This window comes from Gymnoscopelus microlampas (genome assembly GCF_963454915.1).
Source record: "Gymnoscopelus microlampas genome assembly, chromosome: 2".
NCBI lineage: Eukaryota > Metazoa > Chordata > Actinopteri > Myctophiformes > Myctophidae > Gymnoscopelus > Gymnoscopelus microlampas.
In genome coordinates this window covers 38,511,203-38,582,714 of record NC_139939.1, presented here as the reverse complement: position 1 = coordinate 38,582,714, position 71,512 = coordinate 38,511,203, and the positions used below count along the sequence as shown (strand labels likewise).

Sequence of the window (71,512 nt, the reverse complement as noted above, 5' to 3'; positions counted from 1 at the left end):
CACTTACTCACAAAAGTGAGTCCTGTTTGTCCATGAGACTGCATCATGTGCCAAAGCAGTTTTCCTGTTTGAGTTGCATACAAACAACTTGCTAAGTTGCTATAGTGTTTTGAAGACCTTGTTTGAATCATTATGTTATCAAATTTCTTCTGTATAAAATCTATGTGTAACTTTAATAGATAAAGCTAAGTTATCTACTGTATGTCAAGGCCCTCAACATCAACGAGTTTGTGGGTTTGAAGTTCTGTGATGACCTAGTGATGCGCAATACTACCATGTCTCCTGCCTCGACCAACTGCAGTGTGAGCCTAGCTGGCCTAACGTAAGTTTATGTAATATGCACAGTGGGTATATATACAACATAATAAGATACGTATATACAACATAATCTACACTATATACATAAATAATCTTTCAAAAGACAGTTACGATCCTATATTCTGTCTACAAAATAATGAATGTGGTAAACTTCCTGAATTGTCTTGTTCCAGATGCACAGGGGAACAGTACCTCGACTATCTAGGAATAGAATACACCACATGGGGTATGTGGGAGAATCATGTGGCTCTGACTGTCATGGCTGTCATCTTCCTCATCATCGCTTACATGAAACTACGCTTCATCAAGAAATTCACTTAAGAGCATGTCTCTCTTGTGCAGTTTACTGTCCTTTTCAATGAGAAAGAACATGTGAGAAACAATACATACAAATATATATTCTGCCATAAAGGAATGTGTCTATGGTTTGCATCAAGGATGCACCGATATGTCGGCCGTAGCCGTTATTCGCCTCGTTGACTGCCGTCAGCATATCTGTAATGAAGTTGACATTCACCAATGGCAGTGGCTGATGTTTATCTGTTTTTGTGATGCATCAAATTTGCACTGGCTATGTTGGTGTGTTGTTTATCTTCAGCCTACCAAGCTGAAGGTTCAAATTAGATTCATTATTTTTTATCATGAAGATTTATTTGTTATCTTGCCACAAAATAGGGAATGAATAACAACAAAAGCGAAGTAAACAAACATCGGTATCGGCTATTGGCCAAATTGTTATTTTTAACATCAGATATCGGCCCAGAATTTCCACACCCTAGTTTGGACTTATAATAGATTCATATTACTGTACGTATTGGCTAAAAGATGTTCAGTACCTGAATGTAAAATAGCATTGTGTGGATAGACATGTGAAGTCCTTTTCTTTTCAGTCGCTAATTGTTTACTGGAGGTTTGCACTGGTTATTTATGAGTTTTGTAGTTTAACTCAATTACGACTATGCCAGATTTTTTTTTGCATGTTATTTTAGTCGAGTGCTCCTTGATCTGTATGCATTCATTCTGAATCACACCAAATTTAATGATTCTTCACAATGATCACCTAAAGTAATGTTGATTGTTTTGTAAAGGATGCTGTATGACTGAATCAAAGTAGATTTTGAAGATGTTTTACTTGCTCTACAGTAGATCTATAATTTGTTCAACAGTATTAAGTGTTTGAGAACAAACATTTATAAACAGTGTTCCTATGTTAGTGTTTAAAAAAAAACTTTTATAAACATTGCAATGTAACCCATGTATTCTTTGGTTTTGTAATTTTTCCAGTGCTTCGTGATTGGAATTTGAATCCTTTCATAATCATAGTTGGTATGGCATCTGTTATAAGAGTCAATTTAAATCAACCAAAAATTACAGAGGAAATAACAATATACTTTATTGTGTACAATAACATAGATATACAAAATAGACTACAAAATATTATAAGGCACGGTGGGCCTAAGCAGAACAACAACATAAATGCATGGGTTTCCCATGAATACTAATTGCACTCCAAATTGAAGTTTGTTTCAAGTTACAATATGTATCATAAATCAATAAGGTATTCATTTTGTGTTGCAGAAGTGAACGTGTGTGTGTGTGTGTGTGTGTGTGTGTGTGTGTGTGTGCGCGCGCGCGCGCATGTGTGTGCGTGAGTGCGTGTGTGTGTATACATTACAGTATATATATATATATATATATACTGCACAAACACTATATGACAGAATGTGCCACACGTTTGTATTGTACCTATATTAAAAGGACCAAAAGTATCAAGCAGCAAAATGTACATTCAAAGAAATGCCTTGCATGGTGAAACGATAATTTCTGGTGTATAATCAAATAATAATCAAAAGGCACTAAGCTTCATTCTCAGGAAAAAGTGTTTTAAAATGATATGCTGTGTATTTTAATACAATTTAAGGAAATAAGCTTACTTACCAAGTGTATTACATCTAAATGCTGTGCTCTCCATGCACTTATATTTTAAAGTATACCCTTCATCAAATCCTTCATTGTACCTTTTCTCTTCATATAGCTCTTTTTATATAACACTACAATCATTAATGCATTTGTACTTTGCATTGTTCTGTAAGCCTTATAGCTGTGTCATATTCTGCTTGAGAAAGAATGCATGAGAAAGCAACACTTCACTATAGTTTTAAACAGCTCTGTCTTTTGGGTGTATACTGTGACGTACCTCACTCTCACACTTTCAGTGCATTTCAGTATTTGAGGTGTTTGTGCACTTTGACTTCGTCATTGTGGTATGTCGAGGCTTTCAGCACATGTAACTGTACCGAGGCCTGTGTTTTAGGATGAAAATATTCCCCGCCAACTCACAACAAACATAATATGCCAACAAAAACCTTAAATCATCCCTTTTTTTAAAGTTTCCACAAGTTACTTAATTGAACTCAGGGGAAATATTTAATAACCAGAATGGAATGGATGTTCGTCAGTGGAAAAGCTGGGGGTAGAGCGCCAAATCTTCACACGTGGCCACTCACATTGGTGCCAGCGTCGGGGCCGTCCGTGGACAGTGAAGAAGACGGACGGGGGCGCGGGCCAATTGGAGTGGCTGGTGGGTGGTGGCTGACCTGTGACACGGTGTCATCTGACTCCCAGCGCTCTAGCTCTTCCCTCACCAGTCTCTCCATCTGCTCCCTGTGGCCGTCTGTGTCCCGGCCCAGCCGCTCATCCTAACACACAGATAAAGGCAGTCATTCTCAACCTTTTGAATTTCAATTCCCCAGTTTGATATGCATTAGGTTTACAATATTTTGTCTCTGGGAGTGGGACCCCAATCTGTAAATTCCTCAGTGTTATTTCAACTTTGTGCAAATGGAACCAAATCCATTTGGTCCATTTGGTTCCATTTGCACACTTTCAGAGTTACACACTGGTAAGACTCTCATAGAAAATCATCACTGACAGGCAGAAACCTTATATCTACAAACTTCATCTTTTTTTAAGGTTTCCTAAATTAATTCACTACGTCTTTGTAGTAGAATGTCCTGCAAAAGCAGCAAAAATAGCCGATCATCTACAAGCTGTGAGCTTGTAGATATGCTATTTTTGCAGTTTGTGAAAGTGGTTAGTTCTGTGGGTTTTGTAAATACTGAACCAATGAAAAGTATTAACTAGAGCTTGTGACTAAATAATAACTGCATTGGCTCCATTGGAATGCGGGTTCTTTTGTCCATTTCCAAAAGTAACAGTTTTTAAGGTTTACCCCTGACAGCAACAAAATGTATCATACTGTAGCAGTTGTCTGTGGCCACTCACCTCCACCACTCCGTCCAGCAGTCTGCCAAGAACATCTCTCCTCTTGAGCTTAGCTCTCTCCATCCCCTCCAGTTTCACTATGACAGCGTCGATCTTGGACACTATACTGCCAATGGAGTGCTCCATCCTATCCACTCGCCGGACCAGCCTAGACAAGACGAGGCGCGTTAAATTTAATTTAGTTACTTTTGTATAGCTTTTTTTCAGTTTAACCACTTGAACTCTAGTGCCCCCTATTCTGGAGGGAACAGTCAGTTATTTCAGGCAAAAAGATTTGGTGTAGAAGGAAAAAGGAGCTGACCAAATACAGAGCCAACTCGGGTCAACTCAGGGCAACTCAAGTATAGACAGCAACAGTGATAATACATAGGGTTAGGATTTTTTAAAGAATTGCAAAAAGATAATATACAGCTCCAGCTTGTATGCTAGAGAAAAGGCTGTACATGAGAGAATGTATAATCATTGTGCTTTGGGGCCTAAGTTTATAACATTTAAAAATGTTGCTTGGTACAGAGATTCTTTACCTAATGGCCTGTCAGACATCTGCCTAATTATGATTCATTATCTTCTGATAATCGAACGTGTGTTTCACTGACTGTCACTTCGAGTGTCAATTACGTTTGCGTTGAAGACACAAAAAAATCCGTACACTTGAAACTCCTCGTAAGACACGCCCCCTGAGCTGCTACCACGGCGACGGGAGCTGTGTCCGCTGTCCTCGTCGTCATCCTCCTCCGAGTCGTCCTGGGTGCGGGGGAAGCTCCGCCCACTGGTGGGTCTGGTAAGTGAATTACGCTCCAGTTCCAAGTCCTCCTGGTTCAAGGGCACAAACAAACTGAGCGTGTGCAGAAGTGTGAAACAACACGCAGAGTTTAATGACAGCATGGCCTCCGTGTCCAACCTTCAGTTAGCCATACCATATGAGGTGACCATCTACGTATGCCTCACTTGGCCAAATGCAAAGAGTAATCTTTATAAATACTTTCACAAATAACAATAAAAGTGCTTCACAAGAACAATGTATGTGCTACTTATAGATTTGCAGAAGAAACGACTTTCACGCTCTTCATATGTTTTATGGTCATTTTTACTTCCCCGGGCTCTTCAGGATCTCATGGCCAAAGGTGGTTCTGTTTAGTGATGTCATTCCCATAGTGGCATGTGCTGTGATTGATCTACTGTTGAGACACATATATACAGACAGACAGACAGATCTGGCTCTAGATGGCTTGCCCAACAGCCGCGCTGTACAAAAGGGACATGACAACATGACTCACCCTCTCTTTCTCCAGGTCATCTCTCATCTGTTGATGCTCGTTCTCTGTCAGCTCCTGGTCTCCATCGTGGTCATACTTGGCAAAGATAGCCTCAATCTCTGCATCTGTGTGGCCTTTCCTGTGCACATATAAACATAACTGTGGTCAATGTATGTATCATCTTTACTGTACCGACCTGAGCCAAATAAATGTTCCTTGTGGACAATAAAGGACATTTAATCTAATCACTGTCACAGTCTCAAGGGGCAAAAATCTTATATGAGCCTCTGGTCACCCTTTGAGATCCTGCCGGAGTTCATGCAAGTTGACTTTGCCACCGGCCTGACGCAGGCTGTCTGAGATGTCGTCTACTGCAGTCTTTTTCAATCTCAGTTTCATCAGGGCCTTGTTACAACCCTGAAAGAAAGAAGACAGTGGAGGAAAAGAGGTTCTTAAATGTGTTTCTAAGGCATTACAGCTTAGATAGATAGTTTAGTAGAGAAAGAGAGGAGAGGCATCTTAATCACTACATCATTCCTAGTCATAAGGAGGGGAAATATTTTCACCCATAAGTTTAAGTTAATTATGTCTGGCTTTACTATGATTTTTGCAATATCCTAGCCAGCCAGATGTTATAACATGTCAGCTGATATAATGATAATCAATATGAGTACAATACACATAAATAAACAGATACATGCTGTACAGACATATACAGATAGACAGACAGGTGCATACACAGTTCATTATATTTGACACATTTAATCTTGATTAGGTTATCATAATCCATGTACACCTATCATATCAATGTATGTCCATGTAGGTGCACTACCTTCTTAATTAGGTCGGTCATCTCCATCTCAGACCTCTGCTGAGACATGTCTGCTTTCACCTCTGAGTATGTGTCATTGATGATAGCCAGGAACATATTCTATACAAAAGTCAGTAAGAAAATAATTGTTTTCATTCATTTCAAAATGAGCCATCCACCATTTGAAACACATAAGAGCCACATAAGAGCCACAATTAAAAATGCCTGAAACTTATTTTCAATGGGAGAGTAATAGTAGGCAGTCCCCGTTCAAAGTGTGTGAACGGGGACCACCACCACCACTGACCAACACCAGTCACGCACTTGACAAGACTGCCTTTTACAACTCACCATGAGAATGAAGAAGATGAAGAAGACAAAGGTAGTGAAGTAGATGGGTCCAAGGACTGGGTTGGCCTCTTCAATCTGAGAGAACTCAAAATCTCCCAGAATAATCCGGAACTGGGTAAAACTACATGGGAGAAGGTAAATGGCAAGACAGTTTGTTAATAAAAACATCTTATATCAAAATAGTTTTAAGGGAGGCCCACTGTACCTGGCAAATAAAGGATAAAAAACACAACTTAACCCAAACATAACTTGTGGTATCCAACATGTGTAACTTACATGCTAGCTTGGAAGGTGCTGAAATCATTGACCTGGGTTCCAAACACTAGGTAGGCCAGCTGAGCGTAGGCCAGGAAGATGATGAAGAACATGATAGCGAACCCCACCAGGTCCTTGGCACAACGAGACATGGTGCTGGACAGCTGGCTCATCGTCTGGTTGAAGTTGATGAACTTGAAAAGCTGACCAGATTAAAAAACAATCACAAAACATTAGCATTGTGTTACCTTTGTTTAGTCAGGAGAAACTGAATAAAGGCTCAATAAGTAATCAACAAATTAAAAAATGGTCTGTAATAAGTTTGTTTACATCAGTCATGATTGTCAACACTGGAGTAAAACAGACCTATATTTTGATTTATGAAAGCGAAAGAAAGTTCCAAGTAACATATTTTCCAAATGAAACATTTAGAGCCATGTATTTTAATTATACCGCGAGTCCGCGACAGCCTACTGTGGGAGTGAGCATGGCCCACAACAAGAGTCTTACTGTACCTTGATCCAAGAGAAGAATACGATGACTGCAGCTATGTTGTTGAACTGGATCTGGAGGTTAGCCAGAGGCTCAAAGCTAGGGTGAGTATTATGGTTCTCCAACAGGCCTTTGAGAAGGTTGCCCACCATGGCAGTTCTGGTGATGTTCATGATAATGGCAACAACGCTCAGCTAGAAAAATAAAGAACCATCAGATTTTTTATAACGGATAGTTAAAGACAGACTATAGATAAATCTCACTTCACATCTCACATTCAATCACACTGAAGAAAATGCAGTTGAGATGCAATATGGGTGAAATAAGACTTGGAACCTTGACAGTGAAATCAGCTGTTGCAATGTTTGATTTTATATTGGAATTTAAATTAAATGTAATCTTTAAAACATCATGGAAGTGTCCGCACACACGCACCACTACAATGACAACGTCCAGGCAGTTCCACAGGCTCTTGAAGTAGCGCAGACGATGGATGTGGATCTCCAACACCTCCTCCACCACGTAGTACAGGATGAAGAGGCAGAAGACAATCTCACACAGACCCACAAAGTAGTCCCATCCACACATGTAGCGAATCAAACGCACCGTCTGGAACTGCCAGGAGGTCACCACGCCACCAGTGGCGGGAAACTCCACTAATAACCTGCAACACGAACATACAGTATACACAAGTGTGCAGTAGTTATGATAAATACCATGGCAGTGAGATTAATTGCAACCAGCAAACGCACTACTATGACCTGAATCCTACCTGGCGATACAGAAGAGGTTGATGTTGCCATTGTAGACAGAGAAGTCAAGGAACACAGCCCTGGTGCCTCTGTCCAACCAGAGGTTGTCTTTGAGGAAGCGCAGTTGAGCGGCCGACTCCTCTCTGGTCCGGGACAGGTCCTGGTAGTAGCCTCCACCCCCATATTTAGACACCTGACCCCAGTAACTGCTCTCGTTCATTTTCCCTTCTGTTGTATACACCCACCTGACAAACACCAAGAGGAACACACCAAGAAAGACTGGTAAAGTAAGCTCACATTACAATGCTCAATGGTCTAGTCTGTTAAATATATTATTATTTTATCTATCTGTCTTTGTACTTAGTGTCTGGCTATCTGGCTGGCAATCTATCACTTCACCGTTATATGACATATCATTAAGTTACCAACATACAAAATTATGATACTGAAGAAATGTTAATACATTAACATGCAAATATAAAATTGGGACGTACGCAGTTCCATTTTTGGGCCCAAAGGGAGCGGTGTCCTCGTTACTGAAGGTGTACATGTTGTAGCAGCCGTGAACCTCATCTCTCAGGTCCTCGTGCACGGAGCAGGACTCATTGTGAACTTTGACCTGTCGCAGGCGTGGCACCCCCAGCAGCAGGTTCTCGTAGTAAATGAGGCTGTGGTTCTCTGGCAGGCTCTGGTTGTTATACCACACCTCCCAGTACATGCCATTGAGAAAAGGCCCCTCTGTGAACTTTTGGATATTTAAGGGTTAGGACAGCGATTTTCAACATGTGGGCCAGGGCCCACTAGTGGGCCATGAGGATATTACAAGTGGGCCCCCAACAAATTTTAAATTTTAATGATAATATAACATTTATATAAAAAATACATTTAAAAAAGTCATTTTTTCTTAAAAACCTTGAAAATGTTGTTTTGATTATGATACAGATAAAAGTATACTACGTTAGTCCCCTTGATCCAAGCCGCAACACAATCGATAGATTGATCATTCAAATCAACATGGTCTGAAAATGCTCATGGCCCACCCATCTTAACACAGCGACCGAAAGGCTGCCATGTTGGTCAGATGGGTGGGCCGCAAACACTTTCAAGAGTTTCAATGGGCCCTCAACCAGAAAAGGTTGAGAACCACTGATTTAGGAAAAACACATGAGGTATTCAAAACGTTATTCATGAACAATATAAATCAGAGACATACAAAAATCATATGATAAGTTGAAAGCCAATAGTTTAGCACGCTGGGCAAGACCTATAGGCGGTTGAGTGTCTAAACGGAAGTACCGGAATTTGGCGGAAGTACCGCACAAGGACATAACGTTGACTCTTTACAAATCTGTTTACATTCTCCATGAATGAAACAAGTGTTATGATTGGTCGAAAAAGATTGTTTCTGGGGGAAATACATACGACGGAAGTCCCGCCCCTATAGACACTGCATTAGGTTGTGACCAGGCTTTTCTCTTCGCAGATGAGTAAGGCTGGGAATGAGGCTAATAGTTTAGTGACATTTTTACCTTCCAGAAGTCCTCCATGGTAGAGAAGCTTCTGAAGGTGGACTGGTCCCCAGCAGATAGTTGTGTGTCCAGAAAGAGCTGAGACATGACTTTTGTATAGTAGTACATATTGGAGCTCACCATCCCATAGGTCACTGTAAGGTATATTACAAACACAATATTAGTAGGAACAAGGCAACCTAAAAGTGTGTCTAGTTGACCCGCAGCACCCTCTGGTGGAAATTTGTGGACAGAGTAAAATGCATCAACTCACAGCCTCATTGTGGTGGGTCAGCTAATAATAGCAATGCTCATATATAACTAACACAACAACAACAACAACAACAACAACAACAACAACAACAACAACAACAACAACAACAACAACAACAACAACAACTATACAAATGAATACAATGTTACAGGGGGACAATGCAAATTTATAGTTTTGTAGATGTGCTGTTGGACAGTTTAAACATTTTTCAAAATTATATTATATTAGAACTGCCATGTCTAACTATTTTTACAACCATGTGCCAATCACAGACTGATGTATTCAGCCAGAATGGCTCTTTTCTAACCTTTTTTAATGTTTTTTCTTTTCTTTTTTACCTCAAACCCTTTCTGGGGAAAGAAAAAAACCTGACCCAGCTTGCCAGGAAATTATTTCTGATCCACCCAAAACCTAATTTTGGCACAAATTACTGCAGCAAGGAGAGAGTGTAGAACATTCACCAATAGCATTCTGATTGACCTACATTGCAATATGGGACTCCCATCGTGTATTTTGTGACTGCACATTCTGATGCTCAAACATATGCTCTTGGCAAGAATATGGAATTACGAAAGTGAACGGAGATCGATTTTCAGCTACCAAAATCATTAAGCAGAAGAGACAGGGAAGCTGGTCAGAGACACACTGGTGGAGGGGTGTTAATTTTGGTTTCTTAAAGTCTGAATAGCTTCATCTGTCCACAAAACCATTACAAACAGATGAGTCACATGCTTTTATGAGATAATAACTGGTGGGTTTCATTCCCAAGGCCAAGAAGGCGTACATGAGGGTCCAAAGACAGCAGCCTTAATGACTGCACATTCTCTGAGAACACTTGGGGATGTTTATACTTACAGATGCAGAGGGTGATGAGGAATGTGATATAGGTGAGCATCTCTCGCAGTATATTCCAGAGGTACCTTTCTCGACTGCTGTCACTGTCCTCCATGAGCTCTGTTCCCCACAGAACTGCAAAGGAACCAATTGTTGTATGACACCATATACATGAAAACACTTGATTTACAGATGCGTTTGCTGCGGGTCTTACAGTAGGTTTTGCTTAAAGGAATAGTTCACCCAAAAAAATGAGTTATTTTCTATCAACTACACACCCCATGAAGCCTTGAATTCATGAAGATGTATTTGTTTTTGTCGCATTCCTGAGCCAATAATTTGATGGCCAGTGGAGACTCAAAGAGTCTCTTTGAGTAGGAGACTCAAACTGAGTCTCCTATTGACCGATGACCCGGTCATCAAATTATTGCCTCAGAAATGTGACAAAAACAAAAAGATCTCTGTGAATTCAAGGCTTCATGGCTGGTGTAATTGATAGAAAATAGTATTTTTTGGGGTGAACTACTCCTTTAAATAAAAAAGTAGCCTACCACCTGCTAATTGGCCACACAATTGGGCAGGAAAATGTTAAGATTAACAAGTGGAAATAAAAGGTATACTGATAGCTACAGGTATTATTACTTTTTTTTGGTTTGTTTTGTTTATGTGTTTGTAAAAAGGGCAACTGACTTCTGATCTTCTGCAGTATCTGTTTCATACAGCCGTGTCTGTCTTGTTTCTGGCCATCTGCAGTGGGAGTCGTGGGGTAAAGTCCTCCACGGTGGATGTGGGTGCTGCTGCCCCCGCCTGCACTGTAGCTCCCCAAGCCGCTACTGCAACTGCTGCTGGAGGCCGTGGACACTGACCTCCTCCCCGGACTCGCCGGAGGCCAGTCAGCCTGCATGATCTCGTCCTCGGGTTCGAACCCCGGATTATCCCGACTCCAGGCTTGTCTCGAAGGGGGCGACGGGGTGCCTGCTGCTGCTCCTCCAACTAAGGCTGACGATTATGACATTTGACTTGACGATTAGGCTATAATTATCGCTCAAATAATTGCGATTGACGATTTTAATTGTGTTTTTGTCGTTCAACACTGGAACATATGAGTAGAAATTACATTTCTGTAGACTTTGAAGTTGCACCCGGGGCAGATATGACAAATAAAATAAAATGAAAATAATACTTTATGCAAATAAATGATTGACATATTTAATAACTTATACTTTAAAAGAAAAAGAAGATTAAACTAGAAATAGCAGATCTACAAGTGCACAACTCGTTGACATGTTGTGAGCTTGTAGATCTGCTATTTCCACTATTTTAGAAAAAGTTAGAAAATATATTTTTCAACATGGAAACGATTATGACGATTATGCTAAAATAATTGCGATTATCAAAAAAAAAATGGAGATGTTGTAATAATCGTGGCAAACCTACCTCCAACAAGACCCGTCTCTTGATGCTGGATGTTCTCCATCTCGATCCCCTCGCTTGAGTCAAATCTGTGCGGCAAGGACGTCGCACCAGTCGCTGCCGCCGCAGGGAACCTGGCAGCCTGGGTCTGCGGTTGTTGTGATCTGACTCGGGTTGAGCTCATGGTCCAATGAAGTAATAATAGCCTTAATGCCCTTTATAACGCATCTATACAACACTTCATGAAATACAATAGGCTATACGCACCGATCTCTGGTAATTAATGTAGTTTATTAGGCGATAGTCTAAAATACATTGGACGTTGGCTGAGAGAAAAATCACCTAAACTAAGTTTGGTGAAGTTAAAAGTAGTTTTAACGTTATGCCATGAAAAAAAGTTTTATAAAAACGGTTAATAAGTTGTTATGCTACATTTTTTCCACTTTGGATGTCAGTGAATATAGTGAAAAGTAACGTTACACTCGTTGGAAAAGAAAGCCCCTCAAATCTAAATCTCCTACCTCAAAAACGATTTCGCGTTTGCGTTGTGTAAATCTGCCCAAAATATCGTCAGAATTTACTCTAATACTTTTAAATTACTCATATGCTATACACATCAAGTTGACGGTGTCGAAACGTATTGTTTATGTAAAATAAGTCAAACACTTTCCTTGTCCCGGGCCAGCCATCTTGTTCCGAGCTCCCTGTTCCCCAAAATCTCACATTCTCATTTGCTGAAGAATCGGATTACATTAGAAGTCATGGCGTCACAGCCACTGGCTGCACCTCTGGAAAATACATCTACCACAGCTTACATTTTAACATGAGCTTCTTAGGTATCATCATATTTTCTGCAAATCACATTCAGAACGATGTGTGGAAAAAAATAATCAGAGATTAGTTTTGACGACTAATCAACCCAAAATAGGTATTAACCTTTTTTTTAGGTTAATACTAGCCTATTTATTGGCGTTTAGTTAATTTGCTAAAATAAACGTAGGCTTAAAAAAAAACTAACAAACTAAAAAAACATAGTCCAAGATTTGAGTTGACAATTAAGACTAATAGACAGACTATTACATAACCACTGTGTTTGGGTATTCGGATGCCATAGCAACAAGGCACTTTGCAAAGACATGAGTTTGGATTGGTTGAAGTGTGAAAACTTCAAAGAGGCATTTCCCCCACAAGCCCGTCCGTAGGCTACGTCCTGCAACTTTTAACTCTACTCTACTCTAACTTCAGAACAACACGTTTGAATCTGGTTTGAATAGGCGTTTCGTATTTTTTTTAAACTTTTTTTTATCTTATGCCAATAGGATATCGCTTGGCTTGCTATGTTGTGTTTTATGCAATAGCCTATTTTTCTTTTGTTTCAGTTTTACTTTTGTCCACCACATGGCCTCTTGATGGCGCTCTGTGTCCAGGTTTCACAATGCAAAAACATACGCTTGGTGATTTAAGAGGTGTACACTGCAGAATCAAAGAGGGTTGGGAGCCCTGCCCACAGTACAACATACTAGGCCTACTGACAGACACATATGCACAAGATTAAAAAAATAAACAAAACAGTAATAAAAAGGGGGGAGTAAGAAATAATAATAACAGAGACAAACAAGCAGATAATACATACTAAGCAGCTGGTTTCTCACATCATTCATGAACATTTTAGACTATTATCGATGATTAAACCTACTGCTTTATCCACACATGCAGAAACAGAAATATATTATCTTGAGGGAAAAAAAATATGAAGAGAAGTGAAGCTGCTGTTCAACCCAAGGACTGCATGCAAATCATTTCTCTAAAATGACTTATTATTCAACAAGTTATACAGTATGACTCATACCTGCTATTTTGTGGCCAGGGACAAGTTTGTGCAGCCAACCTGAAGAGAGTTGTGGTACAAATAAAGTATAAAGCACAAACTATGCAGTCACTAGTGATGGATGATTGATAAGATATGCTATGTTTGTTTTTTTGTTTTTTTTAGCTCTTTCACTAATTTTTTGTAATACCTTTATATAATCTTAGTTTTTTAAAGACATTCTTTGAAATATGTCTCTTAAACCTGTAATGATTGCATTGATAGCCTACTAATTATAGGGTGTACATAATGATAGCTCATTATCTACTCACTACTCATCAAATATATGGTTTTGTTGGTTTTATATTTTTCATTATCTCAACCCCACATCTTAGGTCTGCATTCCTATTTCAAAATAGGTAAACAAACCTGTGGCATCATGGTAGTTTGCATCAGACTTATATTGGTCTCACTTGGGGGTGAGATATTTAGTTCATTTAGGTCGCCACCATGGATGTCAACATCGCTTTTCATTTTCTACTTACCTTGTTAATCCTATGTACATCAATGGACAGCGCAGAAGGTAGGCATATTGTTTTTAACAATATACAGAAGTTATACTATCTGTCTGACAAATTTTACTCTATTTTAGCAAGACACTTTGTCTCAAGTGTTGGTCCAAGGTGTTTTGAGGTGGAATTGAAGGATGCTGTGTGGAATTGGCTATATTTCATCCAAATCATGTTATTCTTTTGCATGTAATTATCCGCATCTTAGTGAAGAAAATTATTTATCCTTTCATTTTATGCTTCTATTTTGTTTGTTAATAGATAAAAGCATCAGAAATTGCCGCAAGTGCTTTCACAGTGAGTACCATCACTATTAATGTCATCCAACTGATAACACAGGAGACAATCAACAGTTCATATTTATATTATTTTGAATTGAGTAAACCAAAAATGTTGAATTGTATTTTCATTCAGGAGTTCAGAAGAGATCTGAAGATGGCTACACTTTCCTGCAAGGCTATGAAATCTCTGGAGATGATGAGAGATTGGACCATAACTGTACAGTGTATTACCTTACACCTCCACCTTCTACCGCCCTTCCCAGAGCCTCTCTGACCCCTGCACCTCCTGTTGAAGAGCAGCACCGACTTTGGCCTGCTGGTGCACAATATTATGTTTTTCCTGTGTTGTATGACACAGCTGCAGGCATGATGTACTCTGCTGTCAAGTTTTCAGACATGAGAGTAAACACCCAGGGATCAACTGGCGGTGGTACTCAGAATGGTCATGTGGCAGACTCCACTTCTATCCAGTCTCTCTTGGCACAGGGAAAGCTACGCTATATTCCACCTAGGGTTGTTTCAGGGAAGGATGTGAATGTGAGTTTGCTAATTGCACACGGTGCAACTTTGAGACAAGGATTTTCCCAAAAAGTAAGGACGGCCAAATCAGCAAGGATCATTCAAGTTCCTAAGAGTGTCCGGCCTTCCTCTTCCCATGGTTTTGTTATGAAGTCTCCGGGAGGTCAGCATGGTAATCTATCTCAAACCACCACTGTTGGGCCAGCCACACACCAATATCAGCCTAGTCCTCAAACCCAAGGGCCACAAACACCACCAAACTGAACTGTCTTTTTGGGACACATTTTTTCTCAATATGTGTGTCACTCGTTGGTCTATAACTAGCCTACTAATCTAGCCTAACCTGTTGCCTTAAACTTTAAGGACCACTTAGCCCCTTTTCATCTTCATTTGTAATATATACTCATTATAAGATGGTACCATTTTGTCAACTCAGTCTGTGTCTGTGTCTCAGAGGAGGGCTGTGGACAGTTCAGAAACCTGCCTACCAGTGACATCATGGGTAGGCAGGTTTGGAAATTTCAAACAAGATTTCAAACTTTTTGTTGTATTCTTTTTAAAACTAATGCATTACCCATGGCTTCTATTCCAGAAGAATGGCTTCTGTTGCAGTGTTTGTGAATATCAGTAGCTGACAGGAAATAAAATTGGACCCAAGCTGTTCCTGGACCTGTTCCCTAGCAACGTAATTGCACTGACATCATGGTCTACACAGAATTGTGAGATATTAAGATGTATCATGCATGCAAATGCATAGTGGTGTATAGTTGGTGATCAGCTGTGTATTTGTAAGAACTTAACCACTTAAACCCCAGCATCGGTATTGTGGGGATCAGCTTTCGCTGAAAATAACAGATCAACAAGCTCACAACGGGACACCACATTGTGAGCTTGTAGATTGGCTATTTTCAACGCTAGCCCCACAATAACAGAAAACAGAAAAGATACTAGTAATGAGCCCTGAGAGACTCCCGTTATCCATATGGGGTTTAAGTGGTTCATAAATAAACATATGTGATGTATAATTAATAAATATATAATTATTCCTGCCGTGACGTCATAAAAAAATCAGTATTTTAGAACAGTGGTTTTCAACCAGTGGTCCGGGGACCACCAGTGGTACTTGAGGGGGTTCCAGGGGGTCCCCAGCCAAATTAATATTTGTACACCCTCAGAGTTCAATGAACACTAATGATGATGATATAGTGTAGATTAAGACCCCCAAGAAATCAAAATGGTTGAGTCCCTGGCATTTCTTTTCAAATGGGGGTCCGTAAGCTAATATGTGTCAATTTGGGGGTCCTTGACGCGAAAAAGGTTGAAAACCACTGTTTTAGAAGGATAGAGGCGGGCGGGAAATCAGACTTAATTCTACTACGTCATCGTGTATGTTGTCCAGTGTAAACATTCCATTGGCTGAGCCGCGGTGACGGGGGTTCCCTTCCCCAGACTGCAGGGGTAAAACAATAAATTGAAGCCATCACTTTAATTTCTGATACAGCCAGAGATCATAAAGTCTCAAGACAGTGGAGACCGGTGGGGAAAATATCATATTTCATAACCTGGAATACTCCGTATTTCAGAAACGACCTGTTCTATTCGTTCTTATTTATTTTCTAAAGCATTCTGTCTAATTAGATAGGCCTTTCAAAAGGTAAGTCGGCTACCTTTCTTAGCTAGTTAGCTTCGGGACGTCAAGCTAATTGACGCTATGCTAGTTTTTTTCTCCTTTAGCATGCTAGCCCAGTGCTTTGTCTGATCTGGACTGAGATTCGTTGTACAGACAGCAGCTGCTTTTATGCTTCTACATCTGTCACGGAGTCAGTCTGATTAATAACCTTGGTCAAGTAAACTGGCTGTTACACGGTTTAATTACGAGTGTCAAAGCAGATCGGCAACGTTTAATGGGTTCCTTTGTTTCACTCATGCTAACGTTAGCCAGTTAGCCTCGGTGTGTGTTGTTTCACTGATGTCTAACGTTAGGATTTTTTAGGTGTAATCTCACCATGTCCTGTCTACGGGGTCGATTGTAATAATAATCAGCCATTCGTTGACACGTCGGATTATTAGAAAATGGTTGCTAGTTGTTGGTAAACACAGCGCCTGGGAGCGGGCCTCCCTCTCTGGTGCAGCATAACATATGCACTGCATTGTTTGACTGTGGGGAGATCACATCATGATCAGAGTGAAAGCGAAGGATTTGTGCAAACAAAATACACTCTTAATGTGATATTCTCAGCTCAAAAAAAGACTGAGACGACATTTTCCCACACGCATGCCTTTAGATGAGTACCTGCGGTGTTTTGTCTGTGATTTAACGTCAAATTGAGCTGAACGTGTGGGACCGAAAAACAACGACGCCACAAGTTAGCAACAGCTAGCCTAGTCTTCTTCTTAGCGCTTCCTCCTCCTCCTCACCGGTGCTCTGTTAACTCACTGTCATTCAGCGGCGGAAAAACTACTCACATTTTGTACTGTAGTAAAAAAAAAAAGTATCAATACTGCAATGTGGAAACACTCTGTTACAAGTATAAGTCCGGTAATCAAAATGTACTCGAGTAAAGGTACAAAAGTATTGGCATCAAAATATACTTAAAGTACCAATAGACAATTAAAAGTACCCATTATGCAGACTGTCCAATTTCCCAGCTTTCTAATGCATAGAACTCCTTTGCGACGCGTTGTGAGCTTGTAGATTTTCAAATTGCCAAAATATATATGAGGTGGTTTTGTAATAATAATCACAATCTACAAAGTAACTAAAGTCTTCAAATAGTAGTAGAGTAAAAAGCACAATCTTTGCCTTTTGATATGTACTGGAGTAGAAGTAAAATTATTGGAAATTGGGTGTACTCCAGTAAAGTAAAAAAAATACCTCAACATTGTACTTAAGTACCGTACTTGAGTAAATGTACTTAGTTACTTTAAACCACTGCTAGCTAGGCTGTTAGCAGCCGGTCGGCTAACCCAGTTAGCCTGTTTTTAATGTAGCTGCATTAGCAATAATAATGTGTGCTTCGTCGCGCAAGCAAAAGCAATGACGCATTTTCAACTGAAAATCATGTTTTTTTTTTCTCCAGTAGACTAAGGTTATTTTTTTGTCGAATTATCCAAGCTAATAACCCCTGATTTTGTACGTGGTTGCGCGCGGGTGTCGCGCAGCAAAAATAGCCGATCTTAAAGCTCACGGCGCGACAGCTGCAACGCGTTGTGAGCTTGTAGGTCGTCTATATAGCTCACCGTTTAACGATCCTCCTAGCATCCCCCCCAACCGATCCGGTCATTATGTGATCATATGGCGATAATGAATGTTGGAGGGTCAAGTCCGTTCCTGATCAAACATTTCATAACCCTGATGATTATAAGTATAACCTTGTCAAATGACGTGCAAACATCCTGTAACAATCAAAACATCAACGTAGTAGCTAAACCGTGGGAGGCCCAAAGTTATGTCCATCACGATGCTGTCCCCATACATGTAAAGGGTCGTCCAACTTTATTTAAAATGTAACGTTGGTGTGATTAAAAAATGCTGTTCGTTTTGTTGCACTGCTTGACGCGATGCTTTGCTAAGTGGTAGATGATTGTCCTCCTTGTCACAATGGATAAACACGATGGCGCAGTAGTGGGTGCTTTGCTTGCTAGCTAGAGGAAAATCACTTCACTGCTTTACACTGATTGATGTGGGCCAAATGGGGGACAAAAGCAAGCGAATCCATTCCCTGATGTATGAAGAAGAGAGATTAGCCATCTGCCCAGTGCTTATAAAACAAACACTAGATGTACATTTAAAACGAAAAATGTGACTTGGATGAATTTACCTTATTTCAAATTAATTTGCACCCTACAATTATCTCCTGTGGTTATTTGCAAGTGGCTTAAATGTCCTCAAACCTGTTAAACTTAGCTTGTACATTGTGTGCAACATGGCTGCTTGTTGGAACCTAGTTACCCTAAGTAACCTTACATGGGTTGTTTGGAGTGATTAATACTAATGCACACAAAATATACGAAAATATAATAATAATAATAATAATAATAATAATAATAATAGGAGGATGAGCTGATGAGCTTTTCCCTCACATCTTTGACAGGTCCATAACCACTATACGTCCCATACCAGCCTCTATTGGAAATGGTTAATGCAAATGGCCAGAACAAACACACTGCACTACACTATGGAGTTTATGCCACATTTGTTATCTTGTGATGAGTTAGCATGATGGTGTGTAAGCATTGCTGTATTTGTTTAGCTGGCATCATCGTTAATGAATCATTGCCATGGTTTCTTCTGTTTCAGCACTTAATATTGTTTACCAAAGAAATGGTGATGGAGAAGCCAAGTCCCCTGCTTGTAGGGCGGGAGTTTGTGAGGCAGTATTACACACTCTTAAACAAAGCACCAGACTTCCTGCACAGGTAAACGCAGCACTCACTTGGAAGAGTCAAATGGAACGTCAGCTGGTTCTTGTTCATTCTAATTCTAAATTATCTTATTATTTGTGACAGAGACAATGTGCAATCTGTGCAATCTTTTGAATCTGAGCTATCTTATTAATAAGGGAAAATGACAAAAAAAACAGTTGTTTAATTTGGAACACAGTGACACATATCCCCAGTTGTCTTGCACTACTTGATTTACCTTGAGATATCATCAAGACATTTCATTGGGTTAGATAACAGCTCATTGAAATTATGAAAATACAAAAATAGCATGACCTTAAGTCACACTGGGTGATACTGCTGAGAACATATAGGTTTCAAATGACAGATTTCTATGTTGGTACAATGATATGGGTTTATAGTGTAACTACCAAATAATTATCCAACTTGTGTTTTTCTACAGCAACAATTACAGTTGGCACAAAATACAGTTAAACCAAAGCTGTGGTATTGGCAATAATGTTGTGGTCTTGTTCTAGGTTCTATGGACGGAGCTCTTCCTATGTTCATGGGGGACTTGACCCTAATGGGAAGCTAGCAGAAGCGGTATATGGGCAAGCGGTAAGTGTGTGTGTGTGTATGTATGTATGTATGTATGTGTATATAACCTAGTGGGGCAGCAGCATACCAGAGTAATATCAGTGTACCGATGTGACCTCAAGTCCAGCCTACTAGCTTTACTCCCTGCCATAAATATTCCCTCACACAAGCCATAAATATCACCTGTCTTCCATGTTGGCACCATGGACTTGGATATTTTTTTTTGTATTGACAAACACTTTTAGCTTTCTAAATGAAAAGATTGATTATTCGGATGTCTCTTGTGCACACACTCACACAATCTTCTGTCTCAACATATATCTCAGGAAATCCACAAGAAGGTCATGTCCCTGCAGTTCAGCGAATGCCATACTAAGATCCGGCATGTGGACGCCCACGCCACGCTGAGTGATGGAGTGGTGGTTCAAGTCCTCGGAGAGCTGTCCAACAACGGCCAGCCCATGAGGAAATTCATGCAGACCTTTGTCCTCGCTCCAGAGGTGAGGGCAGAGGTGAACATTTTAAATAAGTAGAAATGCTTGAAGTCAAAATATGCATTGAAAGGATATGATGTTTTGTTTGTTCATATTACAGGAGGGGCTACACGCATTTATGCCCAGTACATCTATTACCTTCTACTTTAGCCACTGAGCAGCAGCAGCAGCAACAACTGGGTGTTGAGTGTTTTCTAGTCATAAGCCTTCATTTTGCTGTCATAGAAAATAAAATAAAAACCTGGGTACCTATGTGGAAAATGGGCAGGGGATTAATGTGTGAATATATTGTCTTAGTTTTACCAAAGGGGACAAGTTACATTGAAATATTTTAGCTTAATGCTATCCTATAAAACTTTGAACATGCCAAAACTTGGATCAAGTTAAGTGTGGGGGAGGGGAAATTCTTTTGAAATCTTATGATCAAGAAATTGTGTTCTTTCTAAGAATTGGGTTACATTGATATAGTGTACATGTCTGTTTGAGCTGCCAGGTAGACATTATGGCTTGCCCTGTGACAGCGCTATCAGCTTCTTGAAGAAATGTCCCAATATGTGAAAAAGGAGGGGAATCTTTTGTGAAAAATACGTCTTATTCTGTTTTGTGTGATTTATGTCATGTTTCCATCAGGGTTCTGTGGCAAACAAGTTCTATGTCCACAATGATATCTTCCGCTACGAGGATGAGGTTTTTGGTGACTCTGAAGCTGAGCTTGATGAGGGTAAGGGAGCTCAACTTTTACGCCATTTTATGTTTACAGTGATAAATGTCAATAACAAACTGTGATAGATAAAGAGATGAAGAAGTGAAAGATAATACCAAAAATATAAATTACAGGAGAAACAAACCGCAGAGCGCGAATCCCATTTTTTTCCGTTCTCTTCTTAGAATCTGAGGAGGAGGTTGAGGAGGAGCCAGAGGAGAGGCAGCCATCACCTGAGCCCCTTCAGGAAAGCCCCAACAGTACCACCTACTACGAACCACACCCTGTCACGTACGTTCACAGATAATCATCTATCATCCATGCATAGATAACTGTAATTTATCTTTTCACAAGGACCTCAACCTTTATATATATATATATATATATATATATATATATATATATATATATATATATATATATATATATATATATATATATATATATATATATATATATATATATGAGATTGCCGCCTTACCTCAAGTGTTGTTTGAAAACAATTTGTGTGGTAGGTCTGTAGACGCTCACGGACACTTAGACAGGCTATGGCTTGAGCATCTATTGATTGGTATCTTGATCGGTATCTGTGCAGCAATGGAGTTGAGGAGCCCATGGAAGAGCCGACTCCTGAACCCGAGCCAGAGCCTGAACCAGAACCCAAGGTAGAGGAAATAAAGTCGGAGGTAGATGACAAAGTTCTGGAGGAGATGGAAGAGAAAGCCCCATCCCCTGTTCCTGTTGAGTCTCCTCCCAACACCCAGGAGCCCCCCAAGGTGAGAACAATGTCTTTTTTTGAATTCATTGAATACTTTATTAATATTTGCAATTTGTACAGAGGTATGGTTTACAATGATTGTTAAAAGGATATACTCTAGTAATGATTGATTAGTATGGGAATACAGGGTGTTTGGGTGGCGCAGTGGTGAAGGAACTGCCCACCACCACTGGTGGTTCAAATCCACCGTGGTGCATTCGGCTTTGTCCAGTGTCTATATACCAATTATTTGTTTACAAACCTTGAGACTGCACATGCAGGTGCCGGTTTCATGTAATCAATTTCCAACAGATCCCCAAAACTGTTGTTTTGGGGAGCGCTGGTTTCGGTCCGACATATTTACTTCGTCGTGCAACGGTGTTGCGCACCAAGAATGGGCGCACAATATGACTCTGGTCCTATTTTGGTTGTTTTTATCTTTGGCTGCGTCTGTCAGGTATGGGTGTGTTTCTGTGTGCTATGTATGCAAATAGGTCATTTTAACCCATTTTAGACCTGGAACACCTATATGTTATACCTTTCAAGCCGTGTGTGTGTGTGTGTGTGTGTGTGTGTGTGTGTTTATTTTATCACGTTTTTCAGAACTTAGGTCAGGATTTAGAAGGCGTCTTTAGAATCGGCCTCGGGGCTAAATGTGTTTTTTCTTTTGTGGGGGGTGGGGGGGCAGAGAAAGGGATGGCAAGGAGACAAAATGGTTCAAACAAAAATTCGTACATTTATACACTAAAAGTGTCAGGTATGTACTTAAAGAAAGTAGCAGGTATTTACATGAAGGTAAACTTAACCGGTCTGTGTGAGGACATGGAGATGATTGGTTTGTGTGCTCTGTATGCAAATAGGTCTATGTGAGGACACGGAAATGATTGGTGGGGCGGAAATGATTGGTGGGGCAACGTCACACATCGGTGAAGTTGTTCTTTTTGGTCGTATGCTGCTTCTTTATCGTTTCAGAGGCCTCGGCCCTCTAGTTTATAACATAATTGGATTCAGCCACCACATTCAATGTCCAACCATTCTTACGCTGTGATTGGCAGGATGCGACTGTTGTGTAAATCACACGTGAGACCTGTCGTAAGATGGTTCCTATAGTCGTACTGGTTTCCCCAGTACGACTATAGGAACTTTTATATAGCCACAAGCAAGATGTCATTTTCTGCATTATCTACTTCTCAAACATTTTCATGTCAAGGACCCCCAAATTGATTTCTGTTATAAAAAGAAATCAGGATTATGCCATGTTTCACAATATTAGAAAAATAGCAGATCTACAAGCTCAGGACAAATCGCATTGTGAGCTTGTAGATCGGCTATTTTCAAATAGCCGAAGTGTGAAATGGGGTTAAAGCGGGTGAAACTGATTTTAATTACTGCAGACCCCCTGGAACCCCTGCAAGGACTTCTGGGGGTCCCTGTACCCCACTTTGAGAACCTCTGACATACTTCATTCTTGACTGTTGATGTCACTTACATCTCTCCACTGTGTAGGATACTGTGTTCTCATTGTCCTCGTTATTGGAAAGTATGACGAGCAGGGAAAAGCAGTATCAGAGGTGGCAGCTAGGCATAGATTAATAATGTGATAACCACTGAAGTCCAGGAATCCTGTCCTGATCTAGAAGTCTGAAAACAAAAGTTTGTTTGAATATAGGTTTCAGATAGCTAAGAACCATGTGAGGGTGAGGACGCTGGTGTCTCTGTGTGAAGAGAATCAACAGTTAATGGTTTGACAGAAGGAACAGCCGCATAGCAAAGTCAGTCAGATATGAAAGAACTGAGACTCTGAAATGTACAGTAGTTCTAGACAAATCACACACAGACAGTCGGGGTGGAATCACAAATGACTAATCTGACTGCTCCAATTTGAACACTTGGCTGTATGTGTCTTTCTTGTCAGTGAGAAAGTGCTATACAATTAAAATAATGTAATCTGGCTTTATTAAGTACTTAAGTAAAACATTTGTTGTAGTTTACTTTCATTTGTGTGAGCTCGGCTCACATGGAGGCAGCCGCCATCACTACAGCTACACTTTACTTTCCTGTGGGAAACATTGTACAGTACATGGACTTATCTCTGATATTGGTTAATGTCAAATCATTTAGACGTAAAAGTACCATCTCGAATTAAAGCATTTTTCTCTGAATTCAGGTGCATAGTGAGTCTTGAAAGCTTAACGTGTGCACCTTCATTTTTTTTATATTTCACTTTCTATAGCCATTCTTTTCCACACCATTGTTTCTTCTGATTTGTTCTAATGATTGTTTTCTTCCTACCACCTGTCAGACCTTCTCCTGGGCATCGGTTACCAGTAAGAATCTGCCTCCCAGTGGATCAGTACCCTCCTCTGGAATCTCCCCCCATGTTGTCAAAGCTCCAAGCTCACAGGTAATGTGTGACGTGATCTTGGTCTTGTGGACACAAAGTATAAGATGTGCCCATGAGATCCCTATCTTGTTGCCACTAGAACTGTAAGGTGTGCCCCCTAGATGAGGATCTTGTGCCCACAAGCTCAGGGTTTCATGAGCATGTCTTGTATATTAATGCCATAACTAATTGAACCGTACTATATAACCATCCCTCTTCGTTCATGTTAGGAAGTCCTAAATGCAAGCCAACCTTGACCAAATTTCACTACAAAATGTTGTCACACACAGCTGTTAGTTCGTTAGCAAACTATAGAGCTAAAGACCACCTTAGTTATTTTAATGAAGACACAACATAACAAAAACTACAAGCTTTCATCTTCTTGTTGGTGTGGTCAGCAAGAATTGTCAGATGTATCACAAACAGTGGTGTCAGCATGTCAACACCTACTATAGAACATGACTGCAAGGTTGTACAATCTTCCCTGTGTTCCTAATAAGCAAGAGCTTTGTAAACTGTGTGGCCAACTAAGATTTTACTCTGTAATTAAAGGGATATAGCAACCCCTTTTTAATGGAAGGAAACTGGAAACTGCCGTTCATAAAAGGTTCAGGTGGACAGCATTTGTGTTCTGGAAACTGCCATTCATAAAAGGTTCAGGTGGACAGCATTTGTGTTCCGAAGTGAAAAGAAGAATCTGTGAAAATGTGATAGATCACTTGGACATGTAACTGAAAGTGACTAATTGGATACATTCAGTAACATGAACCATACTGAAGGGGTAAGACCACTGCCAGCTGATACTGCATTGACAGGACCAGGCAAAGGTTAATCAGTAGTGGGATGTAGTTAGCTCTATTTTGGGGGAATTTTCAAGCCTTTATTTGATAATGATAGTAGAGGTAGACGGGAAATGGCAGGATAGAAAGACTTGGAAGGACATGATGCAACAAGGCCCTCGGGTCAATTTTGAAGTCGGGTTGGCTGTGCAAGGACTTATCCTTAATGGTATGTGAGCCACTGAAGCCGAGCGCCCCAGGAATAACATTTATGCACCTCAGCTGGAGGTATAGCTGGCAGCATTAGACAGGCAGTGTCAGACTTTCAGCCAGGTGACTCATCTGAGTCAGATACACCCTGTATTGAGGAGAACACATTGTTCTGAATTATCTCTGGATAAAAACTGTTATTTTGACTAAACAATTGGGTCGTTTTGACTAAACATTTTTGTTGCTTGTTGAAAAATAGAAAACTACTAAAGTACTAAAACTAAGCTTCTTGCAGTGTCTATTAGTGATGGTACTGTCAGTAGGACAACACAAATGCTAATATACATTTCTTAATGCACCAAAATGTATGAAGAGACCACAGGCAGCAGCAACCTCTCAATTCTGACCTATTTGCTGGTCAATTTTCTGTTCAGCCAACCACATAAAAACATTGGCGCAACTCTCTGTCATTGCCCAAATTACTAATACCTTTGCTGGTCAATTTTCTGTTCAGCCAACCACATAAAAACATTGGGGCAACTCCCTGTCATTGCCCAAATTACTAATACATTTCCCATCTTTTTCATTTGTCTTTTTTATCACAGTGCTTCTTTGTTTTGCCATTGTGCAAATAAACAAATGTCTTCCTCCTTCACTGTGACCCCATAACAGCCCAGAGTGGAGGCTAAGCCTGAGGCCCAGACAGCACCTCTCCGACCACGGGACCAGCGCACACGTGACAGACCTGCCTTTGCACCACGGGGACCCAGGCCAGGTAGAAACTAATCCTCAGTCTGCTGTCCTATTAAAAGATGACAGGATATAAAAGACATGCGTATAGTAGAAATAGTAATACAAGCTACCACAACAATGGCAAACCAATGCAGGTAGCTGACCATTTGTATCAGAGCTGGTGAAGGATAGATGGGATTGATACAGCTGTTTGCTTAATAATCCAGGATCTTTTGTTACGTGCATTATGTGATTTGCCTTTAGACTTTGTTTATATTTTGTTAAAGTTATTAATATTAATATAAACTAATTAATCTTTTATTCTTTTTTGTCTGTGTTGAAACCTTCCAAGCTGTTTCCTATTGACTCTGCTTGCTGACAACTTTTTTTCTTGTCACTGTCAGATGGTGTTCCATCCTCAGAGTCACAAACGGGGAAACCCCACTTCAGCTTTGTCAACAAAGGTAATGTCATCCACTTAAATACCAGGAGCTAAGTTGTAGCAGGACAGTTGATTCTATACTGCAATTTTAGTTCACAATCGGTAATTGTATTGGTGCTAAGAAAATGGTATTAGAAGTAGTGGTTGTTGATGGGTGTGAAAAGTACAGTAACATTTTATACCCAATGGGCCTCATTCGCGAAGTGGCGGTATGCACATATTTTATACTTACCAAAATACAAGTGCAGAGTCTGATTCATCATTTTAATCATCAGAGTCACTGATTCTCATGTCTGCTGTTGGACACTTGCATGTGCCACAAATCATGCATAGCTGTTATTAGAATGCTTTATTCTTGATGCAAAATCAGCTACAACAGTGCCAAACCTGAAATAAAATGTTTATGTGCCCAGCATTTGTCATAACATGTAAAAGAAAAGACAAATTATGTCTGTTAAATGATCTATTGCTTGGCTACATATGACATGATGCAAATTCAAACTCATTAGAGCTGATGCATCCTACACGTATCATACAAGTCTTACCATCTGATGAAGATGCAGTCTGGATTAAATCTGTGTCCAATCCCGATGTAGGATATGCTTTCCCCTCAAGTGATCAATATAAAGCGATCCATAATCTGTTGGGTAGCGCGATATACTGTAGTGGCATTCTAATATATCCTGTATTCTAGCATCATATTTTTTTTTCTTCTTCCCTGCCTCAGCAGGGGTGAGCAATTCTTCAGTAGAATAGGCTTTATATAATTTCATTTACACATATGAGCAATATATTAACGTTCAGCGAATCATCGCGGAAGGCTCGCGACACAACAAATGCACTGATCTAAAACTTTGCGACGCAAAGCGTTGTAAGCTTGCAGATCAGTTAACTGACGAGTGACGCCGTTGAACTTACACTTCTCACTTAACGTTGGATGTTCCGTTATCCTTTTATGGTGTGAAATGGGGCGTGAAACAATGCTTATGATCTACACATGAAACATGTGGAATTCATTATCTGCTACTTGTTCCGCACAAATTAAGGCTTAACACAGCCTTTCGTGAATCACACGTCAGTCTGTAAAAAACATACACTAAAGCTTTGTGAATGAGGCCCATTGTCTTTAAAGATTATGCTTGTTTTGATCGATTGAATACTTTATTATTCAGAAATGTAAACGGCACATGAAAGCGAAACATAAATAATTTGGGACATACATAAACAACTTTGATGAGTTGTTGTGGTTGTGTGTCCATGCAGGCAGAGGAGATGCAGAACCCAGTGAGATGGACAGCAGACGGATCATCCGGTACCCTGACAGCCACCAGCTTTTTGTTGGCAACCTCCCACACGACATAGACGAGAGCGAGCTTAAAGACTTTTTCATGAGTACGTCCACCTTCCTCAGGCAATCAGTGGTTACCTCTGGCTTTTTCTGTCAGTTAACTCAATTCCTGCCAATCACGCATAAATGCGATCTATTAAATAGCGCACTTGGCCGCCAATCACGCATAAACGCGTTCTATTGAAAAAATTGAAAAATATTGGGGGAAAAAAAGAATTTTTTTTTTTTTCAATTTGACCCAAAGACCAAGGAGATATGATTTTTCGAAGGAAAAGACTCCCATCCACTTCCTTGGTAACTTAAAACTTAAAAATGATGTATCTCGGCTCCTGAGTACTTTTTAAATTTCAATGAAAAGTTTCTGGCAGACAACAGCAAAAAATCTGAAATAACTCTGGCAGGTGAAGTGTTAAAACCACTATTCTTTCAAAATATTCCAAAACATACATTTATGTTTGTACATTAGATAAAAAATATCGTTGTTTTCAAAAAAGTGCCCCCTATTCCCACCTGTCGCACCCCACACTAGGGGTGCAACAGTTTCTAACTAATCGATCTAATTGATTATGAAATAAGTACTATTATTACATTAAATATAATTGAGGATCGAGTCCCCATAGACCCATTACTTAATTAGATGGGTAGATGGGGTGAGTGTTTCCTCAGACAGCCATGTTTACATTACACACACATTTGGCTGTAATTGGGAGGATGTTCTTGTTCATGTCTTAATTTGTCTTCCAGCGTATGGAAATGTTGTGGAGCTGAGGATCAACACCAAGGGTGTGGGAGGAAAGCTACCCAACTTTGGCTTTGTGGTCTTCGATGACTCTGACCCTGTGCAGAGAATCCTGGGTGCCAAGGTAGAGGGGGCAAGTACACTGACGTTTCATTATCCACTCAATATAATCACATAAATCACTTGGTGACGGTTTGTTGGCACACATTGCAAAATATATTTTTCTTTTCCTGGCACCACTTTCCTTATTGAGATAAGCTGCTCTGAGACTGATAGGTGTTAATCCAGCATCTCTAACCGTTTAAAATATAGACTGATCCCTTTTATGTTTCTGTGGTGACATGATCATACAGAAGCCATCTTCAGTAGGTTAATACGACAGGGTAATACGACAGAGACCTATGTACCTCAAAAGATGTGTTGGGACATAAGGCACAAGGTGAACTTCATTGTACTTGAATAGCATGAAAAAAACCTTATTCAGACTAACATAATTTAAATCAATTGTAATCTGTTGTTTTTCCATAACCCATGAAACCCATTTTGCATTTTAAAAAAATCTATATGCTATGGACAATAACATTCCCCAAGAAACATCAAAATAAAAAAAAACATTTAATCTAAACCCCCCCCCCCCCCTTCCAGTCATGTCACTACTGTATTAAATAAATTCAGGAACTCGATTACTCTCTTAGAATCGAGAAGTGCCTCTGACAACAAACAATACAAGAATAATCCTTAAAAAAAAGATCAAACTCAAATAACAAGATATCCTGTGTGCAAACCGGTGATTGAGGTGGATGGTGAAACTGATTGGGTTTGTGGGTACTCATAATGTATTTCTTACCTGCCCTTTTTCCCTGTTGGTAACCTTATCTCCTATATCCACTCCTCCTGCAGCCCATCATGTTCCGTGGCGAGGTGCGTCTAAATGTGGAAGAGAAGAAGACGAGGGCAGTGCGTGAGCGAGAGACTCGTGGAGGGGACGACCGTCGGGACATGAGGCGCAGCGACCGAGGTCCCGGTGGCCCGCGTGGCATTGTGGGAAGTGGGATGATGCGCGACCGTGACGGCAGGGGCCCGCCCATGGGCCGGGGAGGCATGGCCCCCAAGCCTTCCGGTATGGGCTCTGGGAGAGGGGCCGGTGGCCAGGGAGGAGAGGGCCGCTTTGCTACCCAGCGCCGCTGAGGAAGGGCGCCATCAGCATTTTTGGAAGAAGTACCACCATGCTCTTCTCCATCATCTTCGACCGCTCTCGTTAACGAAACAAAATCTACATGTATAAACGTATATATTTGTTTTGTTTATTTGTTTGTTTTGTGGTTTTTATTTTTCTCTTTTGGCTTTGGAATGTGACACAGCCTGTCAACCATTTCTTTGATGTGAAACGGACAAAAAACAAAATAAGCAAACAACAAAAATTACATGTTTTGCTTACTAGCTGTGAGCTGAGCATCCTTTTTCCAGTATCTCAAGAAGTCACAAACATTTAATTTGTAAACTTGTGGAAAAGGAAGGAGAAAAAAAGGCAAACCAACCATGAGTATTCTGCCACATTAGGAGGGGACTGATAAGACTTGTACCTACAACAACACAGCCCAGCATTTGGAAGAGATTATATTGCCTTGACTTAACAGGGGTGCGCTACTTCACGAAGTCCCTCTATTGCACATTTTCTATGGTAGTTCTCTGCCCGTTACTGTTGGGGAAAAATGAGGTCGTGGTGCAACTTTCGTGCAGTTTTGAGACAGAGGGGAAAAGCTTGCCTTTTTTTATTTTATTTTTTGTGTTTCCTTTTTGAAAGAACACTGCTTCAAAGAAAATTGCATAATGCACTCATCAATATGCACTAATGGGTACTTTCTGTCGTATTACATTGACATCCATGCTCGGAACGCAGCTGGAGAGACGACCCTTACTGTTTTGCTTTTTGTTTTGTTTTCTCAAAGCGATACGACGTAAAATGGGGCAGGCCTCCCATGCTGGCTCGCGCAGAGCCTGTCTGCTGTGACCAATGTACTGTTTCCACAACTTTTTTGACCCAAAACTATGCTTTCAATTATTGCTGGATAAACAACAAGACAAGCAAATCTCTACAGATTATATATATTTTTCTTTCCTCCTTTTATCAAATAAATAAAAAATCTCAGAATCCTGGACTCTTCACCAAACGAATTGTGGGGAAATAAAAAGGATCAACCAAGCTGACCAATAGGAGAGTGGTGGCAGTGACGGTGGCTCACTCCGTTTTTCTTCGTCGATTCAAAGTTGGTGTTTTTTTCTTCATGCTTTTCCTACCAGCTAGACCGTAAAACGGGGACCGGCAACATACCCCCCTCCCACCCCTCCCCTTCCCTGTCTTAAAAGCGAAGTAACATAATAAATGTACAGCAAAAATCATAGTTTACTGTATGTTCTGTTTTCTGTGTACAATTTTTTTTTTTTCCGCCTTCAACTTGATTTAAAAAAAAGCATGATGGTGCCTTCTATTTCATCTTTCTCCAGTCTTAGCTGTAAAAGGTTGAGGTTTGGGGCTTTGCTTTTTGCCTCATAACAGGGGGCTGCTCATTTTGAACTATTTGTCTATACTAGGAGCAGAGAAACTTGCAGTATTCATAAGATTAAAGTGTTTTGCTTTTGTTTGTTTCTGATGCACATTTCGTCCCTTTCGTTACTGTTCTACCTACTACCTAAGATAATCTGCTGTGAGTTTTGTACATTTGTTTATATTGTAGTGTCTGCTCTGTCTGGGTTTTTGTAGACAATGGGTGCCTCATAGTTCTTGGTGTGTTTTGAGGAACTACTCTGGGGGAGGGGTTCATTTAAAAACCATGACTGTCTGAAAATAAAGAAGTCTTTGGGGTTGTCAAAATAACGACTTCCCAGGCAAATGTGGGGTTCAGTTTAAGACTTGGTTCTTGATGAAAAGTAAATTTTGGACAATGTAACGGCACACACCTATCGCATTCTGTGATTCAGACATGGATCTAGACACCTGTATAAGCCATTACTTTCAGTCTTTAGTCAAGTTAGCACATGGGTTAATCGCTGGACTCAAAAATCTCAGACTGTTCATGTTTTCTCTGCAGAAGTTTTGTATTGATGTCTGTGGGTTGGCTTTATCTTCAGCCTGACATGACTTAACTTTTCTATCCATTTGTATTTTCACATGCTGATTATTCATCGTCCTAAGATATCAATTTGCTTTTTCTCCTCAAGGCAAGTCTTATTATGAACGCTATAACTAGTTGGATAATCCTCTTCTAATAACCTAAAACTAGTTTTGTTTTTTCTTAACCACATTTTAGGGAGTGACGGTTGTTTTATTTGGTTGTCTTGCACTGAAAGAGGAAGGCATATCTAATGTAGCAGTTTATTGACAAATATACTAATTTGGTCTTCCTTGTCTGGGGGTATTAAACTATTTCCAACATTTCTGGGACAATCTGCAGTGGTTTCAGACACCCAACCTGTTCAAATATATCTTCAAACGACAAATTGATAAAGGTAGCTTTCATCTTGTCTGTTGGCAGATAACAAATACTGTATTGTAAATCAATTTACAAACATGGTGCAAATCAAGCAATTCACCATGAGGTAAAGATTTGGCTGCTCTCTGTCTTATTGCAGTTGAGCTAAAAGAAATGTTTCCATGTGTAAAATCCCAACAGAATGGAGAAGCTAGTGTTTGGTGCCCCCTGCCTTTGGCATAGTGTTATGACTGCAAAACCACTTTTTCCCCAAAACGATATGTCTCACCAGTGCCTAATGATATCCATCCCCCCTCCTGCAATAAAATCAAATAAAATGATAAAATAATTTGTCAGATGATAGCCTAATAGTGAGGGCACAATCACCTTTGCAACAATGGTCAGCTAAGGGGAATATAGTGAAGAAGTGCCATCATGCTTTCTGGCTAGTCATTGCTATAAATCTTAGTGGCATTAAAAACAAATGTGAGTATATAGATATTTAGTTTCTTTGTTTCTCCCTTTTTCACTGAGGTTTTACAGTGATCCACACCTAACCAAACTTGAAAAAGGGTCCCTTGAGGAAACGGCTGTAAACATTTTTTTCCCGTGGTTGAATATGCAGTAGAGTGGATCCGCATTGTGTATCATTCCAGTCCCATATTATTTTTTCCCCCTAGTGGAAATAGAATGAACCATCTCGGCTTTACCGGGTGTTTGTAAACAGTTCGTTGCTATCTCCATTTACTGTGTTTACCTTCTACTTGTTTCTAGTTGGGGAAAAAAACTGTTGCAGGTGGAGATTTTCTTCTTTTTTTTAAGTTTTCCATTTTGAATGTGTTGAACTTAACATACAATAAACTACTGATATCAGCACCACTCATAAACTTGTCATGTTTTCAGGCTGTACCATTAAAAAATAGAGATTCTGTCATTAATCTTGCATGAAGACAAAGGAGACAAAAATGCAGACACTAACTAAATGTATTTGCCCCAGGGCTTGCATTTTGCTACCAAGCACAATTCTTCCCTGTTTTCCATCAGGCAGATGGCACTCCCTAAAGTGGTGTCTGTATCATTCCAAAGAGCCTGGATCTTTGACCACGGAAGGTGACCAAATCATTTTTGTTATAGTCTAAACCAGATTTTCTTGCAGGGTGTGATAGGTATTGAGCAAGTATTCCAACTTGGTGGTATATTTAATTAGGTTTGTGGTTTTAAAAGAACAACCCTTAACTGAAATTAAAGTTGCAAAACTGTTATTCATGATAACACTTTTTTCATCACTTACACATTTGTACACATTTTATTTGCATTTTTAATTCTTGAGTCTGTTACAAATCTTTTATTTGGAAGAGGATGAGCTGGAATTGGGCCTCTGTTGTTTTTCGAGACTTTGTGCCTGGTTTCCTGTGCAAATGCTGCCATTTTTACCATTGAGCTAATACAGCTGGCCTGCTTGCTGGGGGGATAAATTGAATCTTGACCATCAGATCAAAATTCGCGTCAGATCCTGTGTCTAGGTAAGTAAGTAAGTAAGTACATTTTATTTATATAGCACTTCACAGAGAGATCTCGCAAAGTGCTTTACATACAGTGAGATTAAAAACAAAACAAGGTATTAAAGCAGAAAAAGGCAATTTATCTAAAGCAGGACAACAACACAAGCATGAAAATGAAATCATAAGGTGAGACATGACCTTTGACACAACCTATTGAGACATCTAAATGTCTCAATAGAAGAGCAGGGGGACAAAATACAACCACCCCAATTGTATAAGTTATAGTGTATTAACATACTCTACCATACAGATTGGACAAAATTACATTTTATTCATTAAAACAAGTTACATAGTGAGGCTTTAAGGGGGAAACCAACTGGCTGTCTGGTGCTGCCGCTGGCATTGCAAGTGCTGACATTTTTACCATTGAGCTAATAGAGCCTGCCTGCTTGCTCTGAGGATGAATTGAATCTTGACCATCAGGTAAACATTGGTGTCAGATTCTGTGTCTAGGTGAGTCATGACCGTTGACACAATCTAAATGTCTCAATAGAAGAGCAGGGAGACAAAATGCAACCACCTCAATTGTAGTTATAGTGTATAAACATACTCAACCATACAGAATGGACAAAATAACTTTTTTATGATAAAAAGTGACATATTGAGGCTTTAAGGAGGAAACCAACTGGCTTTCTAGTGCTGGCCTCTGGCATCATGAACCATGGCACAGTAAAAGGAAAGCAAGACACAGCCAGATGTGTGTTTGGGGAAACTGTGCTCTCTACTGGCACAAACCTACCATCAAGATTTACATCATGTCAATAAGGGTTATGATGCAGATGGGTGTTATAGTAGTAGGACACCAAAGTCCAGACTGGAAGATATGAAAAAAGCACACGATACGAGGGGGGATTTCTTGGTGTATGACCTGTCCAGGTGGTTTGGCTGTAGGACGTCTGATCAGAGGGGCTTCAGTGAAAGAAATTGTCTCACATTCAGTTCCGTTCTCAGTTCCTGCCACAGGATCAGCAGTGTTGTCAACCTGGGTTGAGTAGTCGTAGACAGGCTGCTGCTCTACAAAATGTGAAGGAGAGAATAATTACAATAAGGTCAAATTGGATTTTTTTCTGTTTATGATGTGATAGTAGGCCTACCATAATTGCCATCTTTTGGTGAGCCCTGTTGACTGTTCTCGAGGTCACCACTGATTAGTTGGGTCATTTATGGCACTTCCGTGACCGTGGAGAGCGAAGGTCCGTTTCTCAATGGATTTGTCATCTAGGAGGGTTATTAAACAAATTTAGCCGGGGTGTATTTTTTTAAACGGCGGGGAAAATTTGTGGGAGACCAAAATCCAAAATGGCTGCCGTGAAAATGAGCTTTTTAATGGTTTGACCTACAATGATGCACAATACATGGTTTCAGAGCTTATTTTGGTCAAGGAATACATATATGGTGTTTATATAATGATTTGACCTATTGTCGACCTTCAAATGCAAGATGGCTGCCAATTATGAGCTCCAAAAGGGAGTTTTTTTGAAATCGTCACAAAGCCTTCATATTAGGCTCAAATGAAAGCTCTGCTCATGATGAGTTGAATAATATACAGTATAAGTACACAGAAGTAATCTCTGAGGTCAATAAAGTCAATGTTTGTGTGTAAACAGCAGTTGCTGATTTGCGGTTTCCCATTAAATAGGGTAGGCTACTGAGAATATGGTGTCCAGTTCATCCCATCACATTTTCATAATGAACCAAAAATAAATGAGCTCTATAGCCTAACATAAAATAGTATTCTGTATGCAAAGTTAGAAAGGTTAGTTGCTTGAGGTGAATTTAAAGGTCAACTCATTTGTCACCCTTATTTTGTAGTATTGCTCCCAGTGTTTCCTGTCTGCCTAGTTACTTTTACCTGCCTTGTCTAATCCCTGTATATTTAAGCCCTGTGTTTGCACTGTGGTCTTGTTGGTCTGTAGTCATGTGAGGTGAGGTTTTTAGTTGTTGTTCTTTGTGCTCAAGAATCTTGGACATTAGAGCGTCTGCTATTCCAGATCCCTTGAATCGCTTGTAGATGGCATAGATGTAGGACATCAACTGGTGGAAAGTTACGAGGATTGGGAGGATGTCCTTGAACATTTCTGGATTCTCCGCCTTGAGCTGAGTGAACGTCTTGTAGGTGGGCAGGTGACCAACAAGAAAGGAGAATGGAATATTCTTCTGCCGCATGGCCTCCACATGTTTCACCATTATGTCATTCACCACTGACTTGCTTGGAGGTTCATTGTATGTTGTGTGGTAATTAGGCATGCTCTTGGGTGGTGGATGACAGCAGGACTGGGCACCACTGTATCCTGGAACTCGCTGCTCTTCAGGTGGTGGTCTTCTGCCATGATTGTCTACACGAGACAGTGCATGTATTACAGAGCGAGCACGCTGCGGAGCTGACCCATCCACTGGTGGATCTACCCTGGGACAAGCAGGTGACTCACTCTTGCTACCAGGGGGGGCATCTGTACTGGCAAACCTTTGTCAGTTCCGCACACTTCTGCTTTAGCTGTGCAGAGATTTCCTTCTTCTTGGTGAGCGTTTCAGCAGTCTCTTCGCCTGGTTTCTTTTCATAGCTCTCTGGCTGCATGTACATGACATTTGTTCGATGGACTGGTGTAGAGTCACCTGTCATAGTGTCAATCTTGAAGTCGTCATTGTCGATGATCACGATAGCTGGCTTGCTGTCTGCGATCTCATGTGGGTAGGTTGCTGATGCCTCCACATCCATCAGAGCCCAATGGTCATAGAGGAGCAGTGTGTCTGCAAAGCTGATGCAGACACCGCTCTTGTGCAGAGTGTCTACCAGATCTTTACTCCTTGTCATGCCATGGACATTTACTCCCAGGTTGATAGCAGAGCTCCGCAGCGTGCTCGCTCTGTGATACATGCACTGTCTCGTGTAGACAATCATGGTACAAGACCACCACCTGAAGAGCAGCGAGTTCCAGGATACAGTGGTGCCCAGTCCTGCTGTCATCCACCACCCAACAAGAGCAAGCCTTATTACCACGCAACATACAATGAACCTTCAAGTAAGTCAGTGGTGAATGACATCATGGTGAAACATGTGGAGGCCATGTGGCAGAAGAATATTCCATTTTCCTTTCTTGTTGGTGACCTGCCCACCTACAAGACGCTCACTGAGCTCAAGGCAGAGAATCCAGAAATGTTCAAGGACATCCTCCCAATCCTCGTACCTTTCCACCAGCTGATGTCCTACAGTACATCTATGCCATCTACAAGCGATTGAAGGGCTCTGGAATGGCAGACACTCTGGTTACAGCAGGGGTAGTAGTGGAGGGGTTGGTAGACCAAGCACTACGAGGAAAGCACTACAGACAGGGCGTGCTGTGCATCCTGCTCTGGCGAGAGGTTCTTATCCAAAATCACTTGTCCAAGATTCTTGAGCACAAAGAACAACGACTAAAAACCTCACATGACAAAGGTCTACAGACCAACAAGAACACAATGCAAACACAGGGCTTAAATATACAGGGATTAACAGGACACAGGTGAACTCAACTGACAATCAACACTGGGATAGGCTGGGGGACTAGGAGGACACAGGTGGAAACACTGACAAAATCATAAGACTGGTTAGACAAGGCAGGTAAAAGTAACTAGGCAGACAGGAAAAACTGGGAGCAATACTACAAAATAAGGGTGACAAATGAGTTGACCTTTAAATTCACCTCAAGCAACTAACCTTTCTAGCTTTGCATACAGAATACTATTTTATGTTAGGCTATAGAGCTCATTTATTTTTGGTTCATTATGAAAATGTGATGGGATGAACTGGACACCATATTCTCAGTAGCCTACCCTATTTAATGGGAAACCGCAAATCAGCAACTGCTGTTTACACACAAACATTGACTTTATTGACCTCAGAGATTACTTCTGTGTACTTATACTGTATATTATTCAACTCATCATGAGCAGAGCTTTCATTTGAGCCTAATATGAAGGCTCTGTGACGATCTTGAAAAAACTCCCTTTTGGAGCTCATAATTGGCAGCCATCTTGCATTTGAAGGTCGGCAATAGGTCAAATCATTATATAAACACCATATATGTATTCCTTGACCAAAATAAGCTCTGAAACCATGTATTGTGCATCATTGTAGGTCAAACCAGTAAAAAGTTCATTTTCACGGCAGCCATTTTGGATTTTGGTCTCCCACAAATTTTCCCCGCCGTTTAAAAAAATACACCCCGGCTAAATTTGTTTAATAACCCTCCTAGATGACAAATCCATTGAGAAACGGACCTTCGCTCTCCACGGTCACGGAAGTGCCATAAATGACCCAACTAGATGGGAACAGCTCCTTGGAGAAAAGACCAAATACCAGAATGATGCCTTGTCATTTCATTCAAGTCCCATATGTGGATAACTGTAGTAACTGTGTGACTATGTGACTCTCCACCAAACAGACTACTTCAGACTACAACAGACTAGCAGTCTGTTGGCAAAAGTTGGCATTTAGTTCAGCACAAACTGTCGGCCGATGCGCACATTGTTGTGCTAATGCGTATGAATATGTGAAGCAGGATATTGCTGTAAACTGGGAGATTGCCTCTTTCCACTTTACAACATAGCATCTGAACATACATTACTGACTTTGATAAAGTGAGTGAACTATTGAATTGAAAGTTGAAACACATAGTGCTGAATTATGTTAAAACTGCATGCATTTTATAGACACAACCCTTTTACCATGGGGTTATCTATTTTTTAATGTTTTTCAGCTGTACTGTATCACTCACATTATCAAACATTGCATTATGATATAATTTTATCGTTTCACTGTTACATTTTAAACATTTAACATTAGAGTATATACGGATGGAATATGGAATGCAGGTATGTACTCAAATGGTACATATGAATAATTAATTAGAGTCAAGTTAAATGAATTTCCCTCAAAATCACTGCGATATGCTGCCTTTTCAGATGTCGATTTTTGGGGGCTAATTTTGTTTTTCTTTGAGGACTTCGAGGCCCGGATTGATATGGTTAAATGGCGGGTCGGGCCCCCGGGCCATATGTTGCCCATGTGTGATTTAGATTATAGATTTAAAATGGTCTTACCTGTATTGTAGATCTGTGTAAACAGCAGGGCAATAAGAACACCAAGCCATTCCAAGCCATTGTCAAAAGAATGATGTGTGATCTACTGTATGTTAGGACTTTTAAAACAGGGTGGATCTTACTTGGGTTCTATGGTCTGGAGCCAGGCTATATGGACTTTCTCACCGCCCATAGATTTATTACTCATGCAGTACCATCAGTCGTCTGCAATTAAGTGTCTGGTTATGATTTGTATCAGCAAGTTGTAATTAGCCTATCATTCATATTTGTGAAGACATCAGACAGGATAAATCACACACGCAGTAATTACTGTGTGTGTGTGTGTGTGTGTGTGTGTGTGTGTGTGTGTGTGTGTGTGTGTGTGTGTGTGTGTAAGGAAAGGAATGTTTGCATATCTTAAGGTAAGATAATCAAGTAGGCTACATGGGCTTCATAGCATTGAGCTGTGAGCTGTGAGCTTTGTTTGAGGAAAAGAATGTGTGTCTCTAGCAGTGGTGGAGGAAGCTACATTATGTGGAAATACTCTCACAATAAAAGTCACGTATTCAACATTTTACTTGAGTAAAATGACAAAGGTATTTTCATAAAAAAATAATTACGTTTTACTTTTACCATACGTAAAAGTATTTATTATGCTGAATGGCCTACTTCACTATCATTATGTAATTAGTCATGCATTAAAGGGATAGTTCACCCCCAAAATGACATTTTTTCTATCGATTAGTCCGCCCATGGAGACTTGAATTCATGGATATTTGTCACATTCCTAAGCCAATAATTTGATGACCGGCAGTGGTTCCGGTAGGAGACGAACCGCTGCGGCGCTGCCTACTCCATGTGGTGACTAATCGATTGAAAAAATATATCTTTTGGGGTGAACCATCCCTTTAATGTGTTCATATTCACTTTAATGTTGCAGCTGTCAAAGATGGGTAAGATTTGAATACTTTATGTGCTGCTGGATAGCTTGAAGGTAGGGTTAGTGATTTTCTTTGGTTAAAATAAATGTTAAATTGCTCTATCTGATAGTATTCATTGCTATTCATTGCTATTGTTCAGTAACCGGAGTCTCTCTATCTCTGCCGGCTCTTTATTAAACGGAAAATGCATTGTCAGGTGAGGTCGGGATACCAATTTCATTCAATCAGGAGAGAGAAATCACACAGGATACAGGATAAGCAAGTGAAATTGGAAGTAATGAAATGAACATACAAAATTGGAACTGGAACACTATAAATTAAATGAAACTGATAAATGGCCTGGTCACTCTCTCCTGATTGGATGCAATTTTACAACCCAGCTGAAAATGTATTTTCTGTTTTAACCAAAACCTATCTCTTACTCTACCTTTAACCTATAAATAAAATAAACAACAACAATAATAATGATGATAATAAAATGAATAACTATAATAATAATATCAGTTAATGTAAGTGTTGTATTAATCTAAATCTGCAAAGTAACAAGTAACCACAGCTGTTGTAAGCAACCCCCAGCTGATCAAGGATGATTTCTCAAACTGATGATATTGAAAGTTTATTCCAAAAACACCCAAAGTAAGACAAGACGGCTCAAAGTCTGCAACTGGCTGCCACGCTTAATGATCAAAGTGCAAGAAAGGAGGCTTTTGTCATTGATGCCTCCCCAGGTGGCAAGAACTTAAGTGTGTCTCTTCCATTGAACCGAAAATCCATTTAAGATTCCATCCAAATAAACTACAGGGATATGCAGTTAGCTGACCAACCGCAGCACGAGGAACACGGCAATTCGGTGGTTTTGGAATGGTTGAAAAGACTTATCCACCGTGATCTGCAGCAAGAGGGGGCCAATCTAGTAGTACGTTTTTATGGTTCTATCAAATAGATAAATATTAAGTTTATGCTCAAATTAAATGATTATGTTTGTGGAGTTATTGTGGATGTTTTTTTGTAATTGATTCAATCCATTCATATTGTTGTATGGTGATTGGGTAAATGTCTCTTTAAATCCGTGAACGCGCTCGTCTGCTGATCAGCCACGTATCGCCACGTCTGCGCGCATGCGCACCGCGCTCGCACTCGCAGTTGGAGTAGTCGTGGAGGAGGAGTTCCGGGGTCGACACCACACACACCAGTGTGTTGAGGTTGTTGTGTACATCGTTAAAAAACATACAGTGTCGGCCGTTTTACGCTGTATTGTACCTGTCAACCAACAACCGGGAAGCCTGACATCTTCTCTAAGGAGCTCCAGAGACATGAACTTCTTCAGAGGGGTGATGGGGGGGCAGCCTGCGGGGCCGCAGCCCTCAGGAGCAGAGACGGTATGTGAGCTAACGTTAGCACTATGTTTAACGACGTTAACCCCAGTGTTGCCATGTCCGCTTATTATAAGTGACTGTGGGCTTGCTTTTCTGTAAAGTTGCTTTTAAATGGTTAGTTAAGTTGCGGCAGGGCTGCCAACCCTCCTTGATTCTGCAGGAGTCGCCTTGATTTCAACCACATCTCCTCGAGGACTCCTTGATTGTCATTTCTCCTTTTATTTGGGTATAAAATTCACCAGAACACAGGAAATCACATCGACTATGTTAAAAGGTTTCTGGGGGAGGACCCCCACGCCCCCCCGCCTGGGGGGGGTGTGGCAGTTCATGCAATCATACAGAGATATTTACGTTTAAGTAATGAATGGTTATTATTAAAGATGGGTCTTACATTGCTTCAGTCATCAAAGCAATTTCTGTTCAATTGTACCCATTTTCCAATGCTAGTAAAGCAAGCCTGATAAAAGTATCAACTCTCAAAATTCACCAGAACACAGGAAATGACATCTACTCTGTAAGTTTCTGGGGGAGTAGCCTATCCCCAGACACCCCGCTTGGGGAGTCAGTGGTCACTAATAGTATTAGTGACCAGGGAGTTTATTAGTATTAGTAATACTAATAAACTCCTTGATTCTCACTCACTGTCGGATGTTGGCAGGCCTGCTTAAACCAGTCGTTCTCAAACATTTTCATGTCAAGGACCCTCAAATGAACATATATTTGTCAATTTGCGGACCCCATCTGAAAGCATTTTATGCCAGGGCAGCCCCCCCCCCCCCCTACAAGATTTGTGTAGAAAATAGCCAATGTATATGTTTAAAGGGCGAAGGGCTCGCTTCTTTTGGGCTTGTTTTCATACACCTGGTTGCTTGTTTCTCTCTCAAAACCTGGCAGCACTGCATTAACCCCGCCCGGGCCGGTGTCCCTATTATTTTATTTATTTTTTAATGAAACGTGTCATTCTGTCAAACACTTTCGCCATTTTAATAATAAATGGCAGACATCGGGTATTTTCGAATTGCCAAAGTTAATATGATAGAGCTTAAATGGTTAATACAAACCAACATGTCACACAAACTATCACAATGATGCTTACACCTAGCCATGGTTCACATGACAGCTGGGTGTAAACTAGCCCTAAAACATGACTGTCTGTCTGTCCCTGTGTGTCTGTCTGTCTGTCTGTCTGTCTGTCTGTCTGACTGCCTGTGTCTGTCTGTCCCCGTCTGTCTGTCTGTCTGTCTGTCTGTCTGTCCCCGTCTGACTGTCGCCAGGCTCCAGTGAATGGACGTCTGTAGCTATTAGCTCCAGTAGCTAAAGACCAGCTAACGTTGCAAATGTGACAGTTGTGCTGTGCTGCTGCTTTCTGGGGCTTGTTGTCTGTCTGTCGCCACTTGGAGCTGGGCTGGCTGCTGCTAATTTAGATGAATGAATGGAAATACTAGTGATACACACCCACCTCTTCTAGGGAACTAGCTAAAACATGTTCTTGGTTTACTTAACTATGATCCTAGATTACTGAGGCACACAGACTACACACACACTGTCTCTCTCTATGCATTGGATGTATGTGTTTACCTTGCTTACAGTGATAAACCTTGCTCTTGATAAATGCCTGAATTGTAAATTGTCACACACAAATAATGGCTAGTCTGCATACTGTATTATCATTTGTCACTCAGAAGGCAGCTGACGAATGTCAGCTGGTCGATGGATTTTTAAACCTCTTTGCTGTCATTCTGATTACAACAATGCCAACAAACGTAGTATTTGTACTGTCCTGTTTAAACCACAGAGGACCTATTATTGCATTCCATGAAATGCAGCAGATTATTGACCACATTTTACAAGGTTTTTTTGTCGACGTTCCAGTTAAAACCCATTAGTCAAGTCACCTTTTATTTGTATAGCACATTTAAAAACAACAGAAGTTGACCCAAAGTGCTTTCCATTCACAATAGCATCATAACAACCTCATAAAATACAACATAGTAAAAGAAAGACCGGGAAAGCATCTAGATTTTAGCGTTGGCTATTCAAAAATAGCAGATACACATGCTCACAGTTACTACTGATTTAGAAGGCATTTGTAGAATCGGCCCCAGGTCTTAATGAGTTAAGACCTCAGGGAGGGCTCAAGGGACCATTGCTGTCCTCTTCCAGAATGCTGCAATGTGTTCTCACTAAATGCAAATGGCCAATCCATTGTTTGTGTCTCAAACATCACTAACTCTGTGATCAGTGAAGATTCGTCTTTATGATGGCCTTTCCATTCAACTCATGCTCTCTATCTCACACGCACACGCACACGCACACACACACACACACACACACACACACACACACACACACACACAGTGATTGAATACTTTATTCTATATTATTTATCCAGGGGACTTGTTTCCATTGTGGTACACTACACACACCTTAACTTATTTACTAGTACTACAAAAGTGATAAGCCCAAGTAATCATACAGAAACGACATAACCTGTAGAAATGTATAAAACAAATAAGTGAAATATCAATCCAGGCTTTGAGCTCATTGTATGTCACCCATTGAGGTAAAAAAAAATACAACACACATTTAAAAAGTCCCTTATGTTTGTTGTCATTGACAGATCCAGAAGCTGTGTGATCGCGTGGCCTCTTCTACGCTCCTGGAGGATCGGAGGGATGCAGTCAGGGCGCTCAAATCCCTCTCTAAGGTAAAGACATGTCAGTATTGTATTATAGCATCCTGTTGTCATTGATTGTAACCAACGTGGAAACTGCCTGCGTTCTGTCACCTTTGTGAAGTGAAGCCACCAGTGCTTTTTTATGAGACGCAATGTCAATATCCTCTACACTTACTTTTTCATCAAAGTAGCTGTTGGCCAAAGAACAATGCAGTAATTGTGCAACTCTTAGTTTGATCCTCAGGTTGCATCCTCTTCTTGTGAACAACTGGGAAACGTATGAATGCTTTTTTACCCTTAAGTCCTAAGTTTAACCTCAACAAAAGCTAACAAGCTTATGCAAATTGTCGCTGTCAGGTGGAAACCTTGTAGGTCCAAAACTGTTATGTTTCAGGAAACTGTGTTCCAGTGGATCCACGGTATAGTTATTAATTAGTCATGAGATTTTTTGAAATACTTGTATTTGTCCAATATGTATTAAACCCACAGACACTTTACGACAAATTATAAAATAGTTGATCCATTTATGAAAATACTAAAAGATGGAATATGGAGATACAAAGTTTCTGCCTGACGGCACCAAAATGACAAAGGCACTGCACATTCTCTGAAGCTGTTATTATACCCGATTATTACATTCTAATCATGTTGCCCAGTTATCACCTCACTTAACTACTACAGCTCTGACCAACAGTGGAAAGCCTATGGTTTTACAGAGCAGCTTCCTGCTGTGCACAAGGCCTAATTCATACTAAAAATCTGTTATTTTCAATCAGTGATACGACATTGTATAATTCTGGCTTTATTGTAACTATTATGATTAGCGTTTGTACTGTATATGGTCAATTTAAATGGCTACATACACAGTTGTGAAATCTAGAGTTCTCAATGCATGCCTCATCAACCATTAGTAATGAGTTTATCAGGCATGAATAAGGGGTTTATAAGGCACGGGGGTGTCTCACTTCAACACACAGGGACTCAAAACAGAGCCATGCAGAGAGTTTGTGTTCACCTGCTGTCTAGGTTCAACTGGTTATGGCTTCTTATGCCATTTGAAATGAGTCCCCGGTTAGAATGCTGTAATGAAAGGTTGGTCAAGGAGGAATGGTGTGTTCCTCCACATGCGTTACACCCTCCCCGTTGAATTTCTTACTGTCGGGTGAAAAGAAGTGGCCTTGACATCTCTCAAATCGGAGCAGACGCCTGATTGTCTGTGCACTCCCTAGGACTAACTGTGGGAGTTAGCAGTGACAAGCGACTAGAATACAGGGGGGATCGAGACAAAATGGGAGAAAAAGAAACAAAGAACACTGCAAAGAAAACCAGCAACACTGTGTGACACCAGGACCAGAGTTGAGAAGCACTGCTGTAATGACATCAGTGCAGCAACAGGGGCTCTCACTTACTGTAACTAGTGCAGAAGACATAGCAGGGCACATCATTTATCTTTGTGTTCATGCACATTGAATGTTTCAAGTAGGTAATAATATTTGTTTAAACGTTTTTTGATTAGAACATGATATTCAATCCTTTTTTGTTTTAATAGAAATATCGAAAAGAAGTTGGCAGCCAGGCAATGGAGCACCTGATCCACATAATGCAAACTGACAGGTTAGTATTAAGGCAAATGTACTTGTGGAACAACAATGAAAAGTGTGTGAAATGGCAGTGGAATGTTGCATGTGTTTGTGTCTATTGACTGCTGTCAATTCTGTCACTGTCATTTGTCAAAAATAAATCTTTGGGCTTATCTTACTGCCCTTTACACCCTATAAAAGTGATGTGGAGCATTCATCATACATACAGTGTTGTTCAGCGCTTTAGGGTGGATGAGGCTTTATTTTTTACATCACTTATAACAACTGAGAATGATGCAGCCTGTGTTGTTGATGTCACACCTCCCTCCATCTATGTTTACAGGGCTGACTCTGAGATCCTTGGCTACGCCTTGGACACATTATACAATATCATCTGCAATGATGAGGAGGAAGAACCAGGTATTTGAACCCTGATGGCCACAGGTTAAATACATAATCATTTTCATGCTGGAGTGTACTTATTTGGTACTACATGGAATAATTGGGCTTTTTGGACCCCCCCCCCCCCCCCCGTAAATCTTGTATGTGGATAAATATAGCCAATAAGTAAAATCCCTCTTAGAGCTTATGTAGCATGTATAATTGAGTTCAATTAATGTCACCTGGACATTCATCTGAACCGTACACCCACCCCCCTTCCAATATTGACTGATATTGAATGCTATATAAAGACTGTCATCTCTCTCTTTTCTTTCATGTTTTAACCCTCCAGATGAATCGGAAGGTAAAATTCTTGTTTGTGCATGATGTCTTTCCCCTTAACTACCAGCATCACTTACAAAGCTGTTCTTGGGTCGGTTGAGGGAAAAGAACACATACGGTGACACTTTACAATGGCCTTATTCCAGTGTATTTACCCGAGTAATACAACCTATGGAAAAGTATTGCAAAACAACATAAGTGTACAACCCTAATCGCTTATTTTGTACAGTTGTGTTGTCAACATGATGTTAAGTATATTGTATATATTAGGGATAGTGTCATTAAGTATATTTGTGTGCACTTTTCTATAGATTCATACCCAGGTGAGTGTACTGGAATAAGAAGATGAGTAAGTAAAGTGTTAAAGATGAGTCCACCGGAGGTGGTGCCCAGATTGACAGCTGATCAACTGATAGATTTGAACTGCATGGCTGTGCTTACTTACGACTTTATTTTCATAGCATGTCTTTGACAACAGGCATTCATTCATCTGTTTCTCCAAGCGATTCTCCCACGTTTTCACAATGTGGTTTTGAATTAATGCAAGCTTCAGTACAGATGAGGCCTCAGGCCTGATTTATACATAGTTGTGTGCTGATGTTGCACACCTAAAATGGCACTTCTACAAGCTCACAATGCGTTGCGAGTTTGTTGCTGGGCTGCTTTAGGTGAGCGACACGATGCACAACTTAGTTAAATCAGGCGTCAACTCTCCCTCTTCCACCCCCACTGTCCTCACAGACACAGCAGCCACTGTCCCTGTCTCGGGGAAACCTAAGAATGTACCAATGCCTGGTCAGTACTTTAGCCTAGCTACCGAACAGCTCCTGACTCTTGGCACTATTCGACTAACCTCACTAGAATTAAGTTGGTGTTGAAACTTGTTGGGTTTGGGTGGTAACAACTAGAGTGCTTCACTAATCTCACCCCATGACCTGGTCTCTGTCTATGACTGATTAGTAGTCCCTTGTCAATGTTCTTACTCTGTTTCACTGTGCTTATTTCACTCTTACAGCAAACATTAGATTAATTGCTGAGTCAACCATGTTCACAGGGTGGCCATTTTGCTCTTATGTGATACTTAGAGATTTGTTTTTGACCAGCTCACTGTACTAAAACACTGGGTTGCTTCAGTAGACGCCTCAAATAACCATGTTGAGTTCTGTTTGGCCAACCCTCCTATAGGGCTGCACTACTAGTTAAGCACTTAAACCCCAGCATCGGTATTGTGGGGAAAGCTTTAGCTAAAAGTAGCATATCGACAAGCTCACAATGCGGCGCGTTTCGTCACATTGTGAGCTTGTTGATCGGCTATTTTCAGCAAAAGCTTTCCCCCACAATAACAGAAAACAGAAAAGACACAAGTATTGAGCCCTGAGGTTCAATACCAGTGTTAAAATGATAATTAGAAAAAAAAGAAGAAATTGACGTTTGCAAATCCCTTTCATCAGAGGGATGCGTGCTATTGAACAAAGCTTTCTGGTGCTATGTAGACTATCTGGCAAGTAATGTTAAATGTCTGGGGAAAAAAACAACATTATTAAGTCATAATTATAGCAGTGCAGCCCTACCCTCCCCCAGCTTTCCTTTCATGTGTATTTGTCCTGTAGCATCCTCCATGGCTTGTTCATAGGCCATCACCCAAGTATAGAGGAAAGTAAAACGACACCAGCTTTTGGTGAGGTGCTGGCTATCGGGAACAACAGCAAGATTTGTAAAAGAGACGCCAGACACTCATAACTCCAATGCAATTACTTAATAGACTGATGTTTCGACAGTCTTTCATTAAAATAATTGCATTAGTGTCCAGCGTCTCCATTAAACATCTTTCGCTGAACTATAACAAATGTATTACATATTAACCAATTCCCTATAGTTAACCACTTGAACCCTAGTATCCCTATTCTGGGGGGAACATTTGTCAACCAATCTAAAAGCTCTCAACGCGCTTTGTGAGTCCTAAAACACAGTGCTCTTTGTACATCTACTCAGATGAGAACACCCAAAAGCAGACAGATGACCTTGGAGTGGAGTTTACAAACATGTTCATCCAGGACTCTGAGAATGTGACCTTGGTGCTGACTATGTTGGAGGTAATGTACTGTTCTGTGGTTTCAATTCACTGGAAAACAAACAAATTGTAAATATGAGAGGATGCAAAGTAGAGCTCTTCACCGGTCCAAAAAAACTGATCCGAACGGAGATGGACCCCAGAAATCTGATTCTGAGCCGCTTCGAGATCATTTTCAAATAACGGCACTGAGCCCGAGTGGACCCGTGACAATTTGGGCTGACCCGGACCCTAATTGGACCTGTGTAATTGTAATGTTCCGAGATCTGATTAGTTCCGAGATTTTAAAGACCGGACACAGACAGACACCTCCTAAAAAAAGCACATATGAAACGAATTGCCTACAAAAAAAAGAAAAAATATATATGCGTAGATCGGTATTAATTTAATATGTGTGACAAAATGTTTTCTTTGTATATAGGCTAAATGTGCACTTTATGAAATAATAGCAGACCTATTGACCAATGACCATCGTATGATTAAAGCTTTGCTTTCACCTCGTTGAGGACAACAGTGTCGGAGGAATCCATGATTGCACGCCAATGTTTTCAAATCAGCCTGGCAGCTGGCTTGCCTTGCAGTATAGTAGGCTACGTACTCATGCATTGCGTTGCTCAACGTTTATTCTTTTGCGCTGCAGTAATCTGATTCTTAACCAGCATAATCACACAAGTTACACAGCCATTCATGTCGCATGTCGATTCTCTCACGTTTTCACAATGTGGTTTTGAATTAATGCAAGCTTCAGTACAGATGAGGCCTCAGGCCTGATTTATAGTTGTGTGCTGATGTTGCACACCTAAAATGGCACTTCTACAAGCTCACAATGCGTTGCGAGATTTTAAAGACCGGACACAGACAGACACCCCCTAAAAAAAGCACATATGAAACGAATAGCCTACAAAAAAAAGAGAAAAAAAATATGCGTAGATCGGTATTAATTTAATATGTGTGACAAAATGTTTTCTTTGTATATAGGCTAAATGTGGACTTTATGAAATAATAGCAGACCTATTGACCAATGACCATCGTATGATTAAAGCTTTGCTTTCACCTCGTTGAAGACAACAGTGTCGGAGGAATCCATGATTGCACGCCAATGTTTTCAAATCAGCCTGGCAGCTGGCTTGCCTTGCAGTATGGCAGGCTACGTACGCATGCATTGCTCAACGTTTATTCTTTTGCGCTGCAGTAATCTGATTCTTAACCAGCATAATCACACAAGTTACACAGCCATTCATGTCACTGCTGCACTAATCTGATGATCCTAGGTCAGCCCAACATCACACAAGTTAAACAGCACTTCATTGCGTTTCTCTCCTGATCAGTGCAGCGCGCTGCACACACAGTCACACAGTACGAGTCTTCTGGGATCCACTCGGGTATTACACCTAATGATAGACAGTTCCGAGGTAATGGAACCGATACCGACCCCGCCCGATTGACTTTGATAAAATATGGATCTGACCCGTACAGGTCTCGGCTCCTGTCAGGTATTTTTGGAATCGGGGAACCCATGAAGAGCTCTAATGCAAAGTGTTCCTCTCATAACAATATAATCTGTTTGGAGAATACATGGTGTAAAATGAAGTTGCTTATCAGAATTAAATGTCATTTTTCTTTTTTTAAACGGACATGCACTTAAAAGAGCACTGTGCCATTTTATAACATCTATGTGTAATAGGAAATAGCATGTGGAAACATTACAAGCAGTTATTGCCTGTCTTGTATGCACTCTCTTGGCTATGTGAGCAGGAAAACTGAGATCTCTTTGTCAAGATAGAAATTATTGCTAGTAATGACTACACATCCACAAGTAGTGGTGAAATTCTCATTTAAATACTTGCAGCCCTATTGTTAGACTAATACAGTCTGTGTAAATGTTTCTTGCTAATTAATTCTCAGGCAAGTTAATGTATGTGTACTTTTGTGTCTTTGTGTGGATTCAGGAGTTTGACTTCCACGTGCGGTGGCCAGGTGTGAAGCTCTTGACTGCCCTCCTGAAGAACCAGTGTGCCCAGCTGCAAGGCATCATCCTGGTCAGCCCCATGGGTGAGTTAGGCTGCTTCACCTCAAATATTACGCTTCCCGCCATCACCATCACACACATACATAAACATACACAGTCTAATCATCAAAGGCCTGGGAGTGCCGATGATCAATAAAGCTTGCACCAAAACGAATATAATACAGTGCTGTCTTAAAATGATTTAATCACATAAAGCTTTGCAGAGCAAGCATGCCAGCTTTGGTTTGGGTCATCACGACAAAGTTTTACGTTGAAAATAATGTCTCTCAAGCCATTAGCATAAATTAGGATTTACTGTGTGGGTTGAGACATACTGATCTGTTTTATTCTCTCTCTTGATCTAATTTTACCATTTTCATTTGTAAAAGCGTAGAGAAGCAATCTTTTTCACTTCACACAGTGTGATATGTCATGATCATATAAGACAGACAAAATTGTGCAGTGTGCAAGCACCTTAACGGACTGATTCCAGTTCCCCTGCTAGTATTGGAAACACAAACGATAGCTGTTGTTCACATGTCTCTTGTCACGGAACGGAGCGGTTTGTGTGTATGTCATTACTATTGGCTGCATTGGTTTGTTTGCTGTGTTATGGTAAAACCCTGTCTGTAAAATATTACTCATGTGGCAATAAAGTTTAGAATCGAAGATGTTTTTTTAAAATCTCCTACAGGTGTTTCCAGATTAATGGATTTATTGGCAGACTCCAGGGAAGTCATCCGCAATGATGTAAGTACTCGCTATGCTATTTCACATTCATAATCACTTAACCACATGAACATGACACGCTTACCTTCTGGTTCTCCATCTTCCAACAGGGCTTGCTGTTGCTTCAGCAGCTGACCAAAGGCAACGCTGCCATTCAGAAGATTGTTGCATTTGAGAATGCTTTCGAACGCCTCCTAGACATCATCACAGAAGAAGGCAGCAGCGATGGAGGTACAGTACAATCTACTTTTGCACTAGTTTTAGGTATTTCAGCTGGCACTCTCATTTACAGTGATTTTAACATTGACACATTTTCACCCATCCATACTTTTCTGAATCATGCATATCCAGATGTCCCATTGGGGGATATGACTCCTTCCTACAGTAATTAATTAAGAGCAGCTTTTTAATCATTCTTTCATCATGCCTTGTTAATTTCCTGACAGTATTAATGTCCTGTGTCCTATCCAGGTATTGTAGTGGAGGACTGCCTGCTGCTCCTCGTAAACCTGCTGAAGAACAACAGCTCCAACCAGAACTTCTTCAAGGAGGGCTCCTACATCCAGAGGATGAAGCCATGGTTCGAGGTCGGTGATGATAACTCAGGCTGGTCTGCCCAGAAGGTCACCAACCTCCACCTCATGCTACAGGTAACCGGGGCTGGAGTTGTGACCTTTAAACTGTCCTTGCATTAAACATTATATTATTATTATTATTCGTTATTTTAGGTCAATTATCTTTAAGTGTTGTTGCTTTATCAGACTGGACAGTGTAGAGAGACAGGATTCTGACAGCTGAGGGGGGAACCGCAGAGACGGGGAAAGACAGGTCTCCAGTTGGACGTTAGATGGAGATGTAGTGACTACAGTAGCCTATGTGGGCTTCACTATAAGCAAGAATAAAAGTGCCTTCTGCTTATTGGGAAACAGTGAGGTCCACTTGGAATCTATCATTCTTGTATTTAGAATATATTTGTCGCCGAAAGTGCTTGCTACTGAGTCTGACATTGTTTAGGAAAAAAATGAAATTAATAGCAATTTTTGAGAGTTAGGTTTCCGACAAGCAGGACACTCGACAGTTACTCACCAAGTGAGTTAGTAATACACAAACACTTCCGTCTTATTTAAATGAGAGGAAGCAGTCTATATCTTAGGCTCACTGTAGGACGTCTTGAGAGAGGGAGACGCTGAAATGATTTGATTCTTGTCTTGATACAACTGTTCTTAGAGACGAGTATTCCAAACCCTACACCATCACGGGCCTTGATTCATCCCTGACATGCTAGTACATTGTGCCAGTTCAAACCTTGCCTGCCCTCCGTCTCTCCCTCCAGCTGGTACGAGTCATGGTGTCTCCAGTCAACTCTCCAGGAGCCTCGGCCAGCTGTCAGAAGTCCATGTACCAATGTGGCTTACTGCAGCAGCTCTGCACCATCCTCATGGCCACTGGCGTACCAGCCGACATCCTCACAGAGGTAAAGCACTATCTATCTGGTGGCTGTTGGTTGGTTAACATTTTGTAGGTACCATAGCATCAACCAATTAAGCTTAACTTTAGCTAACGGTGGACAGGGTCAGGAAGAGGGAAGCCCACAAGATCATTTCTCTCTGTATCGTTTTAAACTCGAACTACGGTTCTGAACATTATAGCATGCTCGCTTATAACAGCTCTAACAACTTTAATATCGAGAGCCATTTAATGTAAAACCTCACCCAGGCTGCACACCAGTTCAAATGGGTCGGAACATTCACTGTTGTTATTGCTGTCAGTCTGAAACTGTCTGTAGGAATTAAAAATGAATTTGTTCCTTGCCTTGGTTTAAACAAAGGGACTTGACTCACTGTCAAACGTGGCTCACATAGGGTTATTTTCTTCATTTGTTCCATGTGCTTGACACATAAACTATAGTCAATTGGTCTACATTTCAGGATTAGTTCCTCTTGTACATCATTAATTGATGTACAAGATGTTTCAAGATTATGTTATATTCCATGCACCAGTGTATTGTTGTCTCTGGAGACTAGCTATTGTGTGCAGGTGCATCCATACAAGTTACTATTAAGAATATCTCATTAGACCTACACTCTGAGATTATGTTTGATGCATGGGATATGCCGGTTCAAATTTCAACCCAGGCCAGCTGTGTCCTCTATTGACTTTAGGTTTTGTTTTTGTCCATTCTTAAGCCTAATGTTGATGATTGTATTTGAATTTGGCTTAGTTACAGCTATTGGGGCTTGCACAGTTGACCTCCTGACCGCCAGCCCGGCGGCCTCCATTTTGGTAGCGGGTGCTTCCCAACTTACACCATTCCATATAACTGTCCGACAGGGACTGCGCCAGCCCGTGCTAGCAGTGGGCAAGAGCTCTTTTCAACTGCCAGGTTGAATAGAGCAGCAGGTAGACAGACAAAACCGCCAGATGGATAGTCTGAGCCTGTTTGGGAATAAAAACCATCACAGAAATATGACATACCATCAACATGTGGTGTATGCACTTCTACCAAACAACCTATTAAAAGCTGTGAATGACCAATAAACAAATAATCAAATCAATATACTTGCTGTTTCATCCAAAATGTGTTCTAAGACTCTGATCTTGTCTTTTGTCAGACCATCAACACTGTGTCAGAGGTCATCCGTGGGTCCCAGATCAACCAGGACTACTTTGCTTCTGTCAATGCTCCTTCTAACCCACCAAGGTGAGACACACTCAGTGATTTGTGCTCGATAAAATACCAACGCCAAATTGGCTTTAATTTGGATCTCAATCCAAAAGTGTAATTGATTTTCCAACAAGAGTTTTTGGTTTTAATTCTTCATTTTGATTTGTGTTCCTGCCAAGTCGTATTCATTGTACTGTACGTATACAGTATAAAACAACTCTTTGTGAGGCCTCAGCTCCTACGCTGGGGTCATCTTGTAACCTGGCCTCTGCTTCCTCTGTCCCCAGACCAGCCATTGTGGTGCTGCTCATGTCCATGGTGAATGAGAGGCAGCCATTTGTGCTGCGCTGTGCTGTCCTTTACTGCTTCCAGTGTTTCTTGTACAAGAACCAGAAGGGCCAGGGGGAGATTGTGGCCACGCTGCTGCCCTCCACCATTGATGGTCAGTCATATATACAGTAATGACAGCTTTATTGAGAGAGGTTCTTTTCAGGCATTTTTGCTATATGGAGATCGGGAAGAGAGAGCAGAGAGAGCGCTGAGAGCCGCTACACAAGATTTATCCTACAACTAGTTTGCGAGATTAGCTCCGTACACAAAGACAGACACACTTATTGGTGGCTAGACTCCTGCAGAGCCATGCTCTAAAAATAAATATGCCACCAGTGTGAAGCCCACATACTAGATCAAAGAGTTGTAACACACATCTGACATCTTAAAGGCAGGTGCTGGCCCCGAAGTGAACTGAGATCATACACAGTGACAGTTAAATAAGCATGAAATGATCGTAGGGAAGCAGTTCATTCTAGCCGCACCCAGAGGCCCCGTCTCCCATATCTCACCTGTGTTGTCTGCGCAAGAACAACACCTTTGTTCTGCTGTTTGTCTCATTAAAGAAAACAAACTAAGCAGAAGGGCCTGTCTAGTCCCTGGTGCATCCCTAGTTACTAGGCTGTCTTAAAGCCAGAAATAATCATACTAAATGTAATTATTAATTTAAGTGGGCAATAGCAATATATCATAATTCTCTAAGAAAGTGCAACATTCGCACATTAAACCATTTCACTCACAAAATCACACACTTTCTGTTTTTCTTTTACCTCTCCAGCCAACTCCATCTCTGCTGGCCAGCTGCTTTGCGGAGGCCTGTTCTCAGCTGACTCCCTGTCTAACTGGTGTGCTGCCGTGGCCCTCGCCCACGCCTTACAGGACAATCTCACCCAGAAGGAACAGCTGCTCCGGGTGCAGCTGGCCACCAGCCTGGGCAAGCCCCCTGTGTCCCTCCTGCAGCAGTGCACCAACATCCTCTCTCAGGTAGACCAACCCAACATACTGTCTACTTGATATATAACCTCAATCAGTGAAATAGCAGCTCTCACCAAACTCCCTCCTCCATTACCTGTAATCCATGATTTATACTTTGTTGCACCCAGTGTCACGCACCGAAAATATCCAAACGACACGCTCTGGCATGCTACAAAGTATAAATCACCCTTAACATGTGGTGAGGCAAGTCACATTTTAACTTATACAGCACATTTCATACACAGGGAAAAAGGAATACAGTAGAGAGCAAATTTCCATTCAAACATTAGGTGGCGATGGTGATCATCATTTCAGGGTTTTGGTTAAATGATTATACCATCGACTTCTGGCAACAGTCACCGTTACCGCATTTCTCCTGTTGTGTTAAATGTAATAAGCAGGCAGCAGTCACACAGAGAAGTTTCAATACCGATGCTGTTGGTTCTAAATGGCTTGAAGGCAGGCAAGCCATGTCCGGCAAAATAGCGGAGACATTAGAGTTGTGTGCACAATCTAATAACTTAACTTATAACTTAATGGATTCAAGACATCAAGCTCTCGCTCTACTTACTTACCTTACATGCGTCTGGCAAAAGATGTGTGTAATCTCACAGCAATTTTGGTGTGAGATCAAATGCATCTTTTAAGACCTTTCAAACTGGGAACATATGAGGTTTCCACCCAACAGAGACAATATATAGCAACATAATTATTTTCTTTTTTTTTCTTTTTCAGAAAACTTAGGTTAGGTTTTAGAAGGTGTTTTTAGAATCGTGCCTCAGGTCTAAATGGGTTAATGCAGGTTGCTTTCCTCTAAGAAACAAATTAACACGTAAGCGTGGTTCAGATTCATCAGCTTATCCACACTATGCCATCTCAAACCAAAGTAAGGTCCAATGGGTCAAAAGTCTCTGGCCCCTCCTATTGCTACAATCTAATTGGGAGTATTACAGAAATTGGAGGAATGTTGAAACATACTTGAAACTATTGCCTTAAATGCAGTAGCTATAGACAATCATATTGTGTGCATTATAACTGGTCGAAAATGTCACATCCTTTATTTGTAGAGGGTAGTTGGGAAATCTGATTACTACTGCCCAAAGTACATGTATACTGAGTTTTAGAGTGAAATGTTTTGGTGTGCATATACATGTACTGACTGGGGAACTGCTAGCAAAAGGAAATACTTTTAACATAGGAAATGCCTCATTGCTGCTGTGATATGAGTAGTATTAGTATTAAAAGGAGGAGAATTCGCAAACACCACAATCTTTCCTTTTGTTGTCTAAAAATGGTCCTTCACAGGCCTTTAAAAAAAAAAAGAGAATTATTCAGTGCACATTTCTTATCAACTGTGTCATGATGGCCTGGCTGGGCAGTGCTGGTGTGTTCTCTGCCTGTGGTGCATGTGGACTTGATCAATGTTGCGTTGTTGTGGTTTTGCAGGGTGATAAGATCAACCGACGGGTGAGTAAAGTGTGTATTTGTGTGAGTGTGTGTTTGGGCAGCACCTGTCCCTGGTTGTTTTGGCTTTGGCATCAGTAGCAAGGTCAGCTCCTTGTTTTGTGTGTGTGTTGGGAGAGATCTGGGTTCCTTGTTTATTATTCAGCCCTACTTCCCTGTGCTTACGCTCATCTGTGGCTTTGAGCCAGCTCCCCACTTCCTTCTGGCAAAGAGGGGTTCACGGGTGCACTCCTCCACTCAGATTAAAACACTTTTGTTTATTGCAAGTTGCTTTGTTTCAAACTTTTATTTCAACGGGGAAAGTTGACTGACCACAAATACTTCGTCATTGGCCACATAGCAGCTCCTTTAGGCAATTAAAGATGTTAAGTGCTCAAGTGTGCTTTTGCGTTACAACAAACAAAAGGGAGATAGGAGGAGTTCATTAGGATGGGTTCCAATAATGGGCTGATTTAAAGGTGATAAAAGTGGGAGCACTCACAAGACCAGCACAGATTATAGTAAATCTCTCTCCCTGGTTTTAATCCATAAAAGCAGGACTGACGTTTCAACGTCACAGGACTTTGAAATAACGCATTTAAGTGCCTCCTTCAAAAACACCTTGATTGCAAGTGTTTTGCTAGAGGAGAGTGTTTCTCATTCCCTTTCCCAACCCAGATTTTCAACCAGCAACCGTTTGGTCACAAGCACAAACCCAAGCTTTCACTAATCTGTAGTGTAGGGTAGTACATCAGTGAACATTTGTTAGGGGTACAGAGAAAAAGGACAGCGGACATTTCTTTCTGATTCCACTAAACTTTTCCAAATGTCTATTTGAACCTTGCTTTTAATGACCTTTGACCCCTTTGCTGTGGTCTATGACACCATAATGCACGGTGTTGTACTTGGTTGCAAGTACAAATCAGGCATCAGTGTTCTGAAAGGCTGATGCGCCAGGAACTAGAACTTGTTTCTGCTCAGAGGGAAATATCTTCACTGTTGTTTCTCCTGCTGTGCTGTAGGTGGCAGGGTGACGCAGCACACGAACAGTTTTGCATATTTATTTACTTTCAGGCCATTTGTTTCAAGTTATTTATCATTATTATTATATGCCGACTTTTCATCTCTCCGTGTCTACTTGTAGAACATGCCACATTAATCCAATTAATATTTCATACTTTTTCTTTTCTCTCTGGAACTTATTTTTTTCATTACATCACAATTGGAGACAAAATCTGAAAAGGTGACTTCCTAATTTTTCTCAGAATGCCATTGCTAATGGGTGCTTTTCACTCTTTCATATACTGTATACACATAATCATTTTTTAAAATATTTTTTCCATTTATTGTTTTAGGTATTGGACACAATAGTGTAACAATGTAGAGCCATGAAAATATGTAATATTTTCCTCAACAGTGTATTGAGGCTATGACATGTGTATAATGGACGGCTATATACAGTATGTCCATAGATATTTTCACTGGAGCTACTGTATGAATTGTAAAGAAATCAAATATGGATACAGTTATTCTGACTACTATCCCTCTCTCACCTGTCTGTTACAGCTGCGTCACATTTTTGCTAGCTTTGTATTAGGCCTATAAATTACCCCAACAAAATATAAGAATACAAACGAAACACAAAATGGGCTTTTGCTTTGCATGTGCTTTTTGTTGTTAACATAACACCCAAGCCTTAGATTCACAGATGTTCAAAAGTGCTACAAAAAGAAAAAGATTTGTCAGCTGAATTGTTAGTATGACCTCAGAAACACTCAGGGGCGCAGATCATGGGGGGGTCGCGGAGTCTGTCTCTCCCAATAAAGGGAATGCATTTTCCTTATAACCTCACGTATAAATCACTGACTGAGTGTGAGCGATATACAATAAATGTACAACGTTATAATCCAAAGCACTTTACAACATGTGCGCAGCACGACGCATGTTCCTGCACAGAATTCTGAATGGATTTATGTCCTTAAAATGTCTCTGTAATCTGCAAAGTCTGAATGTTAATTATTTGTGTCATGTTTGTATCACCAGTCAATCAAAGGTTACAATTTGAAATTTAAGTGTTAGATTTTTGCTGCCTACCACACACTTGCGAGTCCCACACGAGAGAGAGAGAGAAAGGACCGGGTTGTTAATTGTTATTGCCTGTCTTATTAAAAAGCCAATGTCTGCGAATCCTATCCTATCATCATATCCTATATTAGAATTGGCCGACTAGCCTAGTAATTCATTATTGGGTGTTAAAACATGGATGGCATGTGTTTTGTGGCATCATTGCTGTCAGTTTCTGAAATGGTCTTCCAAATGGCAAAGACTGGCACTGCGTATTTGCAGAAAAATACAATGCTTTGCTTTTTCTTTTCTTTTTTGGACAGTGGTGAGCGATTTGAAAAACTCCATGTTTGTGGTCCCCCCTAAGTTGTAATGAGATCTGCGCCCTTGGAAACCGTTGCATGCGTGGTCAGACTAACCTTGTTTGAGTTGATTAATTTTGTTTGTATTGTGGATATCCTTATTAACCACTAATGGTGTAAAGTGACACAGCATGGACAGGTCATCTGTCAGTTTTTATAGTTATGTTGAGGGAGGGGCTGCAGTCACACGCAATGGACGTTTTTCCCCCCTGGCAGTTGGTTCGGGGGGAAAAGTCATTGTTTAAAACTGCTACGATACCAACAAAATGAATATTTTATATGTTTGTTTAAAAAGATCTGCTTTTACTTAAGCGTACCTTTGCTGCTGTTTTGCCAGCATCAGTGCATCAGTTTCTGTTTAAGGGCATTCATTTTGTTCATCTCATTTATTTATTAATATACTTTTTATTTATATATATATATATATATTTCCTGATTGGATTAAATCAAATGGGTCCAAATGGGCCACTGCACAGTAACAGATTTTACATTATATGAAATGAGAATTGTCTTTCTAAGGAAAAACAAAGCTGATCAGAAATTCCTGTCCTCACAGACATTTTGTCTTTCATTTGATTTAATCTAAATCACTGCATTAAGAAGTTCTTACAGTCCAGGTAGTGATGAGTTGGGATGTAGGACTACACTATAGTCCCACTAGGGCTGCACAGTACATTTAATGTTTTTGGTGTTTTTTGTTTCCACAGTAATAATTGGTAATATGTTGGTATATTATTTGGCACATTAGATCTCATTTTGGGCATCTACTTGAAAGTGCGCAACACAATGTCTAATAATGCATTGAGGAGGCATTGTTTAGTCATTACTGTGCAGTCCTAGTTCTTAGTTTATTAAATGTTCCCTGTTTAGACTGGATGTATACGTTTTACTTGTTGGTAAAGTTGGCATGTTTTTCCATTGGGTGTTTTGTGCTCTGCAGGGCAGTAAAGTACAGACCAGGGTGGGACTCCTCATGCTGCTGTGTACGTGGATCAACAACTGTCCAATCGCCGTCACGCACTTCCTGCACAACCAGGAGAATGTTCCCTTCGTATCCTTTACATTGCCCACGTCGCTTCTTCATTATGATTTCATCTAACCTTCCAGGAATCTCTGTACATCTGTCTGTCCTTCACATGTCTTCACAACCATTCATCCAATCAACTTCCCACTAGCTGGGTGTACTGCTGAGGAGCCATGGGAGTGCAGTGTGAAGTGGATCAGATGAGCAGTGCTCCAGAACCGGCCCGCTCCAGATGGGCACTGTTATCTGGCGAACTGCTCGTCCGATCGACTTAACACTTAGTTAGGTGTATTGCTGAGGACCCAAGGAAGACCTGCAGTGTCAAGTGCGAAGTCAATTGAATGTGCGGTTCACTCCACAACCTGCCAACTCCATACAGCCACACGTTCCAAACGGCGCCCATGGCCCATTATACTACTATGGACATTTTTTAAAGCTCAACTTGACAAAGAATCAAACAACGGTAAAGACAAACAATACGCGTACATGTTGCAGGACAGTACAATCACACCACTCGTATAAAATTAACCCTTAACCCAGTGACTTCAAAGCTGACGGGTCAGATCTCGGAGAACCTGGGCGAGGATGAAAGGCTGGTGCAGGGCCTGTGTGCATTGCTGCTCGGCATCTGTATCTTATACAATGACAACTCATTGGAAAACTGCAGCAAGTAAGAACCCCCTGAACCACACCAGGAACACCTGTTCCTCACACTGAGGGTGTGATGTTTCTTGTTTCCAACCATGCTTTACACAGCTTCTTTGTTTCAGTGATGTCTTTATTTATCTGATTGATGTCTCAATCTCTATATCACTCTATATCATCTCTACATCTGTCTCTTATATACTGTACCTACCGGTATGTATATACTATCTATCACTATCTATCGATATGTATCTGATCTTAATGTATCTTTATTTGTAACTATTTTTATCTATCTGTCTATTCTATACATCTCTGTTTATCTCTCTTTTATCTGATTATATTTGTTTAGTAGCATTGTATGTTGCGTTTGGTAAATGATATGCAGCTGCTATGTTTTTCATTCAGAAGATTATAAAACACACTATCTACAGTATTTACAGTAATAGTCATAACTAAAACTACAAAATAAAGTGTTTTCCTCTCCATAGCAACCATTATAAGTAAACGGCTTAATGTACTAAAACAATGGCCTAGAAAAACATACTTATCTCACCCCTTACTGCTAACAATGTTGTAGATTAAGAACTGTTTGCTGTCGCATACAGTCTTAGACAACCCCAGGCCTAGCATTTTAACCACATGAACAAGCTAACAAAACAACGCATCACATTTGTTTTCGGCAAAGATTTGGTGTAGAGGGAAATAATAGCAGACCTAGTATAGAGCCCTGGGGGACCCCAGTCAACTAAGTATAGAGGATATGCGCAATTGCGCATGGTTAAAGTGAATGGCACATCAAGTGGCAAAGCGAGTGGCAAAGCAACATGCAAAGTGAGTTTAACATTGTTTAATGTTGTTTAATGCAATCAGATATTGGATGCATGGGCTGTCAAGGCCAGAAAGTATTTTTTTGACACTCAGTAGGCATTCCTGCATAACTTCCGGGTTTGATGATGATGTCACACGCATATCCTCTATATAGGGGTTAACTGTTTACACCTCTCTCAAACCTTTCCTCTCTGTACCCTGTCCTGTGCAGAGATAAGCTGAAGCAGCTCATTGAGAAGCGCATCGGGAAGGAGAACTTTGTGGAGAAGCTCTGCTCCATCACCAAACATGAGCTGTACTCAAGAGCAGCCCAGAAACCACAGCCTGTCTTCCCCTCTCCAGAACAGATGCTGTTTGACCACGAGTTCACCAAGCTGGTCAAAGAGCTGGAGGGTCTGTCGTGTTTATTATTATACTATACTGTATAGTGTTCTGTTTTGTGTCTCTAATAATGTCCATAAAACCGGGAAAGAATCTGTGTCACAATCATTTTAACCACTTTAACCATATATTATACTTTGGCTATTAAAGAAATAGCAGATATACAAGCTCATAGCACGTCACTTCATGCTATGAGCTTGTGTCCACTAGTATAGACAGTACAATCACACCACTCGTATAAAATTAACCCTTAACCCAGTGACTTCAAAGCTGATGGGTCAGCTTATTATACTGTCCATACTAGTATAATGAGCTTGTAGATCTGCTATTTTTGAAAATGTGTCAAATCTTTTAATAGAAGTATTTTTGAAAGGGAAAATCTTTAACTCAAGTCTTTGCTTCTGGGGTGTCCCTGGAACAAAATATTTTGTGATGGGGGTTCACGGCCAAATACATATAATGTTGGGGGTCCATGACATTAAAACATTTGAGAACCACTGAGGTTTTTCAGTAAACCGTTGGGATTTAGAAGATATTTTTAGAATCGGCCTTAGGTCTTAATGGGTTAAAGGGAAGAGCCTCCTTTCCTGCATGCAGTAGTCGGTCAATATTCTAATCACAAGTAGTGATTTATTTAAATGAAGGTTTGTAGGGGCACACTGGTAGCTGACTGGATAGTCCGTTGAACACATAATCACAACATCCCCAGTTCAATTCCGTCTGGAGACCTGTGTACTGTAGCATGTCCTTCCCCCTCTATGCGCTCTGTGTCCTTTCTCTAAGAAGAGAGAAATGTCAAGGCATGTCTCATGACTGAGGTTTGCTTGTTAAGTGCAGCTCAGCGGTGCACTATCCTCTCCTGTACCCACAATGTTTTCATGTTGTCAGGGTGATGATGTTGTGCGGTCGCTGTGGTGGTGTTTTAGCATTGTGTAATCTATCCTCAGGTGTGATAACTAAAGCGGTGCACAAGTCCAGTGAAGAGGACAAAAAGGAGGAGGAGACGAAGAAGACGTTGGAGCAGCACGATAGCATTGTGACTCAGTACAAAGAGCTGATCAGAGAACAGGTACAGGTTCCTATTCTGTCCTACCAGTTAAGTCAAGTTCTGTTCTGACTATATATATATTCAGTTGATTAATCACATTCTCTATTGGTCAGAATCATCATGGTCTGATTGGTCAGGCTGGACTCTTCATTGGCTGATGTCACTGCCACAGGCATTTCACAATCAATCAGTGGTCCCTTGGTTAACTGTTTTATTTGTATTTTAAATGTCAGTCAACAATTATTATAAATAAAGTCATCCAATGTTTCCATTGTATCCTGCAGGACTCTCAGATCCAGGAGCTGAAGGAACAGGTAGCATGCATGTCATCTCAGAGTGAACAAACGCAGACCACCCTCACCCAGCAGCTGGCCCAGATCCAACAACACAAAGACCAGTATAATATCCTCAAGCTTAAACTGGGTGGGTACTCCTCGGCACTCCACCATCACTGCACCAGATTATTCGAAACTATTCAGGCTTTGGCCACCCTGGTCAGTGTCGATACCATTTATACAGAACAGTTTGAAAAGTCATGAGTTTGAATCCAACTCATCATGGTTGGGTATATCAAAATACTGTCATTTTTACTCTGAATTGCTTAATAGACAGCCAGTGTGTGTCATGTGTTATTCAGGTAAGGATAACCAGAGTCAAGCCAACAACCAGTCAGACAACACCCATATCAACGGCCTTCAGACGGAGGAACTGACACAGCTCAGAGACGAGGTGCAGGAGCTACGCGAAAAACACACACTGCTGCAGGCACAGCTCAGCGAAAAAGACACACTCATCGACACCCTGGTTAGTTCACGTGTATGTGCTGTATGTGAGGGAGTGGGCAGGTATATTGATTATGGCTTGGTGTGTGTGAGTCTTTGTGTTCTTTTGGGTGTGTTTGTTTGTTTGTTTATACCCCCCCACACATTATGTGTGTGGCATATGTTTTTTTGTTTAATTGTGTATGTCTGTGTGTGTGGATATTTGTAAACATGTAGAGCGAGATTGTATGGCTTGGTGTGTCAAATTATCATAACTCAAATATCTGTTATTTTACTGCCATGCAGTAAGCGTGAAAGTGATAATACAGAAATAGAACGAGATTGTGGATTATCATTTGTGCTGATTTGATTGGAGTGTGTTACTGTGTGTGTTTCTGTAGACGTCAGAGGGGGCACAGACAACACAAGTCTCAACAGGAGGCCCAGACCACACAGAACTGCTCAAGGTGGGATTCATTACAGCTAGACATTAGGACATTACAAACATTTGAATGTATTAGTTCCTATACACCAATGTATTTATTGTGTCTATAGAAATAAACCAACTAGTTTTTGTGCATTTTTTATATACAAAAGTCCAATCTTAATTATTTCCTGTAAAACTAAAACATAGTGTATGTTTACATCAGCAGGTATTAACCATTTTAACCAATATGTGTGACATCCAGCTGTTAATAATAATAATAGCATACTCACGTTTGATTATTATTATTATTGAAGGAGTTGGAAGAACTGAGGAGTCGGGTTCAGTGCCAGTCAGCAGAAATCAGCCAACTGCAAACAGAGAGACAGGAGCTGATGAGGAGAGCTGAAGCTGGGGTGAGTACTACTGGCGCTGGGTGGTTGACTCATTTAACTGCATCGGCAGTGCTCATTGGCCCTCATTTATCAACGCAGCGTATAAACCGGCGTATATTTTTCCATATATTCGGCCGTACACCAACGTCGAAGTCACATTTATCAACGAATCCTACACAGCCGATCCGAGCGTACATTTGGTCCCAGCCTTGATAGATCTCACGTCTGAAAACGAGCGTCATTTAAATAACACGCCCTTAAATATTCTCGAAACACCCCGATTATACGACATGAAGAACCAGAATACGACCAAAGAAAGAGTTTCGCTGGCTCGCCTCGCCTCGCTGCCTGTCAAGTCACACACACACGCTCGCACGCACGCACGCACACGCACGCACACATGCACGCGATCTACAAGCGATGCGACGCTGGCTTGTGAGCTTGTAGATTTGCTATTTTCAATGCAGCCAGATCTACAATCTTATCTGAATGACTGTTAAAGCAGTTTGTTTAAATTACTTTATAAAATGTTATATTTTCACAGGGATTATTTATTAGTGTAGATATACTTTTAGGAGTGGATTATGTGTCTAGATGCCTGTTAGACAGTCAGACAATGTTGCTCCGCAGGTCTAGAATGGAATAAACGGGCGCAGCCAACGTCAACAACTGGTCCCGACCAGACGTGAGATTTCAGCCTACGGTAGGATGAAGCCCACGTCAGGATATATTGATAAATGCCTAAAGGTGCGGTGATCTCGCCGTACGCCCATTATTTGGGCTGCACCGCGTTGATAAATGAGGGCCATTGAATCTACGTACACATTGAACACACACACACACACACACACACACACACACACACACACACACACACACACACACACACACACACACACACACACACACACACACACACACACACACACACACACACACACACACACACACCCCACACACACATATATACATATACATATACATATACATATACATATACATATACATATACATACACACATGCATATAAAATGCTTCTTATGAATTACAGTCATCAGAAGCAGTTCCCAGCAGCGAGGGCTCGACAGATTCAACCAATATGGCGGAACTAGAGAGCCGATTAGCCGCACAGACGTCTGAGACAGAGAAACTTAAAGTTTGTATATTGCCATTTTTATCTGCACATTTTAGGCATTTCAGTTAAGGCACTTAACTAGAGCAACCTACCCGTCAGTTCCAATACAGTGGAATTGTACTGGAACTGTATTGTAGGTTGAGTGAGAGCAGGAAACCATCTTTATATACTGTACTTAAACCCTTCAAAGCACTGCATGACCTTAACTCACCCAGCTACTAGGACTGGGGTCTTATAATAATCTATTATTTATACAACAGCAGCATGGCCTCTGAAATCTCCAGATATTGTTTAAATATTTATCACAGACTATAGCTTCCTTTGGGGGGCAGTGGAGGAATGGATTCAGTACAGTATGTTACTATGTCCACATATACAACTAATCTAATGGGATATTCCACTACCTCGTTCTCCCTTTACGATGCTTGTTTTCTCACTTTCACTGTCCTTTCTGCCCCATCCTTCCCCCTGTCCTAGGAGGATGTGAGGAGCCTGTCAGAGAGCAGGGTGGGGATGGAGCAGCAGCTGGCCTCGGCCACAAGCTCGGTGGCCATCCTGCAGACGGAAAAATCCAAGCTGCAGACGGAGGTGCAGGAGTCCAAGAAGGAGCAGGATGACCTGCTGATGCTGCTAGCCGATCAGGACCAGAAGATACATGGCCTCAAGCAACGCCTTAAAGACCTGGGAGAGACGGTTAGCTCAGACCTGCCATTTAATTATTCTTACAGCTGTTGTGTTCTTGTAAGACCAGTGTCTGTCACGTCATACGGCTGCACAAATATGGCTGAAGTGATAATCCACCATACTGTTTGCTTAGTATTGTAATCATGATTATTGGTAATGGTGATTTTTGTGACAGATTGACCTATACACTGTAGGCTCTCTGCATAACTGCAGTCCCAGGTTTACTGAAGGTGGCATACCCGTTTCCTGTTTTTGTACAACACGTTTCCCGTTCAAATCTGCCAATCAAATTAAGCTATTTTCGTGATTGATTCAGAGATGATTCTGGATCTAGAAGTATTTTGATTTTGAATATGAATGTAAAGTTAGCAAGTTTAAAATGTTATTTTTTTTCCCAATCCTCTGTAGTTTAGACATTAACTGTGAAGACATCAATGTCCTGATTAAAGCGCAACCTCACACATCTGGGAGGAAGGTTGTAAAGCCACTGTCGTTTTAGTTGTAGTACTTGTAGTGGTGGTTATAGTAGTAAAAGTAATAGTTCCGTGTAAACGGAACAATAACTGTGCTATGTCTGCTCACCCTAGTTAGACTGTCCCTCTTTCCTTACAGGTTGAGGATGAAGATGACATTGATGCCAGGGATCAAACAGATGATGATGAGGAGGATGAAGACTAGAGGCACCGAAGACAAAGAAATGGAGAGAAAAGTGGAAATATGGCTGACAAAAAATGACATTTAGTGGACGGGCCATGTCCTAACACACTAGTTGAGAAACTGAAGGATAGGACTAATATTAAAGTGGTTTCTCTTGCAGGCTGCCATGCTATGTTTATTTCTTTCTCTTTACCCTCATCATCGCTGTCACCTGTCGTCCATTTTAATTGTTTGTACATTTTATTTCCAAGATGGAGGTGATTTCCAAGGATTCTGTTATAAATGAAAGCTCAATGAAACCACATTCTCAGTGCATTCATCTCTGCTACTTAAACCACCAACCTAGGAGGATACACTTGACGGATGTTGTTCAACCTTGTTTTAACCTGTACTGTGTTGTTATCACATACTGTAGTTAGTGGCCCAGCAGGACTCAGTTTAACACGTAACTGTAGTTAGTGGCCCAGCAGGACTCAGTTTAACACGTAAGTAGTGAGATCACTTCATCTGAAATTGTGTTACAATGAAACAAATGTAACTGTAAACACATTTTATATTGTTTCCCTTTCCCTGCCATTCATGGTTTCACTTCAAGAATTAGTTGGCTCTCTTAAGTAGAGCAACTAAAAATGACTCATCAAGAAGGCTTTTGGTGTCTTGCTCAAGGATATGTAAAACAGGATGTGGCTGTTTTTGATCGAACCTGTGAGCTTACTGTATAGTAACTGTGTTGAAAAGTCCATCAATGAGGCAGTAGCACATGGTAAACCTTGCTTACCTTCTGTACCCTCAAGTTGGAAAAGGTCACTCACTATTCATTAAGCTGCAGCCAAGGGAAAACTATGGCTGCCAAGGCTATTTCCCCCCGTTCCTCTTTCACAGAGATATGCCCAGAGTTTACAAACACCATTCCTCTTTACACCTCCTCAGCAAGTTAAGTGTACTTTACTCCAGTGGCTCAACTGGTTTCACTCTGGGACACAACTTCTGTGGACCCAAGGCATAAAATAATATTTCTGTAAAGTTCTTTGTCTGCAGCCTTGTTAGACCACTCCCTGACCCACTTTTGGGTCTGAAAACCTATGGTTGATAAACACTGACTGAGCAGCACTATCGACTGTTCCATTTCGCTTTGTCCCTCATGACATACTGCTCCACAAAATGCTGCAATACACTGAGAGAAAGTATGTTCAGACAAAAGATATTTTTTGCAACCTTTTGTCTGGTTCTGGCATCCAGCTTCTGTATAATATTGTGTAACTTATCAATTTATGAGCCACGTTGAAATGAATAAAGAATCTATGAATCTGTACACTTCGAGGAAGAATTATACACCTTATATACCAACTGTGTATAAATACAAAGTACTGCTGTTACAGTCTGTGTTAAGGCATAGGGTCACGTATTTATTTGTAGAAGAGAAAGGCCATTTCTTTTCCCCGGTTACACTAACAGGATGGCAGCATAACGAAAGCTCTCCCGACTAGATATACAGTAAACAAATTATTTATATAGTTATCTCCGGCAGGTCAAACGGACGAAAGCCGGAGATTATATTTTTTGCGCTGTCTGTATGTTTGATTGCCCGTCTGTCGGTCTGTCTGTGAGCGGCTAATCTCAGGCATTGCTGGACCAATCTATGCACACGCACTCCCAGTAGGCCAAGAAAGAACCTCTGCCCCAAATTTTTCAAATAGGCCTCATGGTGATTATATTTTTGCCCCTGTCTGTCTGTCTGTTTGCCCGTCTGTCAGTCTGTCTGTGAACGGCTAATCTCAGGCATTGCTGGACCAATCTATGCACGCACACTTCCCAGTAGGCCAAGGAAGAACCTCTGCCCCAAATTTTTCAAATAGGCCTCATGGTGACGCTATAAAAGGCTGATTTCTCGTTTTGGCCTATAAACATAAAATAGATTGTACAGTCAAAATTATTTCCCTGGATTCCTTTGATCATGCAATACTTTGCAGGAAAACATACTGTAGTGGACTTTGGCCTGAGAGAATGGAAATGTTTGACTGGACACGACTAAATGAAGAGACTAGATGATGCCGGGTCGATTGTTCTTGTTTCATTGAGATATAATGCCCTGATGTTACAAATACCCCGTTTCTTTTTACACCTATTCAGTGTTCTTTTCTCCAGTGGCAATCGGCTGGAGGAAAGGATTCAGAACATGGAGGGTATCATGATTATTCATGTCAGAAGAGAAAAGCTAGAAGCACAGTTTGAAGCTAAAATGGAACATGAAGGTCAATGAGTTGACCTGGACAAGACACCAGGCATACAATTCCCGAACTATCCTACCCGTCTGAATGTGCCATTTTGATTGTACCTTTAAAACAAGATGACTTAAAAGAAAAACAAAAGACAATATGTAAGCTCATTTAATGTCCCTTTAGCAGTGGAGTGCTGTATAGTCAGCGACTCAGCGGGTCATTGAATCAGGTCTGTCTAGGTTAGCAGGAGATTCAGTACTACTGTGAACGAACATGATGACATTGCCCTCTATAAAACAGAATATCCAATTCATATTTAATCAGTCTAGGGCATGTATACAAGACACCTCCCTGTCCTGCCTGATTTCTAATAGGAGTACTTTAAAAACCAGCTAGCCAACAAACGTGTCAAAGCATTTCAAGTACAGAACCGCTGAGCCTGTGAGAGAATGATGTGAAATGAGATAAAGGCGGTTCACACCTGGTTATGGTAAACCACCTCACGCCACTGGAAAGGAGTGTGAATACTTCTCATGCAGAAAACATCTTGTTAATGTGCCATGTGTTCCACAGAGAGCAGCCCTGCACTGTTGCCAAGGCCCACTCCCTCCTCTCTCTGGCTTTCCACCTTGCTAGCCAGCAGTGATGGACAGTAACAGTACATTTACGTGAGTACTGTACTTATTGAATATATGTACTTTTTACTGTACTGAAGTATTTGTATTTTTTTGGATGCTCATGACTTTCACTCAAATATTGTACTCTTGACTCCACTACATTTCTAGGAAGGGAAAAGGTATATTATGAATTAACCACTTAGGAAACGGTCACTCTTAACTTTGATTCTGCCTATGTGGCCGTCTTGTGGTAATGGGGCGTTTTGTTGTCATTGCGCAGCTTTCCGTGTGAAAACTCCGTTCCCATTGGAAACCATTGCAAAAAGACGGCCACATAGACAGACATAAATTAGGAGTGACCGTAGCCTTAAGCCATAATTCAAATTGTATAAAATAGCAAGTTCACAACGCGTGACAATTTTGATTTTGTACTAGATATGCAATTTTTCATTACGGGGCCAGGCTGCCAGCATGGCTCCATCTTGATATTGGTATTATTCGTCATCTTCTGCCACTTTTCGCGGTTCTGGCTTAACCGTGCATACGCGTTTTACGAAACTCGGCCATATGGTAGATGGTCGATGGTCATGAAAAACTATCAAGAAATTAATCTCACAATCTTTCGTCAAAAGGTGGCGCTATAGCTATAAAATGCCAACTTTGAACAGGTACAACTCATGCCCTGTTTGACCTACAGCCATGAAACTTCGATACACATATGTGTCTCCTCATGCTGAACAACTTTCACCCTCTGACTGTTGACCTCTGACCTTTAGATCCACCATTTTGAATTATATGAAAAGCAGTTCAAATCTATCTCCTCCTGTGATTTTTGAGCATTCTGCACGAAACTTTTTACACATGAACGTTGGACTGATATCTAAAATACCACTTGAAGAGAAGTTTGTAAGTTTGTAAGTTTTATGACAATTATTCATCTGCCCCTAACACATACATGCAGACTCACATTTCTTTGAAACTTTGCAGTAATGTAGAGTGTCATTCCAAATATCACTGAAACCAATCTTACTCCAATTGGTCAAAGGGGGGCACTATAGCAATTCTTTGAAAATGCAAACTTTAAATTGGCAAAACTCATGCCTCGTTTGGCCGACAGCCGTGAAACTTGCTTACACATGTGCCTTAACTCATGAGGAACACATCTATCACTTTGACCAGTAAGCTCCGCCCTTAGATTGTCCGCAATTTTGAGCAGTTTGAAAAACACTTAAACCCAGGATTTCTGAGCAATTTGTGTGAAACTGTGTCATCTATTGAGCTCCTTTTTCACATGTTCCTGTCTGTTTGTCCAATGGCTTCTCTCTACAGTATCTGCTTTGCAACCACAAGGTCACCGGTTCAAACCTCACCTCAGGCAGGCTACTTTTCAATTGCATCGCACAAAACACAACTGTATCAATTAATGCATATGCAATTGTTAAAGATAACCTGAAATTATTTATTTACTTATTTGAGAGTATGTTTTTTCAATGTATTACATTCTTCATTGTGAAAATAGCCGATCTACAATCTCACAACTTTTCGGATAGCAATGCTTTGTGAGCTTGTAGGATCGGCTGCTTTCACTGGTTTCGGTTCCGAGGAGACATACAATTTCTCTATTGGTAAATGGTTTGTGAACAAGTGATCTTAGTGTTAGTGAAACAGGGGCTTGGTTCATGACAGAAGGCAAGAGTTTATGATCTTCAACAGACAACATCATCCTGGACAAAGCTATAGCACTATAGGTAGTGTTGCAGCCTGTGAGTCCGAAGGTTGAGAGTTCGATTCCTGTTAATGGTAATAGGTTGAGATGTCCAATCAATCCATTCTGTTTCCATGTCTCTCTCTCTTCAATCTATTCTGTTTCCATGTCTGTCTGTCTGTCTCTCTCTCTCTCTTCAATCTATTCCGTCTCCATGTCTCTCTCACTCTCTCTCTCTCTCTTCAATCTATTCAGTTTCCATGTCTCTCTCTCTCTCTCTCTCTCTCTCTCTCTTCAATCTATTCCGTTTCCATGTCTGTCTTTCTCTCTCTCTCTCTCTCTCTCTCTCTCTCTCTCTTCAATCTATTCCGTTTCCATGTCTTTCTTTCTTTCTCTCTCTCTCTCTCTCTCTCTCTCTCTCTCTCCATTCTTCATTCACTAGGGACCCCCAGAAGGGAAGCGCAGCACAAAGTGAGCTTGTGGTTAAAATGATTGTGATGCTGTATTAACAAATTTAGCTGGGGACCCTGTTGAAATTACCCCTGGGGGTCACCGGACCCCACTTTGAGAACCACTGCTTTAGGGAGCTATTTTTATAAATGCTTTTGTACTAGAATAAGTCTAGGGATGTCCGATATTATCGGCCTCCCGATATTATCG

The 71,512-nt window shown here is 40.8% G+C and overlaps 5 protein-coding genes across 17 annotated transcripts in view; 4 read left to right on the top strand and 1 right to left on the bottom strand.

Moving 5' to 3' along the window:
* Nucleotides 1-639, top strand: part of LOC311061277 (broad substrate specificity ATP-binding cassette transporter ABCG2-like) — a gene marked incomplete at its 3' end in the record, with an annotated part of 15,701 nt that extends 15,062 nt beyond the window's left edge. Inside the window, exons 14-15 of the mRNA XM_084079832.1 lie at nt 210-322; nt 492-639. Coding sequence (XP_083935958.1) covers nt 210-322; nt 492-639 — 261 coding nt within the window. The remainder of the gene's footprint in view (nt 1-209; nt 323-491) is intronic.
* Nucleotides 640-1,686: 1,047 nt separating this feature from the next.
* Nucleotides 1,687-12,291, bottom strand: pkd2 (polycystic kidney disease 2). Of its 2 annotated transcripts, none has more exons than XM_084074388.1 (16): nt 11,574-12,291; nt 10,827-11,135; nt 10,158-10,271; nt 9,050-9,183; nt 8,015-8,265; nt 7,541-7,765; nt 7,204-7,432; nt 6,792-6,962; nt 6,298-6,479; nt 6,022-6,142; nt 5,692-5,790; nt 5,155-5,276; nt 4,881-4,998; nt 4,253-4,416; nt 3,604-3,751; nt 1,687-3,017 (listed from the first exon to the last, which is right to left on the bottom strand). In XM_084074388.1, the coding sequence occupies exons 1-16, from the start codon at nt 11,731-11,733 to the stop codon at nt 2,808-2,810; spliced, it is 2,757 nt and encodes a 918-aa protein (XP_083930514.1). In that variant the 5' UTR covers nt 11,734-12,291; the 3' UTR covers nt 1,687-2,807. The 2 variants fall into 2 exon arrangements, with proteins under 2 accessions (XP_083930514.1, XP_083930515.1); XM_084074389.1 differs by having other exon boundaries at nt 4,253-4,413.
* Nucleotides 12,292-16,163: 3,872 nt separating this feature from the next.
* On the top strand, nt 16,164-31,192 carry g3bp2a (G3BP stress granule assembly factor 2a). 4 transcript variants are annotated; one of them, XM_084068750.1, is made up of 13 exons: nt 16,164-16,379; nt 19,026-19,144; nt 19,648-19,729; nt 20,035-20,220; nt 20,833-20,923; nt 21,091-21,196; nt 21,501-21,681; nt 23,965-24,066; nt 25,707-25,809; nt 26,171-26,230; nt 27,472-27,600; nt 28,301-28,428; nt 29,196-31,192. In XM_084068750.1, exons 2-13 carry the CDS (start codon nt 19,050-19,052, stop codon nt 29,481-29,483), a joined length of 1,551 nt encoding a protein of 516 aa, XP_083924876.1. In that variant the 5' UTR covers nt 16,164-16,379; nt 19,026-19,049; the 3' UTR covers nt 29,484-31,192. The 4 variants fall into 4 exon arrangements, with proteins under 4 accessions (XP_083924876.1, XP_083924878.1, XP_083924877.1 ...); XM_084068752.1 differs by having other exon boundaries at nt 16,165-16,379; nt 20,035-20,208; XM_084068751.1 differs by having other exon boundaries at nt 16,165-16,379; nt 28,301-28,419.
* Nucleotides 31,193-40,490: 9,298 nt separating this feature from the next.
* On the top strand, nt 40,491-67,636 carry uso1 (USO1 vesicle transport factor). 9 transcript variants are annotated; one of them, XM_084046433.1, is made up of 28 exons: nt 40,491-40,705; nt 43,323-43,409; nt 44,929-44,993; nt 45,303-45,379; nt 45,693-45,704; nt 45,994-46,005; nt 46,424-46,477; nt 47,675-47,775; nt 49,703-49,805; nt 50,456-50,511; nt 50,601-50,721; nt 50,962-51,140; nt 51,824-51,964; nt 53,103-53,191; nt 53,443-53,597; nt 54,264-54,469; nt 55,907-55,927; nt 59,270-59,380; nt 59,905-60,023; nt 61,038-61,219; nt 62,155-62,276; nt 62,540-62,678; nt 62,893-63,059; nt 63,418-63,483; nt 63,758-63,856; nt 64,887-64,991; nt 65,448-65,663; nt 66,267-67,636. In XM_084046433.1, exons 1-28 carry the CDS (start codon nt 40,640-40,642, stop codon nt 66,330-66,332), a joined length of 2,937 nt encoding a protein of 978 aa, XP_083902559.1. In that variant the 5' UTR covers nt 40,491-40,639; the 3' UTR covers nt 66,333-67,636. The 9 variants fall into 9 exon arrangements, with proteins under 9 accessions (XP_083902559.1, XP_083902560.1, XP_083902561.1 ...); XM_084046434.1 differs by lacking the exon at nt 45,994-46,005; XM_084046435.1 differs by lacking the exon at nt 55,907-55,927.
* A 1,539-nt stretch (nt 67,637-69,175) lies between these two features.
* coro2aa (coronin 2Aa) overlaps nt 69,176-71,512 on the top strand; it is a 53,230-nt gene continuing 50,893 nt past the window's right edge. Inside the window, exon 1 of the mRNA XM_084078258.1 lies at nt 69,176-69,198. The gene's annotated coding sequence lies outside the window, so the exon portion shown is untranslated. The remainder of the gene's footprint in view (nt 69,199-71,512) is intronic.

Coding starts and splice junctions, on each gene's coding strand:
- pkd2 (XM_084074388.1), bottom strand. CDS start 11,733: ATGAGCTCAACCCGAGTCAGATCACAACAACCGCAGACCCAGGCTGCC. Junction 7,766..8,014: donor GGGCCCAAAAATGGAACTGC/GTACGTCCCAAT, acceptor GGTGTTTGTCAG/GTGGGTGTATACAACAGAAG. Junction 3,018..3,603: donor TGCTGGACGGAGTGGTGGAG/GTGAGTGGCCAC, acceptor TCTGTGTGTTAG/GATGAGCGGCTGGGCCGGGA.
- g3bp2a (XM_084068750.1), top strand. CDS start 19,050: ATGGTGATGGAGAAGCCAAGTCCCCTGCTTGTAGGGCGGGAGTTTGTG. Junction 20,221..20,832: donor CTCCAGAGGTGAGGGCAGAG/GTGAACATTTTA, acceptor TGTTTCCATCAG/GGTTCTGTGGCAAACAAGTT. Junction 21,197..21,500: donor TACGAACCACACCCTGTCAC/GTACGTTCACAG, acceptor GTATCTGTGCAG/CAATGGAGTTGAGGAGCCCA.
- uso1 (XM_084046433.1), top strand. CDS start 40,640: ATGAACTTCTTCAGAGGGGTGATGGGGGGGCAGCCTGCGGGGCCGCAG. Junction 50,722..50,961: donor AGAAGGCAGCAGCGATGGAG/GTACAGTACAAT, acceptor TGTCCTATCCAG/GTATTGTAGTGGAGGACTGC. Junction 63,060..63,417: donor ACACACTCATCGACACCCTG/GTTAGTTCACGT, acceptor GTGTTTCTGTAG/ACGTCAGAGGGGGCACAGAC.